This window comes from Strix aluco, chromosome Z, assembly GCF_031877795.1.
Source record: "Strix aluco isolate bStrAlu1 chromosome Z, bStrAlu1.hap1, whole genome shotgun sequence".
Taxonomy (NCBI): Eukaryota; Metazoa; Chordata; class Aves; order Strigiformes; family Strigidae; genus Strix; species Strix aluco.
In genome coordinates this window covers 50,896,489-50,968,577 of record NC_133971.1, presented here as the reverse complement: position 1 = coordinate 50,968,577, position 72,089 = coordinate 50,896,489, and the positions used below count along the sequence as shown (strand labels likewise).

The window sequence follows — 72,089 nt, the reverse complement described above, 5'->3', positions numbered from 1 at the left end:
CAACAGCCCCCAGCGCCGGCAGCACGGAGCTGTGCTGGCACAGAGCGGCACTGGGAGGAGGCAGGGTCTGGCCGAGCAGCGCTGACCAGGCTCCGGCAACCCGCTTCCCATCCTCGCTGTCACCGGCTGGGCCGCATCCTTGGTGCACAGCGAGGGTCCTCCTGTCCCGGGCAGGATGGGCCAGGCCAACGGCTGCTGCGGCTCCAGGTGGGCTCCCCCCGTGGCTCGGGGACAGGGGGGCACGGCCGGGCCCCGCAGCAGCGGCCTTTCTGATGCCTGCCGTGCTCTGCTCCGCAGGGACGCTCTCGCCGATGCAGAGCCGGTGCTGAGCGCAGATGTGCAGCTGACCCGGGGCTGCAAGAGGAGCGAGAGGCGCCTTCTCCTCCTCCAGGAGGAACTGGTGGTCACCAAGCTGCGGTAAGACCCTCCGACCCAGCTGCCCTTGCCCCATCCCTGGCCCCGGCTCAAGGGCTGGGACACCCTGGCCCCCGGCCCCAGGACCTGTGTGCTGGATGCACCAATGCCCATCCCAAGGGCAGGAGGGGAGCAGGGCTCTGCCCGGGGGGGCACCCCAAGGAGGCCACCTCCAGCTCACTGCCTGCCTCTGCTCTCTGCAGAGGTGGCACCACCCTGCGCCCACAGCTCCGCCTGGCCCTGGACCAGCTGTGGGTGCTGAGTGACGGGAAGGAGGCGGCGTGGGAGGAAGAGGTGGAGGGTGTCGGCAGCCGCGAGGAGAGAAGCTCCCTCATCTTCCTCTGGCCCAGGGGCTCCTGCACTGCCACTTTCGGGTGAGTCGTGGTGCCACGTCCCACGGCCGGGCAGGAGAGGTTCCTGTGAAGGGCCTCTGCCCTCCGTGCAGAGCCTGGGCAGGGAGCGGGCAGCACGCCGGCAGGGAGGGATGGGGGGCATTTCTGCGTCCTGCATCCCCTGGTCACCTTTTGATCCCCAGAAGGGAAGGGCCAAAGCAGGTGCTGTGGCAGGACAGAGGGAGCCAGGGCTTGGGCAGCAGCTCTGTCCCGCCCCATGGCGCTTCGTCCTGCCCCTGTGTCCTTCCCCAGGGGGCAGGGCTGTGCAGGCATCCGCCTCTGCCCACGGGCTGGGGGGCAGCGGGGCCTGACGCTGTTTCTCCTCTTGCTGCAGCTCCCAGGCGCTGAAGGAGCTGTGGGTGCAGACGTTGCTGGGGTAAGCTGGGGGGTGCTGCAGGCACAGCCAGATGGGGGAACACAGCTCCCCAGCTGGGGAGAGGTGCCCCCGCGGCTGTGGGCAGCTCTCGGGGAGAGCTGCCTGATGAGAGAGAAGAGGCGGCTTGGGGCTCACCCAGCTCTGTCCCTTCCCGGTGCACAGGATACCCGACGCAGCCAAGAAGCCCCGAGTGACCCTTGTCCCGTCACTCAAGCTCCTGGAGAAGCTGAGCCGCCGCCATGCCGTGAGTGTCTGTCTGGCCTGGGCGCTGTCCCCAGCACTGCTCCTCCAGCCGAGCAGCACAGGCATCACTGCTCACCTTCTGCCGCTGCTTCTCTCTTGCCAGTGGAGGCCGTTCAGCACCAGGAGCCTGGAGAGGCTGGTGGAGCACCAGTCAGAGGTGAGAACGGCTGCCTTTCCCCTCTGGCTGTGCTGGGGTGCAGGGATGGGCGTGCAGTGGGGTGAGCTTGCGAGGGAGGGAGGGAGGGAGGGAGGGTCCCCTGGTGCAATTCAGGTAGTGGGGAGGGTTGAGGAGCCACCAGGAATGCTGGCATATCCTTGCTGGTGGCACTGGGAGAAAACCTGCCACACGGGTCAGAGAGCCCAGGAGGGCAGAGGGTCCCCACTCCGCGGTGCTCAGGCTGCTGGTGCCGGGTTCTTGCAGGCTGATCTCAAGCAAGGGCCTCCGACAGTCCTGTCTAGCAGTGAAGGGGGAGTTTGCCGCTCACCAGGTGAGTTTGGGAAAGAAAGGCCCCTCCTGCAAGCAGCTGGGCTGTGCTCACTTGTCCCTTGAGTGTCCCTGTGCAGGTCGGGCAGCCCAAGGGAGGACGTCAGCCAGAGAAGGAAGGACAGCGCTGGGCAGCGGCCGATGGATGTGGCTCTGCAGGGACACGCAGCCTCTGGTGCTGCCCACAGCCTGGAGGAGGACAGGGCCAGGACTGGGCCAGGCTATCCCAGGCTCTCAGGAACCCCCGAGCCGGAGCTGTTGAGCTGGAGCCGTGGTTCCAGCTGCCGGCTCCCTGCCTGTCCTGCCTCACTGCTCAGCACTGTGCTGCAGGCAGGGCAGGGCAGGCTCCGGGAGCGCTGGCCTGGCGGCATCCACTGATGGGCTCTTGCTCTCTTTTCCTTTGCAGCAGGAGGGATCAACAGCAGAAGCAGCAGCAGCAGCAGCAGCAGCAGGAGGTGGAGGGGGCTGCCCTGGCCCTTCGCTCTGCGGCGGAGCCCGGCCTCTGTCCTGGCGCCAGGGCAGGCGGGCTCTGGCTGCAGCAGGGCGCTCTTTGGGCAGCCCCTGGCAGCCCTCTGCGAGGATGGCACACTGCCCCGGCCCATCCAGGTCAGCCAGCCTGTCCAGGGGGTCCCCAGCCCTCCCTCCGCAGGCTCCGGAGGGGCAGCGGGTGTCCCCAGGAGCTCCGAGGATGGGGCACTGGGCTCTTCACCCCCAGCACGGAGCCAGCTCTGGGGCAGTGCTCTGGCCACTGCCGCTAGAAGGCGGCTCCTCAGCCACGCAACTGTCCTCCTGCCTCTCCTGCAGGAGCTGCTGGCTGTGCTGAAGCAGGAAGGACCAGCGACCGAGGGGATATTCCGCAGAGCCGCCGGTGGGACAGAGCTTCGGGAGCTGCGGGAGGCCTTGGACTGCGGCGCAGACGTCGACCTGGGAAGCCAGCCCGCGCTGCTGCTGGCCGCCATCCTGAAGGTGAGCGCTTCTGCCCTGCGGCTGGAGGAGCTCCTGGCTGGCCCTGAGTGTTCAAATGCTCACTTGGAGCCCTGGGCCTTGCAGGACTTCCTCCGGAGCATCCCCTGCAAGCTCCTTGTGACTGACCTCTACGAGGACTGGATGGCGGCGATGCAGAAAGCCAGCAGGGAGGAGAAGATCAGGGAGCTGAGAGCGTAAGTGTGGGCAGCAGCCTGCCTGTTGAGCAGGAGCTCTGACCGCTGGCCCAGAGCACCTGGAAAGCTGCGCTGGCTCCCACCAGCCTCGGGCGAGTCTGGGGAACACTGTGGGCAACATCTGCTTTATTAGCACCGTGTTCCTGTTCCCCCAGGGTGGCCGAGAAGTTGCCTGCAGCCAACCTCCTCCTCCTGAAGCAGCTGCTGTCCCTCCTCCAGCACATCGGCCACCACGCAGCCACCAGCAGGATGGGCTGCAGCAACCTGGCTGTCTGCGTTGGGCCAAACCTGCTGAGCCCAGCCCACGCAGACCTGCTCCCGCTGGAGGCCATGCTGGAGGTGACCCACAAGGTACATGTCCCCACCCGCCGGGGCAGCCTTCCCGGCCCACCAGCGCTTGGCTGCGCAGAGCGCTCTGCAGGCCTCCTCCCACCAGCAAATGCTGTCGGGGTGGCTGCCTGGAGGAGCAGCCCCACAGCCACAGCCTCTGGGCAGGAGCAGGGGGCAGGGGTGGGAAAGGCTGCTTGGTCCCTTGTCAGGCAGCGGGATTGAGACCCACGGTTTGATGTGTGCAGGTGAACGTGCTGGTGGAGTTTCTGGTGGAGAACTGCAGGGATCTCTTTGAGGAGGAAGCGGGCAGCCTTTCCAGCCCAGCAGACGAGGAGCTGCCAGTCCCCCTGGAGAGATTCAGAGGTGAGAGGGGGGACTGAGGGTTGGCACCGGCTGGGGCTTGGGACACCAGAAACCTCCGTGTTGCTTCTGACAGGGCTGGGCATCGAGTGTTGTCCTCTCAGCCCCGCTTGTCCTGTGGCCTCTCTTGCCACTGCTCTCCAAACATGAACGTCTTCCTCTGCAGGATGAGCTGAAGCCTGCAGACAGGGCATCGGAGGGCTGACCACAGAAGTGTAGGGCTTCGGGTGGGGGTTGCTTTAGCTCTCTTTGCTTCCAAGAAGTCACCATGTTGCACATGCTTTTGCTTTCTAGACCTGAGTTTGGAAGAGAAAAGTGTCCCTGCAGGCAAAGTGGACACCGAGCACCAGGCAGAAGCTTTGCCGCATGCACCCCCCTCTCTGCTCGGTGTCCTCACGGAAGATGGGGGAGATACGACGGTGGAGTCTGAAGTGGGAGAGGTACGTCAGCTCCCCAAACACGGTGACAGCGTGTCTGGGGTAGGAGGGGAGTCGCTGCTGTGCCTCTGCCTGGCAGTAGAGCTGGTGTGGGTTTGGGTTATTCCTCCACCCCTTGGGATGATACATAGCAAGGGAAATTGGCAAGGTTGTGTCTCAAATGCACTCGGCAGGTGCTTAATCAAACCAAAGGCCCACAAAATGCCTACAAAGAGGCAGAGGGGAGCAGCTGTCAACTTCAGGGGGGTTTTGCTCAGGCCCTACTCCATCAGAGCTTCCTCAGGTCTATTTGGGGGTCAGCAGGGGGACTGTGTGAACTGTGGCTGATGCAAACCAGCCCAAGGCATCTCCTCTGGAGATCTCAGGTACCAATTTAGCAAAGAGTCGCTTACCACTCCAGGTCACCCCTTGCCACATGCCAACCGTGACATTTCTGGTTTAGGCACCGCCAGCTTTGCCTCTAGCCACCCCCGAGAGCATGGCAGACTCCCTGGGGCGCCCAGAACAACTGGCCAGGTTTCCAGAGGAAAGAAGGTAAAATGAGCTCGCTTTGGTTAAAATCAGAACTGACTCCAGTGGGTCGTGGCTTTCCCTATCTAATCCCACTGTGGGATGGAAAGATTTGCAGGCTCTGCCCACGACGAGGAGAAGAAGAGGAGCCGGAAGAGAAGAGAAGCCTGGGGAGAAGAGAGCGAAAGCTGCGTGGAAAAGAAGAGGAGGAAGAGAGAAGGTGCTTCTGGCGACGGACCAGCGAAAAGACGCAGGAAGGCGCAGCAGGTCGGGCAGCCCAGGTGCGTGCCGGGCTCTCTGCCCAACTTTCACACCTCTCCACACTCCTCTGCGTCAGCCCAACGCGCTGGCGAGGGACAGCGAGGGACGGTGCTGCGCGGGGTCTGGAAATAACTCCCTGGCAGGGCCCAGGGGCTCCCGGCCGAGCCCTGCGGCGTGGCACAGGGGCACTGCGCGTCTCTGCGCGCGCTCGGGGCTCGAAGGGCATTGCCCGGGGGACGAGGCGCCAGAGCCACCCCGTAGCCAGCGCCAGCAACAGCTCTCTGCTCTGGGCCGTCAGCAATTCCTCACACACGGTGTTCCCCAGAGAGGGCAGCACAACCCTGCCTCTTCCTGCCGCCAGGGACTCACCAGAGCTTTCTGACTCTCTCCTTGCAGGTGCCGATTCATTGTCACCGCCTGATCCGCTGACTTTGGGGCCCCCAGCGTTGCTGTTTGCAATAAAAAGTTGTTTTCTCTCTTGTGACCGAGTCTGCCACAAGACATTCTGGAGTGGGGGCTGTTGTTCTGTGATGGATCCTGGGGGAGGAGTTTGGGCTGGTCCCTTGTCCCAGCACCCTTCCCGGTGGGCGTCAGGGCTGAGTCGAGGTGCTGTAGGAGGGAAACCCAAGCCCAGAGTCACGCGGGAGGGTGGAGGTTGGACGGAGCAAGTGACAAGAACAGTGACAAGTTGGTATCACTCAGAATCTAAACGTAGCTGCCCCCAGCCCCCCTGACACCTGAGGATGAACTGGGACACAAGGGGGTTTATTTTCTGTCAAATTACCCTTTAATGTGACAGCTGTCAATGTTGGGGACACTCCAGGCATGGAGACGTCACCACAGACACCCTGGGGACATCCTGGTCCCCTCCCAGTTGCGGGCCATCAAAGTGGGGTGCACCCCAGGGATGGGGATGTCCCCAAGAGCCAGCTTGGGGTCTCCTGTGTCCCCTCAAAGTCATGGGGTGTCAACGTGGGGGACACCCCGAGGACGGGAGCATCACTAAGAGTCACCTTGGGGTCCCTCAAGGTATCAACGTGGGGGACACCTTGGGAATGTCCCCATGTCCCCTCCCATGCCCAGGGTGACAATTTGGGGACCTCCAGGAGACCCTGAGTGGTGTGTGTGGGGTGTCCCCGTGGCCCCTCCGGCGTGCCCCTGTGTCCCCCATCCTGGTCAATGCTGTGGATGTACAAGTGGAGGCTGTTGGTGGCTTTCCTCGTCAACCTGGTGTGGTCCCCTTCCTGGGGGGTGGGGGGGACACACGGGTGACAACAGGCTCCCCAATCTGAGGGAAGTGGTTGTGGGGGGCATTGGGAAGCCCCCCCTTCCCGGGTGTCCTCGAGAGTTTGGGGGTGCAGGGATAGGGGTGTAGCATCGGTGGGACCCCCCCAAAAATCCTGCAGGGGGTGGTGCGGACAGCAGGACACAGTGTGTGGGGTAACTGGGGGGTGTGGGGGGGTGACAGTGCTGGGACCCCCCAGAGCTCCTGCAGGGGACAGTAGGGATGTGGAGGAGGGGTTTGGGGGTCCCAATGGGGGAACTGGGGATGCACAAGGGGGTTGACATCCCTGGGACCTCCCCCAGACCCCTGCAGGAGACAGTAGGAATGGGGGGGTTGGTTCCAAATGGGAAACTGAGGGTCTCGGGAGAGTTAAGGGGGGGTCCTCCCAATTTTGGGGGGTCCTGGGGAGGTTTTGGTGGTCCCAGAGGGGCTTAGGGGTCCCAGGTTGGGGGGACCCCCTGATTTTGGGGCACCTCAGGGGGTTTTGGGGGTCCTAGGGGGAGCTTGAGGGCGTCCCCACTATTTTGGGGGGCCTCAAGGGGTTTCTGTGGGTCCTCAGCAATTTTGGGGGGCTCGGGGGGGGGGTGTTGGTGGTTCCAAGGGGGCAAGACTGCTAGAGAAGAAAAAAGAAGCTCTCCTCTTCAGCACCAACCCTCCACCCCCCACCCCCCCCCCAAAAAAAAAAAGCACCCTCATTCACTGTTTCCCCCTAATCCTTCATTGTTCAAAGCTGTGTGGCAGTGACAGTATGATAAAGTGATAAAGAGCTCACTTTGGAGCTGGAGGAGGAGAAAACCCACAGAGGCCTCTCAGGTCTCATTTCAAGGACTGAGAAACCTTAAAACATGGAGAGAGAATCTACTCGCTGCATCCCGAGGTGAAGGGTGTCACTGCAGAGAAGCCTTAGTGAAAGAGACACCTGCTCCTCAGCAACTGCTGCCAAATTGTAACTCTCAGCCAACTGTAATCTCTGCCGTAGCTGAGCTAGTAACCTACATACGGAACTCCTCTCCCTGCTAATCCCCAGAATCACCCCATCCATCCGGAGAGGGGCAGTGCAGATCCTCCTGATTCCTCTTGAAACAAAGAGCTTCACTCCACAGTCAGTATAACTGTTCAGCAGGGATTCTTTATTTGCAGCGCTGGGCAGCACTGGGGATCGCTCCACCACAAGTGCTGCACTTACTAACAAAATTCTTGACTAACATACACCAAAACATACATATGCATCAGATTTCTTAGAAAAGGCAGTCTTATGCTAATGGGTTCTCAGAATCCATTTACATAGAATCACAGAATCACAGAATCATCTAGGTTGGAAAGGACCTTGAAGATCATCCAGTCCAACCAATAACCTAGCACTGACAGATCCCAACTACACCATATCCCTCAGCGCTATGTCAACCCGCTTCTTGAACACCTCCAGGGATGGGGATGCCACCACCTCCCTGGGCAACCCATTCCAACGCCTAACAACCCGTTCTGTAAAGAAATGCTTCCTGATATCCAGTCTAAACCTTCCCTGGCGCAGCTTGAGGCCATTCCCTCTTGTTCTATCGCTTGTTACTTGGTTAAAGAGACTCATCCCCAGCTCTCTGCACCCTCCTTTCAGGTAGCTGTAGAGGGCGATGAGGTCTCCCCTCAGCCTCCTCTTCTCCAGACTAAACAACCCCAGTTCCCTCAGCCGCTCCTCGTACGACATGTGCTCCAGACCCTTCACCAGCTTCGTTGCCCTTCTCTGGACACGCTCGAGTCATTCAATGTCCTTTTTGTAGTGAGGGGCCCAAAACTGAACACAGTCATCGAGGTGCGGCCTCACCAGTGCCGAGTACAGGGGCAAGATCACTTCCCTGTCCCTGCTGGCCATGCTATTGCTGATACAAGCCAGGATGGCATTGGCCTTCTTGGCCACCTGGGCACACTGCTGGCTCCTGTTCAGCCGGCTGTCAATCAACACCCCCAGGTCCCTCTCTGACTGGCAGCTCTCCAGCCACTGCTCCCCAAGCCTGTAGCGCTGCTGGGGGTTGTTGTGGCCCAAGTGCAGCACCCGGCATTTGGCCTTATTCAAACTCCTACAGTTGGCCTCAGCCCATCGCTCCAGCCTGTCCAGGTCTCTCTGCAAAGCCTCCCTACCCTCGAGCAGATCAACACTCCCACCCAACTTGGTGTCATCTGCAAACTTACTGAGGGTGCACTCGATCCCCTCGTCTAGATCATCAATAAAGATGTTAAACAGGAGTGGCCCCAAAACCGAGCCCTGGGGGACACCACTCGTGATCGGCTGCCAACTGGATTTAACTCCGTTCACCACAACTCTCTGGGCCCAGCCATCCAGCCAGTTTTTTACCCAGCAAAGCGTGTGCCCATCCAAGCCACGAGCAGCCAGTTTTGCCAGGAGAATGCTGTGGGAAACGGTGTCAAAGGCCTTTCTGAGGTCAAGGTAAACAGCATCCACAGCCTTTCCCTCATCCAATAAGCAGGTCGCCCTGTCGTAGAAGGAGATCAGGTTTGTCAAGCAGGACCTGCCTTTCATAAACCCATGCTGACTGGGCCTGATCATCTGGTTGTCCCGCATGTGTTGTGTGATGGTACTCAGGATTTGCTGCACAGTCTGAGCGTGTGTAGTAAAAATAGACTGAGGGTCTTCTCCCCCTCTTAGTGGTCCACATCGTCTTCCTCACACTGTCCACTAGTTGAACTTCAGGTTTCCCGTGTCCATACATCGTCATGGAGTGACCTCATCTGTCCTTCGGCTCCTGTTTGTTCCAAGGAGGTTAGTTTAGATCAGCTTCCAGTCACTTAACACTGGTGTCTTCTTAGACACTTGTTTTTAGGTTCCTGTTATCAGGGATGTACCCAGGCAGTTTTTCAGACTGTCCAAGGTCTGTCTTATCTCCACTAGGCAAGGAGTTAAAGGTTTCAAAACATCTTACAAGTGGGTAATGAGGGTAGTTAGGAAAACAGTATAAATGAAATTATATACATTGCAGTAAAATATGGGAAAAATAAAAGCTAGTAAAACACAAGTGATGGTTAACGTTAAAGCTAAATGTTCTACTTTACAGGTCCATGTACATTAGCAATTTCAAGTATACTTGTAGCAACTTCCCTTCACTCTAGACAGCCTTCTTCTCCGTTACAGACATGTAAAGCAGTTACCTGGAAAACGAACGCCTGCGCTCCTTTGGAGTCTTTTTAGATTCCATCTATTCCTGAACCATCTGTAACTCATCAAGTCTGGACTTCTTCTTCTCCCTGTTAAAAGAAGTTTGACCTTTATTACAATTACAGCTTGACCTTTATCACAAAAAGACACCAAGAAACAAAACATGGCCAGTATGAGAAAATGTACTGCTTGCAGATGCAAAGATGGACAAGCTATTTAAGCAAAAACTTTCTTAGGGACAGTTTTAGGATGACATTCGTCTTGTTTTAGTTTTGCATGATTACCATCTGCACCCAGAAAGTCTATTGGAGAAAACACTCTGTCATTTTTGCTGATGTCAGATGCACTCGAGTGTAACTGCCGTCCGACAGGCCATCGAAACACAAATGTGAAAAACAGCCCAACTTCATTGAGTCAAGCCCCCACTCTTCTTTAAGTCTCGTTGTTCTCTGTCAAACTCCTCCCTAGACAAGGGAGGCCAAAGGCATCCTGCTTGTGTCAGAAATCGCAGCAGGACCAGGGGAGCGACGGTCCCCCTGTCCTCGGCTCTGGTGAGGCTGCTCCTCGAATACCGTGTCCAGTTTTGGGCCCCTCACTACAAGACAGACACTGAGGGACTGGAGCGCGTCCAGAGAAGAGCAACGAAGGTGGTGAAGGGTCCAGAGAGCAAGTCCTGTGAGGAGCGGCTGAGGGAACTGGGGGTGTTTAGCCTGGAGAAAAGGAGGCTGCGGGGAGACCTCATCACTCTCTACAACTACCCGAAAGGACGTTGTAGCAAGGTGGGTGTTGGTCTCTTTTCCCAAGTAACAAGTGATAGGAGGAGAAGCAGAGGCCTCAAGTTGCACCAGGGGAGGTTTAGATCAGCTATTGGGGAACATCTCTCCACTGAAAGGGTTGTCAGCTTTGGAACAGGCTGCCCAAGGAGGTGGTTGAGTCACCATCCGCAGGTAGATGTGGCGCTTAGGGACATGGTTTAGTGGTGGACTTGGCAGTGTTGGGTTAACGGTTGGACTCGATGATCTTAGAGGTTTTTTCCAACCTCAGTGATTCTATGACTCTCTAAGGGAGGTGATTGTGTCATTGGGATGGCATGTGAATGAGCCATTGGAACTGCTGCTGATCCTCAAGCTGGTGACGTGTCTGCAGGAGCTGGGGGATATCCTGGAGAAGAGAGAGTGCACCCAGCAGACAGAGGCTGCCCAGGTGGAAACTGAGGAGGAAACGATTGTGGTGGTACCCCCGGGGGAAGAGGACATGCGCGGGGTGGTGGAGGATACAAGGGAGGTGGAGGCACAGGCACAGAGAGTGGTGTTGATGCTGGTAGTGTTGGGGCCTGAGTCCTCTGGGTATGTTCACTGTGCGGATGTCCTCGATTAGAGCTTCTAAAGAAACCCCAAAAAACGAGTCGCTGTTTGTTACACTCTGCCCTGATTTTAAAGTGGAAAGTGAATGGAGGAGGAGCGTAGTGGCGAGCACTTCTTGTTCTCAACTGAAGCATTTTTCTCCCTGCTTTTTGTTCATTTGAGACTACGCTCATTTCTTGGTCCTCAGACTTGCCTTCCACATCATCACTCCCAGCAAATCCCTCAGTCTCCCCTTCTTATGGTCAGTTTGGCAACTGTGGCTGGAGGCTGCCCGTGCTAAAAGAGACACGTGCCAAGCGCTCCTCTGACACACCTTGACACCCTTAATACTTCACAGTTCTGATCTTCAAAGTACTGCACAGACATTAACTCATCTTCTCTCAAACTTCTTTTAACATCTTCCGCACACGCTTCCTAGGTTGTTGCCTCATGGTGACATCTTTGGCCTGTTCTTGGCCCTGAATTTTCATTTTTTGCTTACTGAACTTGAGGTTTTAGACAATCTGTGGGATGGATCCTGGTTTTTGTTTTGACTTATTTTTAAGATTTTATACACACAGTGCACCCTTACAATCTCTCTATAACAAATAGATACCAAAAGGAAGGACGAACCTGACGCTGCAATAAACCAAAAGAGACTCCTCTCTCTCCAACCAAGAGAAAGCAGATTGGCTATTTGAGATGACTAAGTAGTAAAATAACAGCGTTGCCTTTTCCAGCAGTTTGCTCAATCAGTATTAGTTAAGTTGTTAAAAAAATAATATTGGAGACTGATTTCTATTGGGAAATCAATTTCTTCAGCCCTATTCAGCCAGTAACCAAGAGGGTGCCTTTCCATCTGATCCTTTAATTATGTTTCATTTTTACACGTAATTATGATTTCCTCACAAAGACTTCATTCTTCAGAGTCCTCTTTTCAATCATGTACTGGAGTTTTATTTTAAATAATCTTCCTGAGAGCACAGATCCCCTTTGTGAAGGCCAATTCAAATTAAGCCATTTTAAAATTAATTACCACATGTATTCTCCACAACGATCTGTGCATACTTATTCCCTTATAAATCAGCTGTTGTGTCCGTTATGTGTTTAACATGGTTAACAAGGTTACAAGCAGCAATATATTGAATTTCTGTAGCATACTTACACTTCCCAGTCTGGTCTGCCACTCGCCGAGCGAATTTTGCCAGCTCTCATTGGATGACCTTCTGGCATGGGGAGAGAAAAAAAATCCCCTTCAGTTTACCTGAAGAGAATTTTTTAAGAGAAATTTGTAAGTTACGGTTACTTACCAGTTGTGGGTATGGATCGTCCTTGGTAGCCCAGAAGACTCGGCAATGCTGGCCGTCTCAGTGCAGGAACCTGATAGCCCTTGTGAATCAGTGCAAACAGTTGGAAAATAAGCTCTACTAAAATACGAGAATCACTGCATATGGTGGAAGAAAACCTACCTTCTCTTCCCACAAACCGCGGATTGACAGGGGGGAAGATTGGGGACGTCCTGTGGCAGCCACCAGCGCAGCAGGAGGGTTCAGAGCCACGAGTGTTGGTGGAGGTGCTGGTGGCTGCTGCTGCTGCTGCCTGTGCATATGGATCCTCTGTGCATAACCAGTTCCATTTTTGAAGTTGTTCACAGCCTAGAGGCAGAAAAACATTTACAAAGAGGTAACATGAACCTTCAGTAGCTCTAGGAACAAAAGCCTCCACAGAGTAAAATTACTTGTGTATTCCCGTATATACTATCCATCCTAAAATAAACCAACATACGGATATATTCAGATTAGATGTAAGGAAGAAATTCTTCCCTGTGAGGGTGGTGAGACACTGGCACAGGCTGCCCAGAGAAGCTGTGGCTGCCCCCTCCCTGGAAGGGTTCAAGGCCAGGTTGGATGGGCCTTTGGGCAACCTGGGCTAGTGGAAGGTGTCCCTGCCCAGGGCAGGGGGGTTGGGACTGGATGGGCTTTACGTTCCCTTCCAAGCCAAACCCTTCTGTGATACATGAACGCATCCCATTAAACACTGGTGTTAATGACGGGTAACTCAGACTATCTGTATGTAAAGCACTCCAGCGTTAACGCTGAATTTGAAACTGAGGCAATCCTGTTAAACACAAGTGTGACCTGAATTTGCCAGATTGTCTCTCAAGGGTTGCCAGCTTCTGTAACAACAGGGAATGTATTTGCAAAGTAAATTTAGCCTTATTCCATTTAGCCTTGTTTAAGGAGGTGTAAATTAATATTTTCTTCCCTTTCAGCTAATTGACTGACTAGACTTTTCTTACAAACAGTTTATCTAAAAGTCACTGCATTACCTGGCGTAGGCACTTGTTGGCAACTAAAGTGTCGGGAGAAACACCTGCCTGATGACACGCTGGGCATGTATGTTCCTCACATTCCAGTAATGCCATTCTAATACCTGGGTATAATCAGAATCATCGAAACAGGTTTTAGCTAAACTAAGGACATTGTTGGGGTTCTAATCAGTTATAAAATCCTGTAGATGGTTAATGGGTGAATATGGTCCTGAACTGAGAGCATGAAGCTATAAATGTTCAGCAGTGCAAAAAATTTCTAGTATGCAGGAAAGAGCTGCCCAGTTTTGTTATTTCACTATTGTAACATTTGAAGATGCAGAGTAGGCCGTGTCCTGATGTTTTGACTAGTCAGTTCTCCACTGTCTAGCACAGTGAGAAGTCCCCAACCTCAAGGTTCATGAATAAGACACATCTCCAGAAACCATTAGTAGGTTCAAGTTCTGACGGTTTTAACCAACTCTCCTGTGGAGAAGAATGTGGATTAAATGCCTAACGAGCCATTTGCTGCAGACCACAGTAAGTCACCAGTGTTGGCTCTATAGTTTTGTATGAGAGAAAGGACTGTGCACAAGCTCAATGCATTTGATAACTAATACTGTACTCAGCTGCAGCATTACGCACTCTTCTCGTACTCATCCTTCCGCATGGAAAGAGGATTTAACTAGATGCATAAAAAGGGAAAAAAGCCTTCTGCCTCTGTTTTTTCCTTTCTACAAGAAGAGTCCTTTCCTATTCGGGGTATACTGAAGTATTAAACAGAGCTGGTAACAAAGGAATGTTATGATCTTTCTGCTGTCAGAAGATCAGGTGTGATGTTTGGAATTAACAAACACGGGAGTAACACTTGCATTCGTCACAATAACTGTTTCCACAGCAGGGAGTAACAACTGCGCTGGTCATGATTTCTTTGCAAATGAAACATAAGAGCTCCTCTGGAATAGGATCATCTGAGGAGGAGGAGGAGGAAGAGGACAGCTCCTCGGGTAAAAAGGGAGGCTTTTCATAAAGTTATGAACATGAACTGTATGATGGCTTGTTAGCATCTATATTTGGACACAGACATGCAAACTGTCCATCAACTGAATTCCAAAGCCTGGGGCTTAATTGCTGGGCAATTCCCCAAGGAAAAAATACCTATCAAAAGCCAACAATAAGACAGAAATCTCTTTCTATTTCATATGGTAAAAAAATACAGTGAATCCTGGAAAAAGGAATAGATATTAGACAGGGAAAGCCTCTATAATTCTAGGGCAAGCCACAAAACCTTTAATGCTTTGATTACTTTTTAAATTTATTTCTTCAAAATAGTTAGACAAACATGGAAACATTTGCAATAGCAACACTTGAGTCAGTTTAAAATCTTGCTAACGCTGAAGTACAGGTCAGGAAAAACTAAGGATGTGGGGAGGGCACTGTAGGTCTTTTTATTTTCATACACATTTACATACATCTTTATACACATACATACATACACTCCACAACGCCAAACAGCTCTCTTAACTATGTCTGCCAGTAAACTGAAATAGCAGGCAGGAAGGATCCACGTCCACACTAAGACAGTCAGGCACGTAGTAAACTAAGATCTCTGCAACCAGTGCCATCTTAAAGAAGGAAAAAAAACCCCAAACCAACCCAAAAACCTGAAGGGAACCATCACTGTGCATGTCATAAGCGTGACATGATTTTAACCTGACGGCTACCCTGCTCTAAACTGTATGCATCGTTAACTTTTCCATATTTTTAAAGCCTAAGGTAATTATTCTCAATGACCTACTTGTAGTGGCAGCCTAAGGGGCATTCTGGAGAACAGCACAGCGTCCACAACTTCTAACAGCACAGCGCAGCATGATTAAGCACTAGATTTCTAGGGGAAGAAAAACAAAAAAACACCAGCACTCGTTTACTCAACTGAAAAGCTTATTACCTGCACTTCCAAAGCAACAGGCGACAGGAATACCGAAGGCAAAGCAAACCAGACCCGTCTGGAATACTTTGTATTCTCTGCTGAAGGTTAAAAATCTTTCCTTTCCTATTATGCACAGAAACTGCTTTTAGAGTGACGTCTGCAGACCTCTGAGCCACGAATTAAAACGTCTTCCTAAAAGGTAACAGTCTGAGCACTTCCTCTGGAGGGAATGGGGAAAAAAAAAAACCCCACAAACAACAAACCAACAACAAACAAGCCAACCAGAGAAGGAGGAAGCGAAGCAATACCAAGTTCTTTTCCCGAGGTAACAAAATCCTGAGAAAACAAGATGTTTGTGCCATCAGAATAAAAATCCAAAATGAAACAAAATAGTTCACCTTTCCCTTTGAAAAGCTGCTCTTGAGTCAAGATCTGCTCTTCTTCTCTCCCAAGCATGAAACCCCTGTTCAGATTAAGACTGTTTTCAAAATACTAAGTGAACTAGAAATTAAGTGCACACACTGAAACATGGAGAGAAACTTATTCAAAAAACCCCAATACAGTAGTACTACACTGTCCAGAAATCTTTTAAGTGTTCTGATGAAAAGGCGACTTATTTTTAGGAAATAAAATGTTTGCAGCCAAAACCGACAGATGATGTTCCAGTCAAATGTAGGTTTAAAACTTTTTGGTTTAAAACGATGTATTAAAAAGAGCTGGAGAAGGAAACGGGGACAGAAATGAAAAACCATTCAGGGGGTCAACAGTACAGATTGTCACCGTGCAATCTCAACACGACAACTGCCGATCATCTATTCAGAACAAGCCAGCCCACAGTAGCACACTCCCTGGCAGAGGAAGGACCCTCTCCCCTCTCACAGGCTCGAGCAAGGAGTGCTCACAGTGTTTCGGGCTAAGGCCCAGCGAGCAGAAGGCAGCTTTTCTGTCAGACAGAGCAAGGCAAAAGGATCTCGTACAGCAACTTCCTTGCAGTTTCTTGCTCCCGAGCCCCCTTCTTCAACTCCTCGTTCTTCTTCTGGTGACATGAAGGCAAAGCACGTCCTGGCCCTCTGAGCCCATGCTGCAGCCTGCTTCTCCCTAGAGCAACAGCAGGCACCTCCTTTGGGATTCCCCTCCAAAGCCATTTACACACAGAAATCAGCTGAGCAGTGTATTGTGGAAGCATAAGCTGCAGCGGACATGACTTAGAATCAGTTATTTTTTTGTCCATCATGACAAAATAAAACCAGCAATTCCTTCCTTTATAGTAATTCTCCTAAAGAGTCGCTCCCAATATCTGTCACGTTTTTATATCACGCGAGAACAGATGCAGTCAAAAGAACATTGACCCTAAACCGAGGACTCAGATCTACGCAAGCAGGCACGGGCAGCGCCCAGTTTCATTGAGTGTACACAGCAGCACTTGGTGGTGAAAGCAGAGTCACCGCGGACACCAATGAGAAGTTTTAACACCAGCCTTTCTTTAGGGTTTGCTTTGCTTTGCTTTGGTTTTATCCCTTGAACGTGAACTAGGAAGGTCTATCTACCAAGCAAAAGGGAGCTGAACCAAAGGCTGCCGAGCATCCAACAGCTGCATCCACTTTGAAGAGCTTTACAAATTCTCCAGCACTCTACCCCCTGGTTTCTGGTGACACAGCCTGAAGCAGTGTTTAAACAAATGATCCAGCTTAGCACCTGCCCCTGCTCTGAAGAACAGCAATCTCTTGCCTCACGACCTGTATTTTACATAGACTTGGGCCATAAACAAATGCAACAGATGGAGAAAAACTGAAGACTGACAGCAACTGAAACAGAACTATTACTTTCCCATCAACCAGTTAGAAATCTAGCTTGTGCACTGACATAACAGAACAGAGGAACTAACAAAAAGAGAGCCTTCTGTTCAGAACAGATCAGTGTGTCTTCACAAGAAAGTGATTTCAACGACTTCAACTTAACAAAGTCAGCGTTATCATTAGCAATGCACCTTTCCTGAAGAGGAAATCCTTGTCTTCTTCAACTGCCAACTGCAAGAGTGTGCCAACAAAACAAATAAACAAACAACCCACACCCCAAGAGCTCTCTTTAGGTTATAGATATATAGATACGACATGTCTTCATAGATGACAGCTGCATCAATTTATACTTCAGGTCCTTCTCCTCCAGGAACCAGCTGGTGTTAGTGCCATAGATTTGAGTCTCACAAACCCACACCTGACAGGTCTTGCTTTACAACAGTTTTTAGCAGATGGAGACTTTGTGGTAGATCACAAAAGTGATTTTTAGATTCAATAGTAACTTCCTCTCCCAACAGAGGAAGTCAGTTACCGCCAGAGAAGTGCAGGCCAAAGCCAAAATCTCCAAAACGCAAAGAATGTTTAACAAAACATGAAGGGGTGCCTAGATAACACACATCCTGGTTTTTGTCTTTGTTATTCACTTCAAGGAGATGAGTCTGTCTAGAAACACTACAGCTCGTTTTTAGAAAGACAAAGAACATGCTCCCTTCCATGAAGAATTTCTCCAATTGCCAATTCTTCCCCAGACTGTCGCTACACTGGGAAGTTGGTCTCCTCTTTCCAACTTCTATTGCTAAACAGAGCCCAAAAACTACGAGCGAGCCTGAGCCCTTCTACAGGCAGCAGGGAATAAGTCAGCATAGCATTTTCCTGTGAAGAAAGTAAAGAACTGAACAACAGAAAAGGGAATACAAAAGGAAAAACATCAATAAGGGAAAAGAGAATAACCATTCCTTTTACTGATATATTCTTAATAATTAGCTGAGCACTTCTAAAGACAAAGAGCTTTGCTGCTTTTGGCACCAAAGTAAGGAAAAGTCTAAAGCACAGTCCTCCTGATGTGGGAAGATGTGTCCCCAAAAGAGACACAAGTTCGAATACAGAAACATCTCTACGTCTTGCTGGAAATCTGCACGCTAAGAATCACCAGCTCCTGCTTCAAGAGAACACACCAGCAGCTTCACTGGACGGTAGCAATTTCACCCCATACAAGAAGTCAGAACATGCACTATCCTTTCAGGATGCAGCACAGTCATTTCTAAGCCCTTTTTCTGCTTTGGTTAAGTCAAGATTGGCACGTGCTCAGACACACAGCGAGGAGGTGCAAGGTAGCTAAGACAGCAAAATGGAAATTACTCCCCATTCACACAGAGCCAACTTTGACTCAAGTCAGTCCTCCTCTTCTCTTCCCACAAAATTAGGAATACCCTTCTGCAGGAAGGCCAGACTTTGCAGCCATCCATGCAGACAAGCAAAGAACTACCGTGGGTCTGCTTTTGTGGTATTCAGGAAGTTGCAGAAGGCAGCTTAGGGATGCTTAATCACAGTGTTTCATGGCTGTTTCAGTACTGATCTACAGACATCAGCACACAATAAACTAAAAGTCACGGTGCTTCTGATTTGGTGTAATCCAACAGACCTCCAGATTTCTCTCCTGAGCATGTAAAGGTACAGCTCTCCGGGCATTGCTCGGTACCACAACCGCCAAATGACTCGACGAGCTTCTAAGCATCCAAACTGCTGCAAACACATTTATATGTACAGTAATGGATGAAATGTAGATGCATTCCACCTCTATACTTATGCACGCAAGCACTCACGAGTTAAAAGCCACTGTATGAGCTGGCCTACAGAGTGGGTAACAAAGGCAGTGATTCCCTTGCACACCTGAAAACCAGAAAAACACTCACCAAAATAAAATTAAGGCCACGCACTTCTCGTTTTATTTTTCTTTAAACTGTAACACGTACCAAGTAAGGCAGCCACATCACTCTTCCAGCATCATTCATACACACATATGCCCTGGAAGCTACTTGAAAGTACCTCATGTAATGGAAGTGTCTGGAAAGCGCAGCTTGAACTAGCTGAACTCAGTTACTGATCAGCTTACAGGTACAGAAAATATAGGCCTGCAGCCTTTTAACAACAATGACTTACCACTGTTACGTTATTTCCATTTAGCAAAATCTGGTCCAGCTTTGTGATTCTTCGGCCCTCAAGTGGAATCTCACTGAGGCAGCGTTAGAGAAAGTGAGTACGAACACAGAAGCGGGGACAGCGAGCCCAGTTTTGATTACAGAACTGACCTAAGTCTCTCCATTGAGACAACAGTTGTTGCAACTACCAACTAAATTAGCCACACTGCAGCATAATCTTGATAGACTGACCAAAGAAAGCAAAGAAAGCTGCCCGGCAACTAGAAAGATCCATTGTACTTTTCTGCTCAGTACATAAAGGTATAGAGTCACCCTCTAAATCTTGGCAAATTCTTGAATACCACCAATACTCAAAAGAGGTTTCAAATAATAACACAGCATGACAAAGTAATAAGTACTTATCCTTAAGTCTGCAAACTCTTTAAATCTTTGCCCAGGCCTCAAGCAAATGGTAATGCAAACAAACTGCTGCAAAGTTCAACACACAACCCGTGCAAAATTAAGCCTACAAATTAGGAAGCTGACTACAAGTAGAAATCATGCACCAGCTACTCTATGACATGGCTGTCCTGCATAGATCACCCTCTAGAGTTTAAGTCCAAGGTATAATCTATTCAGCTGGCAGGTATTCCTAAAATACAAAACCACTTTGCTTATAGATCTTACACGGTACTGTTCTTCAGGCCACCAAACATTAAACAGCAACAAGATGCAGAAATAACAATTAGAATTCTGCAATGCCTTCTAACACCACATCTGAAAATCCAGTTTCAAGGAAAATAAGGCCTGGAGTTTTAAAGGCAAAATGTTTGTTTTCATCTCATACTGAACAGTAACTTTATCTGTAAAATCAAAATATCAGAATAATACAACTGATCCCTACAAAAAGGTTCTAGTCAGTGCACTCAAACCTCTCAAAAGCAATGTGGGAATTAAGCCAAAGCATAAAGCTGACAGCCTTAAACATTCCCATCAAAGGAGACTGACAAAGCCATCAAATCCTAGAAGCATTCCAACAATATCCCTCTTCATCACAATAGGAATGCGTGAACCTGTGCATTTCCCCACGAGTTCTGTAAATAAACCGAAGGTACAAGAGACTCTTTTACAGAACGCACATTTTCCCAAACAAAAGCCCGAACGCTGCGATGGCAGAGCAGTAATTGCCACTGACACTGGTAAAAAACACAGAAACAAGGCGGGGGGGCGGGGGGAGACACACACCTGGTGTCAGGTTTATGGTACAGGATGTCCCACTGGGGCTCACGGATGGGTCAGCAGCAGAGGGTGTCACCAATTTCCAGAGCTGTGGTCGCCCTGACCAAGTATCAGACTCAGCCACAAGCACCATAGTAGCATAAAAGAGACAATCCCTGACCCAGAATAATCATGAACTGTGTTATCAGCATGAACTCAGATGAACACTCAGTTTTCGCCATGAACTACTTTATCCTTAAGGATCACAAAAATTGAGCAGACCAACTTCAGACAACAGGCCAAGGCTAGAAAGGGACACACTAAAACACAGTCAGATAGATCCTGGCTGTAGTGATGGAATAAACAAGTCAGACAGAAGCATAAGGCATCTGCCATTTACTTTCCAGAAATCCTCAACAACAGACAACTATTCCCCTAACCAAGGGCTTTTCTACACAATAACCTCTGCAGCCTGGGGCAATGCAGCTGTGCATTCGAGTACATGCACACCCAGTGTGTGCAGGCTGGCAGCTGAAACCTTCCCATACTTCTCTCTTCATTGCTGCTGAAACGTTTTGACTCCCCAACCCTACACTCTGGTTCTGCAATAATTCCCCATACAGTCAAACTACAGTTTCAGGCACATCCCATCGCCTGCCCAGGATGGAATCCCCAAAGTGCAACTGTTCCCAATTCCATTTTTCCCGTAGGAAACAATGGGATAGAGAGGAATGTGTGCAGGCGCCTCAGCAATGCACACAGCTGAACCACACAGGAACAGCTGGTGTGATGTGGAAGATGGTGAGACAGAAGCGAGACCTCTGGGGTTGTCAGCTGCCAATTCAACACCTGGTAATGACAGAAGTAGTAGAGGAAATTCTAACTGCTTTTACTATACCAAGAAATAACTGCTACTTGCCTGAGCTTTAGAGTGGAAAATTCCTTTATAACACAAAATTAAACTTCATGATGTCCTGGTGACCCCGTGTGACCCATCTTCAAACAAATCACCATTCTGAAACCTCTCAGCTGCTTCTCCTGTGACACTGAACACCTGACAACTCTTTCACTGCCAGTGGTCCTGCTGCCTCTCCTGCTCCATCACATTTTCATCACCACCTTCAGATGCCTGCTACTCAGCAAGGTCAGTGAAGGATGAAGGAAAACAGGACCATGACAACAGTAACCAGAGCAGGGTATTAAACAACTGACAGCAGAGCTCTGAAACAGAAGGGACAGACAGCAAGGCATTACTGTGCACAAGCTTTCACAGTGCAGACGCAGTATAGACAGGGTAAGAATCTGCTCCCCAGCTCTGGAAAACCCAATCCCCTCAGCAGCAGCACTACTGACACCTGCAAGCTTCCTTCCTTAAGTTCTAAGGACAGAGGAGCATCACCTGGATCCAGATGCAGCCCACCTCTGACTACTGCCATTCTGAGGTGTTGCATTTTTCATACCGATCAGCAAGAACTTAGAAAGCAAGATTTCAGTTAACTGTCCTAAAACCTAAATCCCCAACAGGAATTGCCTCAAAAGGTCGATCAGAGACGAGCCGGCTCCATCTGCTGCATGGCCTCCCCTGACCACCACACACAAAGCTCAAGACCTCCCCAGCCTGTCCCAGCCAGCGCCCCAGGAAGGTGCTGTCAGACCTCTCCGCTCCCCTGACAGCCCCCCGGCCAGCTCCCCGGCACAGGGCACACGCCGGCTGCAGGCTGCCAGCCAGCCTTAGGGACAGGGAGTCACTCCAGGAAAACTCATGTTTTCCCCAAAGACCAGGTTCTGCTCCGAGCCCGAGCTACTGCCACGAGCCCATAGCACCCTGCCTCTCCGCAGCACCCGAGGGGTGCAAACCCCGACCCGGAGCAGACACCAGCCCTGTCCCACCTGCTTCACATGGCATCCCTGCAGCCACAGGCACCTCCTGAAAGGGGGGAACCTGCGAGAGCAGTTTTTAAATGTGTTTCCACGAAGACCAGGCAATTACAGAAAAGAGATTTCACAGGGAGAAAACCAGAGAAAAGGAGGAGGAGGAAGTCGGTCTGCCTGGCTACATGAAATCGGGGTGAGAACAAGCAGAGATGCAGGGCAGAGCAGAACTGAACAGGAGCTTGAAAGCGACGGGAAGAAAAAACAGGCAAGATGAACTACACAGGTGTTCTGGACAGGAGCTTGGTTTTGTTTAAATCTTGATTAATTCTTCCTTATCAGTTATTCTGATGATTAATTCTATTTCCACATGGGCATTTTGTCAACATTTAAGAAGATGCACAGGAGACCCCAGGAGGAGCCCCAACACTCACCTAGGAACGAGGTGACGATCTGCAGACCGACAGCACATCAGGCGGGACAAGCTTGCAAAGAAGAACGATGGCAACCAGTTACATCACGTTTACAGCAATCCACAGCTACATGCAGTGAAAAGCGACTATTTTATGCAGAGCTGGTGCAGAGCAGAGAGCTGGAGATGAAGAAGCGGCTGACGGGGGAGGCTGAAGCAGTGCCACCCACGGCAGGAGCTCTGCCGGCTGTTTGCAGTCTCAGAGCAAGTGTTGCTGCCGGATTTCACAACCAGAAGCACTCCCAGGATCCCAGCACACAGAAACTTGTCCTTTAATTACTTTTCAATTACTTCTTGTACCTTCATTGTGTGAGACTTCTGCTCTGCCTGCAGATGTCAAGAGATTCTTTTCTGAAAGCAGAGCAGGGTCGTTCCAACTTGAAACAAAACAGGATTTGTCTTTTGGAAAAGGTGTAAATTAGAAGCTCAGCACAGAAACTGAACTTTGTCCAGAAAGCCAGAGGAGCAGCAGGGCTCTGCAAAGGGGCTGGGCTCCAGCACACCCCCATGCTCACCCCCCCACATCGCTCCCAGCACCCCCGAGCTGGGAAAAACTGTCCCGCAGCCAGAAGGCAAGAGCCCGCCTGGGCCAGCTCTTGCCCTCGGGCTCAATGCCGGTTTCTGATCAGCACCTCTTGGCTCTGGTGACTGGCACCTTCTGAAGCACCACTCTGAGGTGTTTCATCAGATTGAACCCACCCAACCCAAATCACCACAGAGAGCAGAAAATATTAAATGTGTCACCTCCTTCACACTTGAAGTAAAAATAAAGAACTAAAATTCACTTTCCCTGGGGTAACCTGACAGATAAACCCCGCAGACACAACAGACCCTTACAGACAGCAAAGACCCACCAAGTTCAAGGTAAAAGGACAAGCACAGACACACATCAGAACATCTGAACAGCCCGAACTGTGACAACAAAACTTTTTTTAAAAAAAATCAGAACCATGAAAAAGTTTGGGTTTTTAGACCAAAGCTTCCCCTTCCCCGGCGATACCACCACCCCCTCCAGGGAAATCGGCCCCAGCCCCTGCACTCACCCACTGCTAGGCCGGAGCCACCACCACTGGTGCTGGTGCTGGTGCTGGTGCTGGTGCTGCTGGTGCTGGTGCTGGTGCCACCTTTGCAGGAAGACTATTCATTCAGCCGTCCAGAACAAAGTGAGTGTTTTAAAAGGAGGAATTCCCACTTGCTGGGTGAACCAAACTCTCTTCCTGGAACATCCCTCAGTGCAGACCACAGAGAGCTGGAGGACCTCCTGCCTAGGCCGCCTCACTGCAGACCATAGGCCCTCGCAGACTGTCAGCAGGAAGTAGGCCCTGTGGGGGCCAGGGGACCCCTGGGGGGGCTCCAGCATGTTGTCCCCCCCCCAGCACCTGCCCACACTCCTGCCTGTGCCGTGAGTGGGGGATTTGGGAGCTGGGGGGATTCTTGGGGGGGTGTTATTGGGGTTCTGTGGGAGTTATTGGTGTCCTGAGGGGGTTATTTGGGTCCTAGAGGGAGTGTAATGGAGTCGGGGGGTGGGGGGTGTCCTGGAGGGGTTTGGGAGGGTTATTGGGGTCCTCGGGGGGGGTCTTGAGGGAGATATTGGTGCCTGAGGTGGGGGGATTGGGGACATCCTGGAGGGGGTTCTGGGGGAGGTACTGGGGTCCTGGGGGTGTTTTGAGGGAGGTATTGGTGGAGGGTCTTGGTGCTTGGGGGGTGTTATTGGGGTCATGGGTGAGTTCAGGGGCTTATTAGTGTCTGGGGGTGGGGAGGGGGGGGGCAGTGTCTAATGATCGTCTCCTGGGGGTGGTTTCTGGGGGAGATATTGGGGTCCTGGGGGACAGTAATGGGGTGCAAGAAGGGTCCAGTGGGGGCTGCTGGGGTACTGGGAGGGATCTTGTGGGGGATAAACACCCCCATAACATTTCAAAACACTTCCTATATCCCCCATATCCCCCCAAACCACTCCATATCCCACCAAATCACCCCCAAACCCCCATATCTCCCCAAATCACCCCAAAACACCCCATATCCCCTAAATCAACCCCAAAACCTCCCCATAACCCCCCAAACCCCCATATCTCACCAAATCCACCCAGATCACCTCAAAAGTTTCCCATAGCACCCCAAAACCCCACATATCCTTCCAAAATAACCCTTATATCCCCCATATCCCCCAAACACCCCCATATCCCCCAGGTCTCCCCCACATATCCCATCCAAACCCCCCATATACCACCAAATCACCCCCAAAACCCCCCATATGCCCCCAAATCATCCCCATATACCCCCAACCCCACCATATACCCCCATATCACCACAACCCCTCCATATATCCCCAAATCACCCCTAAAATTCCCCATACACCCCCATAATCCCCCATATCCCCCAAAACCCCCATAAACCCCAAATCACCCCCATATCCCCTCAACCACCCCCATAACACCCACAAACTTACTATACCCGCTAAACCTCCTCTATATCCCCAAATCAACCCACAACCCACCCATATCCCCTAAATCACCCCCCAAACCTACCCATATGCCCCCAAACCCCCCCATATCTCACCAAATCCCCCCTAAATGCCCCATATCTCCCCAAATACACCCAAATCACCTCAAAACCTTCCCATATCACCCCAAACCCTCCCATATCCTTCCAAAATACCACTTCTATCCCCCATATACCCCCAAACACCCCCATATCACCCCCAAATCACCACTCAATATCCCCCCAAACCTCCCCATATGCCACCAAATCACCTCCAAAACCACCCATATCCCCCCAAATCACCCGCCATATCCCGCCAACACCTCCCATATCACCCATATCCCCCCAAACTCCCCATATATCCCAAATCAACCCCAAAACCTCCCCATATGACCCCAAACCCACCCATATCCCCCAAATCACCCTAAAAACTACCCATATCTCCCCAAATCACCCCCAAACCCCCCATATCCCCCCAACCCCCCCCAAACTTCCCCATATCCCCCATTTTACCCCCAAACATCCTGTATATCCCCAGATCACGCCAATACCTCCCCACATCCCCTAAATCACCACCAAAACCTCCCCATAAGCCCCCAAACCCCCCATATCCACCCAACCCCCCCAAAACCCCCCATATCTCCCCATATCCCCACAAATCATCTCAAAACCTGCCATTACACCCCAAAACACCCATACCCTTCTAAAGTCCCCCTTATATCCCCCATATCCCCCCAAACCCCCAAATATCCCAGCAAATCACCCCCAAAAAACCCCATATCCCCCCAAACCAGCCCCGCATCCCCCAAAACCCCCATAACCCCCCAAATAAACCTAAAACACCCCCATATTCCCCCATATCCCCCATATGACCCCAAAACCACCTGTATCTCAACAAATCACCCCAAAATTCCCCATATCCCCTAAATCACCCCCAAAACCTCCCTATATCCCCCAACCCCCCCAAATCTCTCCTAAATCCCCCATATCTCCCCATATCCCCACAAATCACCTCAAAACCTGCCCATATCCCCCCAAACCCCCATATATACCCCAAATCACCCCCCCATCCCCTCAAACCACCATACCCCCCAAATCACTCCCCAAACCCTCATATCCCCTCAAAACACCATATACCCCCAAAGCACCCCAAAAACCCCCATATACCCTAAATCACCCCCAAAACCTCCCCATATGCCCCCAAGCCCCCCATATCATCCCAAATCAGCCCATGTACCCCAAATCACCCCAAAACTTCCCCAAACACCCCCGTGACCAACCTCCACTCCAGTGACCCCCACACACACCAGGGTACCCCCCGGACACCTGGGTTCCCTCAGAGTGGGGCTGGGGACTCCCCAGGTGCCTGGTTCCTCCCAAGACACCCCTCTCTGTCACTCTGTGTGTGTGTGTGTGTGTGTCCCAGGCACCATTATATTATTATTATAATTATTATAATATTATTGTATTATTATATTGGATGAGAAAAGGGGCTTCTGTGTTCATGGAGGTGCTGGGAATGCCGCAGCACGTCCTGGAAACATGAAGGAACGAAGGTCATTGGAACTAGGCGTCAGCATGGAGTCAGCAGGAGAAACCCTGCTGGCCCCACCTAATAACCTTCTGTGGTGAAATGACTGGCTGGGGAGACGAGAGGAGTGCGGTGGCCACTGTCCACCCAGACGTGAGGAAGGCTTTCCGCAGCGTCTGCCAGAATAGCCCCGTGGAGACGCTGAAGCAGCGTGGGCTGGCTGAGGAGAGGGGGAGGTGGGTAGAAAGTGGCTGACCAGCCAAGGCCAGAGGGTGGTGAGCAGCGGCACCAAGTGCAGCTGGAGCCCGGGAGCCAGCGGGGAAGCCCAAGGCAAGAGGCATTGCCAGCAGGTGGAGGGAGGAGGGGTCCTTCCCTCTGCTCCGTCCTGCGCTGGGCTCCCCAGGGCAAGAGAGGCGGGGCCATGCTAGAGAGGCGGGGCCATGCTGGAGAGAACGCCCAGCCTGTGGCCCCGCCCACTGTCCGTTGGGGTTGGGCTGTCAATCAGTTGGAGCCAACAGCCCCCAGCGCCGGCAGCACGGAGCTGTGCTGGCACAGAGCGGCACTGGGAGGAGGCAGGGTCTGGCCGAGCAGCGCTGACCAGGCTCCGGCAACCCGCTTCCCATCCTCGCTGTCACCGGCTGGGCCGCATCCTTGGTGCACAGCGAGGGTCCTCCTGTCCCGGGCAGGATGGGCCAGGCCAACGGCTGCTGCGGCTCCAGGTGGGCTCCCCCCGTGGCTCGGGGACAGGGGGGCACGGCCGGGCCCCGCAGCAGCGGCCTTTCTGATGCCTGCCGTGCTCTGCTCCGCAGGGACGCTCTCGCCGATGCAGAGCCGGTGCTGAGCGCAGATGTGCAGCTGACCCGGGGCTGCAAGAGGAGCGAGAGGCGCCTTCTCCTCCTCCAGGAGGAACTGGTGGTCACCAAGCTGCGGTAAGACCCTCCGACCCAGCTGCCCTTGCCCCATCCCTGGCCCCGGCTCAAGGGCTGGGACACCCTGGCCCCCGGCCCCAGGACCTGTGTGCTGGATGCACCAATGCCCATCCCAAGGGCAGGAGGGGAGCAGGGCTCTGCCCGGGGGGGCACCCCAAGGAGGCCACCTCCAGCTCACTGCCTGCCTCTGCTCTCTGCAGAGGTGGCACCACCCTGCGCCCACAGCTCCGCCTGGCCCTGGACCAGCTGTGGGTGCTGAGTGACGGGAAGGAGGCGGCGTGGGAGGAAGAGGTGGAGGGTGTCGGCAGCCGCGAGGAGAGAAGCTCCCTCATCTTCCTCTGGCCCAGGGGCTCCTGCACTGCCACTTTCGGGTGAGTCGTGGTGCCACGTCCCACGGCCGGGCAGGAGAGGTTCCTGTGAAGGGCCTCTGCCCTCCGTGCAGAGCCTGGGCAGGGAGCGGGCAGCACGCCGGCAGGGAGGGATGGGGGGCATTTCTGCGTCCTGCATCCCCTGGTCACCTTTTGATCCCCAGAAGGGAAGGGCCAAAGCAGGTGCTGTGGCAGGACAGAGGGAGCCAGGGCTTGGGCAGCAGCTCTGTCCCGCCCCATGGCGCTTCGTCCTGCCCCTGTGTCCTTCCCCAGGGGGCAGGGCTGTGCAGGCATCCGCCTCTGCCCACGGGCTGGGGGGCAGCGGGGCCTGACGCTGTTTCTCCTCTTGCTGCAGCTCCCAGGCGCTGAAGGAGCTGTGGGTGCAGACGTTGCTGGGGTAAGCTGGGGGGTGCTGCAGGCACAGCCAGATGGGGGAACACAGCTCCCCAGCTGGGGAGAGGTGCCCCCGCGGCTGTGGGCAGCTCTCGGGGAGAGCTGCCTGATGAGAGAGAAGAGGCGGCTTGGGGCTCACCCAGCTCTGTCCCTTCCCGGTGCACAGGATACCCGACGCAGCCAAGAAGCCCCGAGTGACCCTTGTCCCGTCACTCAAGCTCCTGGAGAAGCTGAGCCGCCGCCATGCCGTGAGTGTCTGTCTGGCCTGGGCGCTGTCCCCAGCACTGCTCCTCCAGCCGAGCAGCACAGGCATCACTGCTCACCTTCTGCCGCTGCTTCTCTCTTGCCAGTGGAGGCCGTTCAGCACCAGGAGCCTGGAGAGGCTGGTGGAGCACCAGTCAGAGGTGAGAACGGCTGCCTTTCCCCTCTGGCTGTGCTGGGGTGCAGGGATGGGCGTGCAGTGGGGTGAGCTTGCGAGGGAGGGAGGGAGGGAGGGAGGGAGGGAGGGAGGGTCCCCTGGTGCAATTCAGGTAGTGGGGAGGGTTGAGGAGCCACCAGGAATGCTGGCATATCCTTGCTGGTGGCACTGGGAGAAAACCTGCCACACGGGTCAGAGAGCCCAGGAGGGCAGAGGGTCCCCACTCCGCGGTGCTCAGGCTGCTGGTGCCGGGTTCTTGCAGGCTGATCTCAAGCAAGGGCCTCCGACAGTCCTGTCTAGCAGTGAAGGGGGAGTTTGCCGCTCACCAGGTGAGTTTGGGAAAGAAAGGCCCCTCCTGCAAGCAGCTGGGCTGTGCTCACTTGTCCCTTGAGTGTCCCCATCCAGGTTGGGCAGCCCAAGGGAGGACGTCAGCCAGAGAAGGAAGGACAGCACTGGGCAGCGGCCAATGGACGTGGCTCTGCAGGGACACGCAGCCTCTGGTGCTGCCCACAGCCTGGAGGAGGACAGGGCCAGGACTGGGCCAGGCTGTCCCAGGCTCTCAGGAACCCCCGAGCTGGAGCTGTTGAGCTGGAGCCGTGGTTCCAGCTGCCGGCTCCCTGCCTGTCCTGCCTCACTGCTCAGCACCATGCTGCAGGCAGGGCAGGGCAGGCTCCGGGAGCGCTGGCCTGGCGGCATCCACTGATGGGCTCTTGCTCTCTTTTCCTTTGCAGCAGGAGGGATCAGCAACAGAAGCAGCAGCAGCAGCAGCAGCAGGAGGTGGAGGGGGCTGCCCTGGCCCTTCGCTCTGCGGCGGAGCCCGGCCTCTGTCCTGGCGCCAGGGCAGGCGGGCTCCGGCTGCAGCAGGGCGCTCTTTGGGCAGCCCCTGGCAGCCCTCTGCGAGGATGGCACACTGCCCCGGCCCATCCAGGTCAGCCAGCCTGTCCAGGGGGTCCCCAGCCCTCCCTCCGCAGGCTCCGGAGGGGCAGCGGGTATCCCCAGGAGCTCCGAGGATGGGGCACTGGGCTCTTCACCCCCAGCACGGAGCCAGCTCTGGGGCAGTGCTCTGGCCACCGCCGCTGGAAGGCGGCTCCTCAGCCACGCAACTGTCCTCCTGCCTCTCCTGCAGGAGCTGCTGGCTGTGCTGAAGCAGAAAGGACCAGCGACCGAGGGGATATTCCGCAGAGCCGCCGGTGGGACAGAGCTTCGGGAGCTGCGGGAGGCCTTGGACTGCGGCGCAGACGTCGACCTGGGAAGCCAGCCCGCGCTGCTGCTGGCCGCCATCCTGAAGGTGAGCGCTTCTGCCCTGCGGCTGGAGGAGCTCCTGGCTGGCCCTGAGTGTTCAAATGCTCACTTGGAGCCCTGGGCCTTGCAGGACTTCCTCCGGAGCATCCCCTGCAAGCTCCTTGTGACTGACCTCTACGAGGACTGGATGGCGGCGATGCAGAAGGCCAGCAGGGAGGAGAAGATCAGGGAGCTGAGAGCGTAAGTGTGGGCAGCAGCCTGCCTGTTGAGCAGGAGCCCTGACCGCTGGCCCAGAGCACCTGGAAAGCTGCGCTGGCTCCCACCAGCCTCGGGTGGGTCTGGGGAACGCTGTGGGCAACATCTGCTTTATTAGCACCGTGTTCCTGTTCCCCCAGGGTGGCCGAGAAGTTGCCTGCAGCCAACCTCCTCCTCCTGAAGCGGCTGCTGTCCCTCCTCCAGCACATCGGCCACCACGCAGCCACCAGCAGGATGGGCTGCAGCAACCTGGCTGTCTGCGTTGGGCCAAACCTGCTGAGCCCAGCCCACGCAGACCTGCTCCCGCTGGACGCCATGCTGGAGGTGACCCACAAGGTACACGTCCCCACCTGCCAGGGCAGCCTTCCCGGCCCACCAGCGCTTGGCTGCGCAGAGGGCTCTGCAGGCCTCCTCCCACCAGCAAATGCTGTCGGGGTGGCTGCCTGGAGGAGCAGCCCCACAGCCACAGCCTCTGGGCAGGAGCAGGGGGCAGGGGTGGGAAAGGCTGCTTGGTCCCTTGTCAGGCAGCGCGATTGAGACCCACGGTTTGATGTGTGCAGGTGAACGTGCTGGTGGAGTTTCTGGTGGAGAACTGCAGGGATCTCTTTGAGGAGGAAGCGGGCAGCCTTTCCAGCCCAGCAGACGAGGAGCTGCCAGTCCCCCTGGAGAGATTCAGAGGTGAGAGGGGGGACTGAGGGTTGGCACCGGCTGGGGCTTGGGACACCAGAAACCTCCGTGTTGCTTCTGACAGGGCTGGGCATCGAGTGTTGTCCTCTCAGCCCCGCTTGTCCTGTGGCCTCTCTTGCCACTGCTCTCCAAACATGAACGTCTTCCTCTGCAGGATGAGCTGAAGCCTGCAGACAGGGCATCGGAGGGCTGACCACAGAAGTGTAGGGCTTCGGGTGGGGGTTGCTTTAGCTCTCTTTGCTTCCAAGAAGTCACCATGTTGCACATGCTTTTGCTTTCTAGACCTGAGTTTGGAAGAGAAAAGTGTCCCTGCAGGCAAAGTGGACACCGAGCACCGAGCAGAAGCTTTGCCGCATGCACCCCCCTCTCTGCTCGGTGTCCTCACGGAAGATGGGGGAGATACGGCGGTGGAGTCTGAAGTGGGAGAGGTACGTCAGCTCCCCAAACACGGTGACAGCGTGTCTGGGGTAGGAGGGGAGTCGCTGCTGTGCCTCTGCCTGGCAGTAGAGCTGGTGTGGGTTTGGGTTATTCCTCCACCCCTTGGGATGATACATAGCAAGGGAAATTGGCAAGGTTGTGTCTCAAATGCACTCGGCAGGTGCTTAATCAAACCAAAGGCCCACAAAATGCCTACAAAGAGGCAGAGGGGAGCAGCTGTCAACTTCAGGGGGGTTTTGCTCAGGCCCTACTCCATCAGAGCTTCCTCAGGTCTATTTGGGGGTCAGCAGGGGGACTGTGTGAACTGTGGCTGATGCAAACCAGCCCAAGGCATCTCCTCTGGAGATCTCAGGTACCAATTTAGCAAAGAGTCGCTTACCACTCCAGGTCACCCCTTGCCACATGCCAACCGTGACATTTCTGGTTTAGGCACCGCCAGCTTTGCCTCTAGCCACCCCCGAGAGCATGGCAGACTCCCTGGGGCGCCCAGAACAACTGGCCAGGTTTCCAGAGGAAAGAAGGTAAAATGAGCTCGCTTTGGTTAAAATCAGAACTGACTCCAGTGGGTCGTGGCTTTCCCTATCTAATCCCACTGTGGGATGGAAAGATTTGCAGGCTCTGCCCACGACGAGGAGAAGAAGAGGAGCCGGAAGAGAAGAGAAGCCTGGGGAGAAGAGAGCGAAAGCTGCGTGGAAAAGAAGAGGAGGAAGAGAGAAGGTGCTTCTGGCGACGGACCAGCGAAAAGACGCAGGAAGGCGCAGCAGGTCGGGCAGCCCAGGTGCGTGCCGGGCTCTCTGCCCAACTTTCACACCTCTCCACACTCCTCTGCGTCAGCCCAACGCGCTGGCGAGGGACAGCGAGGGACGGTGCTGCGCGGGGTCTGGAAATAACTCCCTGGCAGGGCCCAGGGGCTCCCGGCCGAGCCCTGCGGCGTGGCACAGGGGCACTGCGCGTCTCTGCGCGCGCTCGGGGCTCGAAGGGCATTGCCCGGGGGACGAGGCGCCAGAGCCACCCCGTAGCCAGCGCCAGCAACAGCTCTCTGCTCTGGGCCGTCAGCAATTCCTCACACACGGTGTTCCCCAGAGAGGGCAGCACAACCCTGCCTCTTCCTGCCGCCAGGGACTCACCAGAGCTTTCTGACTCTCTCCTTGCAGGTGCCGATTCATTGTCACCGCCTGATCCGCTGACTTTGGGGCCCCCAGCGTTGCTGTTTGCAATAAAAAGTTGTTTTCTCTCTTGTGACCGAGTCTGCCACAAGACATTCTGGAGTGGGGGCTGTTGTTCTGTGATGGATCCTGGGGGAGGAGTTTGGGCTGGTCCCTTGTCCCAGCACCCTTCCCGGTGGGCGTCAGGGCTGAGTCGAGGTGCTGTAGGAGGGAAACCCAAGCCCAGAGTCACGCGGGAGGGTGGAGGTTGGACGGAGCCTGTCCAGGTCGTCTGGTCCAAGCTGGGCTCAAGCAGGCTCAGCTCGAGCAGGCTGCCCAGCAGCACGTCCTGGGGAGTTTTGGGTTTCTCCCAGGAGCAGCACCGTGAGCTCAGGGTGAGGGCAAGACGTAGGCAGGGCACAGTGGCCAGGAAGGGCTGAAGGTCCTTATGGGGCCACCATCCCCGGCAGCTCACTGTCCCCCGGGGCCCTCATCCCTGCACACGGATTGTCGGGCAGTTTCCTCAGAGCCCCCGAACTCATGGCAATGGTACAAACCAAACGTCCCCTCTGGGCGGTAGAAACCCTCCCCTCAAACGCTGCACCCACTCCTGGGTTGGAGTCCTGCAGCTGCGCCTGGGGGGTTTCCTCCAACACAATTTTCCTCTGCACAGGGAAATACTAAACGCTCCCAAAGTAAGGAGCCGGTCAGGGGTTTCTGGTGGGTGAAGGGGGCAGCCGTAGCGCTGGGTCTCCCCGCCAGCCCCAGGGGGTACAAATACCTTTCAGATGGCCCGAAGGCACGGTACTGAGCAAGACCTCAGCTTGCCTTTGATTTTTTAAATCAATAAACAAGTAAATAAACAAATAAAAAATGCTGTAAATAGCCTAAAACAAAGCTTCAGATGGAGAAGACAGCCGTGCTGGGGCACGCCGGGGCAGCCTGGTTTGCTGACAAGGCAGCTGGAGGCTCACAGCCCCCCCCAGCCCCACTCCCCGATCCCCTGAAGGCTCACAGCCCCCCCCAAATATTTCTGTAGGACCTACACCCCCCCCCCCATTGACACTGACTCCACCCCACACCTTCACTGCAAGGTTCTTTATTCCCTTAGGACACCCCCGCCCCCCCCCGACAGAAAACCCCCCAAAATACACCAAAAATAAAAGGGGGGTGGGACTTCCACAAGCCACGCCCCCCCACATTCCTCCCCCCCCGCCCAGCAGGTTTAAGGCACCTGTGGGGTGGGGGGAGAGCAACCCACGGGGCTTGGGGGGGGACGGGGAAGTGAGGGGCTGGCGGGGGTGACCGGCAGAGATGGGGGGGTCGCTGGGGGGGGGGGGTGGTCACTTTGGGGGCCAGGGCGGGAGGGGTACACCACCACGCACAGACGCTGCCCAAAGTGCATCAGGGCGGCTGCGGGAGAAGAGGAGGCGGAAAGGGGGGGAGCTGTGACCCCAAAGTGCACTACAGCTGCCCCCAAACCGTGCCCCCACAGTGCTCCCCACAGACCTTAGCACCCCCAAATCACCCCAGACAACCCCCATATCACCACAACCCCCCCATATCCCCTCAAATCACCCCAAAATTTCCCTATAGCCCCCCATATCCCCATATTACCCCAAAACCTCCCATATCCCGCCATATCACCCCAAAACATCCCATAACCCCCCAAATCACCCCAAAACACCCCCATATCCCCTCAAACACCCCATATCACCCCCAAACCAACTATACCCCCAAACCTCCTCTATATCCCCCAAATCACACCTAAACCCCCCCATATCCCCTAAATCACTCCCCAAACCTCCCCATATCCCCCCAAACACCCCATATGCCCCCAAACCCTCCCAAACCCTTACATATCTCCCCAAATCCCCACAAATCACCTCCAAACCTCCCCATATCACCCCCAAACCCCCATATCCTTCCAAAATACCCTTCTATCCCCCATATTCCCCCAAAATCCCCCTGATCCCCCCAAATCACCCCCACATTTCCCCCCCAAACACCCCCATATTCCAGCAAATCACATTAAATCCCCCCATAGACCCTCAAATCACACCCCCATATCCCACAAAACCCCCCCATATCAGAGAGACCACAGAGAGCTGGAGCAATACCCAGATAACATGGAATAAGCCTGATTTATTCTGTACAAACCTTTAGAGCGAATAATAACAGGAGAACTTTGGAAAAAATCTCCAGTTTTTCGTAGTGTTCCATCTTTCTGTTTAGCTGACTTCTTACTTGAAGTAGATTCTTGCTTTCTTAAGGGGTATACGTTTCTAAACAACTTTGTAGAAGACATCTGTACAGAAATACAAGATCATTGTTTAAGTTGAAAAACTGACTTATCTTCAAGTTTAATTCCATTTTATTTGACTTCAATGTTATTTTCAAGCTGACATTTTGAACTTTGCTACTGATACCTCTGTTCATTATACAATGACACTGCCACAGCAAGCAATGTAGACAACCTTATTTTATACCCAAAAGAAAAAAAATTATCAGAGTTTCACAGAATACATTTAAGGGCATGAGTAAGATAGGAAACAAATAGTTTCTTTTACAAAAAAAGTAGATTCAAAGTTTTAGAGTATTTCATTAGACCAGCTGTTCTAGTTATAAAACAGAAGGAAACTGATGGTGAAAATAAGTCTTCTGTCCACCCTTTGAGCCTGCCCAGGTTACTACTAAGGCCTAAAATCATATTTTTATAATTGTCATGCATACAGATGACACAAACCTTAGTTTTACCTCAAAAGAAATTGCCTATAACATGACATATGCTAAGAGTATGTTCAGACTAGTCTTCGTAACTACTCAGCATGCAACATCCTTCCCTGTGAATCCCTGTACGCTGCAGCTAGTACACGTTCTTGGCAAATACAGACTGACTCTCTTTGGTTAGCTTAGAAAGTTTAGCAGGAAGACAACGTAAGTGTTTAAGAATCCTATCAAAATACATAGATAAGGATAAGATACTGCTGCATAAGAATGTTTGCTCCTTTCACGAGTCCACCTATACAGAAAAGGTGGACTCGTGAAAGGAGAAACTAACTTCAAAATTGAACACAACCAAACTATTGTCTTGTTGCTTGTAGAAGGTGAATTAGTCACAGCAGGTTTTGCATTTTTCTTGTTCCCACTTTTCACAAAATCCTAAGAAAATAAATATGACAAATTTTAACTAGGATTCTTCTGGAAAGAACAATTATCTGTATTAGAGAAGCAGCCACTGTTTAAATGCTATGACTAACAGTAGGGAGGCATTGACTAATACTGGATAGAGGTAACTATTCAAATGTGAATGAAACGCTAAACAAACTTGTGGAAGGGAACTAGAAATGCCTGTAGTCAAACCATTCTGACATTTACTATTTTCTTCTCTCCATTATTTCCTATACTTTTGTCTTTAAGAGATTTGACAAGCCAACACACAAAATGAAATTAAAAAAATCTAAGTGTAAATTCAGATTTATGGTGACAAGTATGAAAGCCAGGTTGGTAGCACAGTGCCTGGTTAAGCTGTCTTGTAATGACATCTTCTATCTCGTGAAGTGGTGCCAAGAGAGTTCAGATAACCGACAGCCATACCAGCTGGTAACAGCATCAGAAAATGGAAAGAGGGTTTTGTTCTTTAATTAGAAGGGAGTCTCTGCAAAAGATTTGGTTTTGTTTGTTTCTAAAAAGCCAAGGGGTTTTTGTTTTATTTTTTAAAAAAATTTGACATGAGCAGTATGTGGTTATTTTAGCACCACAGGTTTCCCCTCAGTCCTTAGTTTTAGTTTTAACAGTGCTTTTCAGTTTTAGGAAATTTAAAAACCAAATTGTGTCTTCAGTAGACTTGTAACAGTTAAAGTTACTGAATCACTTTAAAATCTATCTCTGTTTGGCATATGTAACATGAAGATAAATATTTAAGAGTAACATTCAGGTGAATAAAACAGCAATAAGATACTTTTAAAATTAGTTCCACGTTATTGAAAAATTACTTAGCTAAATGTTATCCCATCGGGGTATGAACATCTACACTATGAGAGGATTTATAAACGGATCAGTAAAACAGTCTTCTCAAAACATGGGTGACTACGTTAGATGAAATATATCCATCTGTAGATAAGTGCAGTACTTTTTCAGTGCCTTCAGAAGGATGATTATTTTTACACTTACTTTTCCAGCAGTCTAAGAGAATACTACTCTCAAAGAAAATTGGTTCAAGACATAGGAAGTTTAAATCAACTCTGGGCATTATTCCAGAATGAAGTGTTCAATTCCAGATGAATTAACTTACACAGCTTTTAACAGTTACTTTTGCAATCCAAATTTAACAAAGTGAGTTTATCGAAGTACTGTTGAACACTAATCACTGAAGTGGCCATTTCCCTTAACTATTTTACTAAGAGATTAGAAAAACACCACTTGAGAACACTTGAAGGAGAATGCTAGAAAAGCATCAGACACTTCACTCCCCAGCTGAGACAAACTCACTCAAAGCGTCACTTACCACTTATGCAAATGATCCACAGGTCACCTCCCTTATACCCCCCTGTCAGCTGCAGAAGTCCTTACAAGTGCAGAGATTCATAAGCCCCACAAGTAAGATTACAGGTATGTAAGTACCACCACAATGAGGTGTCAGGGTTTCAGAGCCTCTGTAAGTGTTGTAGAGATAGCTGTGTTTGTGCTAGTGCTGATAAAAGGCAGAGGAAAGAAATGTGCAGTTCGAGTAGGAGCGGAGAAGATTTTTACCAGCCTGAACTGCTGTGAAGCCTTAGTCTCGCATGTAGACACCACAGCACTCTAGGAAGGCTGGTGCATATAACCTAGCACAGCTGAAGGAATTAAAGAGGAATTAAGTTCTACAGAAAACAGGGAGGTTCAGGTGCTCATGCAATTAGTTCTGTATATTCCCTCTAAGTACAAAAAGATCAAAGAAAACACAGACTGGACAAAAAGTCAAAGGAAGTGGTCTTGAAACTCTGAAATGCATTGATTAAGCCCAGGGGCTTAACTTGTAACTGCCTATTAGAAGAGATTATAATTGATACCAATGGTTGCTTAAACCAAAAGAAGCAGTTCTATTGAACTGGTCTGTAATCCTGCAGATCACAGCTAGAGACAGAAGCAAACAGTAAGAGCAAGGAGAGAGAAATTAAAAGGTTAAGAGGAAGTACCGATCAGGGACAAGTGTCCAGAGTCTGGATAAATTGAAATCTATGACTTTATTCAACATAGGCCAGAGATCCACCACTTGGCAGGGGGTGGGGCATGGGGGGGAAGAGGTTTAAATATTCTCTCTATGTATCCTTAGGATCTCAGTGAGAATCAAAAGGATAGGATTTTAACAAATGATTGGAGTAATAAATTGAAAAACTGCACAACGTATTTTGTCAGTTGGTCTAAGTCATACCTCATCCATCTCTTCACTCTTCCTTTTCTTTCTTGGCTTGAGCATTTTAACTGTAAGTGGTAAGGTGCTGCCCTGGTGCTTCACCTCCATCTTACTGGGTTGCAGAGCTGTGAACTGGATTTCCACCTCTGGTTTTGGGAACTGACTAGTATTTCCATTTTCTGTGGACACTTCTGAAGAGTGAAGGACAATTTCTGAATGGTCCTGCAAATACACGGAAATTTTAAGAACACAAGTTTTGAAATAACTGAGCTAAAAAACCCATAATACATATCTTTCCCCAATGGATTGCAAAGTAAGCATTCCACTTTCCAGCTGTTCACTTTCAGAACACTTCTAATTGAAGGAATCTACTTCAAGCATAGCAGAGTTTAACCCTTACTTTCTAAATCTTTGTTACATTTAAAAAAGTTAATGTTTCTATCCACAACCACAGAACTTGAACTCAGCCTGATACTTTGTTTCCAAGTCATTTTGCTCAAGGGCAGAGACAGTCACAGTTTTCACAAGTAGCAGGAGTAGAATTGATATGACTTTCATCTTAACTCTGCCGCTCCTTAGGAGCTAGGCAGTAACGGGAGCTTTTGAGAGAAAAGTATAACCTTTCTCTAGCCTATCTTTAAGGAACTCTCCCTTCCCCTTCTACACCAGAGAAGTTGTGCAAGTAACGAGGTCCAACCAGCAAGCTACAAGCCAAATTCAACCTATGAGAGACTTCTACATCACCACCTGTTCTCTGGAGGAAGAGCAGGCACTAAGGCAGCCCGCTGCCCACAAGCTGAAAACCTTGTCTTGTACCTGCTCACAGCCAAACCGCACGGACTGCACAGGGAGGGTGGGACGGAAAAGTCAGTTTGCACAATTTTTCTTCCTCATCAGCACTTACCTTCCACCATCCACCCAACCTGTTTTTCTTAGCAAAACCAGCAAATTAGAGCTGTGGTCTTCCCAGCTCCTGCATCTCTGTGGCAGCAGTTTAGCTGGGACTCTGAGTGGGAATACGAGCACCACTGCATTCCCAAAAATGGAGTTGGCTAATAAAAACATTTTTCTTTGTAACTGCTACTTCATGAGAGTTAGCAATCAAAAAGTTACGTAGGAATGGCTAGTGTCGTTAGCTAACAAAGTTATACACAAGAATCCTGCAGTGGAAGAAAGCAAATCCAATTTGCCCTGCTGTTTCTCATCCATTTAAAAGGGTTTATTTATCTTTTTTTCAAGTGACTTATCTAATAATCAGCCACTTCATAAGCATTGGTGAGAGGCAGGATTTCAAGAGCATGCAGTTGAAGTCAGATATAGCTATTCACGTGATTATGTTACACATCTTTCGTTTCTACCAAAAGCCACTAAATCAGGTGATCTGATCACCAAGAAAGGTATTTGCAGAAGAAAACTTTAGAATTGTTCAGACAGCAGGATACATTTTCTTCCCTATTCTGCATTTAGCAAAACCCATACAACTGCATAAAATTTTTAAATTTCAGTTTTGTACCTACCTCACTTAATGAAGAGGCACTGCTAAGACATCGAGATAATGAATAATTCCTTTTAACTTCATCATATCTAACTGGAATACTTTGTCCAAGTAAAGGATTAGTTCTGCTTTGTTTTTCCATGAAGTGTAAATATTTAGAATGAGAAAAGATTATGCTAAACTGTAAACCTCAAAATATTTTGATTTTTCTAAAGCTACAATACAAAAGCTCAAGTGCAGACAGCTAATGAACACCTGGGCTGAAAGACAACACAAGTCGAAGGCAGTAACCTCGACTCACGATGCCATCATAAGACGTGCCCTGGTGGGTCTCACCAACAGTCTGTCTAGTTCAATATTCTGCCCCAAGAGTGGCAAAGGGAGATGCTATTTAAGGATAACGTGTGTGATCCTGGTCACCTTGTCATCTGTTCTCTCCATACTCTCCCAGCATTCTCAGCTGTTGCATTAGAATTGTCAGAGTCTACACCACTGCCTAACCCTCAGAGTATCCATTTAAAAATATATTTATGGATTTCTACTACAAAATTTTTCTAATCCCTGCTGACAGTACCTGTTGCCACCACCTCCAGAAGATTACTAGCTGCTTCATACAGGAATATGTTATTTTAACTGTCTTAAAATTATCTCCTACTAGTTTCATGAAGCGCTGCCCAGTTCTTGCAGGATTTTACCAAGGACAGTTGTGCCTTCTGTCTACCCATCGCAGCCATGATTTTGTAAACCTCAGCCCCACAACCCTCTGGTGGCCTTAACCTCTCCTAATCAGAGTGCCAGCTTCTTAGCCTCTCCTCACAAGGCAGGAGACACACATCGTCCTGATCACCTTAGATTTTCTTCTTTATCTCCACTATATCTTTCCTGAGAATTATTTGACTTCCCCCAAAAACTCTACCCCATTCACTTCACCACCATAACAGTTTCTCACATGATAATCCTGTTAGTAGCCTCTCCTTATTCATAACATCAAGTACTGCTGCTACTGGCTTGAGGTAAATACTTCAGCACCAACTGTTCACAACAATTCTTCTCTAGAACTAATTTCATAGCAAAAATAACTAATTTTATGGTGCTCTCTTAGCTGCCATTACAAAGCTATATAAAGCAATAACCATTCTGACAGCTACTCTCTACTCCCTCATACATCACAAGCTTTATCTATTCGGCACTAGCTGAACTGATGAAGTAGCAAGAAACTGGCCAGTCTTATTTGGCAGTAGACAGGAAAGAGATGAAGAGATGCATTTTATCATTCAGTCCAGTTCTGCCACAAGAGGAGAATCGCATCTTCTAGCAGCCAGGGGAGGGTCTGCTAGGAGATCCATGTTCAGCTCTCTTCATTACTAGTTAGCAATGAAGTCACATAGCATTAATTCAGTTTAACAGGAAAACTACCTCATTGAATACTGCTCATGTAGCACACAGGGATTTGGTCAGAATCAGAAGGCTCAGTACAGGTGCAAGCCTTTTAATTTTTGTTCAGGAAATATGCAAAGTCGATCTTTTCTTTGTGTAAACTTCAAATATTGTTTTGTTTTTAAGTAAGATGAAAGATACTGTTCTGTTCTTGTGAACCCCATATGGACTGGCAGCTCTAATTACAGAACCATCTCTATTACCACACTATAGGTGATATCGGGAAAGTTGTTTGAGCTGAAATCCCCTTACCACTGACATAACCAAACAGAGGTGACATCACAAATATTATGTCTTCAGATCTCTAGAACCTGGATTAGTTAACTAGTTTTTCCCTCAGGTACAGAAGTTTTATAGTGTATAGAGAGGTGATGTTCTATTAACTAAAGTACTTCTTATTTCTGAGAGGGGACTTGAAAGAGGGAGAGGGAAGAATGAACAAGAACTCAGAGCTAATGATACAGCTAAAGTACGAAGAACTACAGGAAGTAACTTTTGGGAGATTCCCCACATTGCTGAAATATATAGTGAGCAAACAACAAAACAACGAAGTTATTAACAACATATCATTAGTACATACTTTCTACAAATATAACAAACATACCTCTTTGTTTACAGACTGATCTATTTTATCTTGTCCTTCAGGTAAAGGTACTTCTGCCAAAGACTGAAGACTTTTATGGTTAACGCGTTGTTTCAATTCCTTTATAAAGTCATCTTTCTCAGCCACCTGTTTTCTTAGTTCTTCTGTATCAGTTTCCTTATCCTAATAAACATAGCAAAAATTGCCACAAATTGTAGGATTGGCAAAAGAAATTAACATGTGCATGAGCATCATTACAATTACTCAGCAGCATCAGTTTTAGAATTGCAGGCTCAAACAGCCAGCTGTCCAACAAAAAGCCAACAACTTCATGTATGAGTGGCCTCTATTTAAAGTCAAGAAAGGTCATATAACAGCCTGGGAAGATGTAACGCAAAATTTTTATTTTACTCTACTTATGTAGGGTTATAAAAGTTCACCTCCCATTTGCTCATGAAGTTCTTGGTTCTGTGAAAAAGGCAGCAGATGTGATAGTTGTTTCAGATTTCCAGTCCAATCAAATTGCAATCAAATGATCAAATGGACTTGAGTGTTTATTTGAACTAATAAGTTTTTTGAAACTTCAGTTACTGTTACAAATTCAGTTTCAGAAAAGCATAAAGCTTTTTTTATATTAGCTGCAAACAATTTCAATATGTTTGAAATAGAGCCAAAACTTCTACAAACCATCTGAACTGTTCTGACAGTTTAGTTTGGCATAGTTAGTACTATCTTATGGCCTTAGTAGACTTGAGATGTAGATCTTAAAAAGCTCACACCGAACTAGTTTCACTACAAATATACAAAAGCAAACCATGCTTCAAATTAGAAAAAAATGTGTCTATACTTATACTCTTTGTGAAGAGAATTTTTGTCAAGAACCACCACTCCTGCTTGCCCACTTTTTGATTTTATTACTGGAAAGTCTCAGGCAAGCAAAGTCACAGACAAAGTGAAAGTAGTCCTAAGCTCCTAACATCCTCCTGTACTGATTGCAGGTCCAGAAGGTCATTGCTAACTACTTCTAGATGCAAGTATAGCTTTAGATTGTACAGATTCGTATAATAATTTCATATGCTCAGGAAATTACAACCTTGATACAGTCCAGTGACCAGGCAAGGTATCCGCCTTGTTATTAACTATCAGTCACTCTATTTTGAAAGTGATATGGGAGCAAAACCACTAGCATTTTGACCAAGTATTTTTACTGGAAAGAAGCTTTTTTTGTCAACTACTGCCTGCTTCTTCTCTTTCTGCTAAAGCCTCATAGGCTTTTCTTCCTCCGCCCCCCCCCCCCCCCCCCCTCTTTTTTTCAGAAAAGCCAAGCAAGAAATCTTGTTTTTCAAGGTATGTTTTCTCAGCTTCATTAAGTAGCAATTCATTTAAGCATAGGTTACTTATTGGTGTTTTACACACAAGATGAAGTTTGAAGAATTCACAGCAAGGTGGTGGTGGTGATAGGACAGAAAGGAACAGGCACTTGCACTTCCATTAGGTATTATGCTTTTTCATTTTGTGACACTCCTGTTCTTCCCTTTTCACACGGAGAAGATCTCATGTAGGCTTTGCCATGTGATAAAGTGAGGGGACTTTGACAAAGGCCAGCTCCCCTCAAGCGCCCACACTGTTAACACTTGACACGAGATCTGCTCTGTACTAAAGACTTACGCTAGAGGACTCTGCTGAGACCTCCAGTCACTTACAATTTCTGCTTGTTGCTCTACCAACGTTTTCCACAAATTTTCTCATTTCTCTGTTGCAATGGCTCTCAGCTTCTTTCACTTGACTTATGAGTCTCATTTTCTCCTCTGGCCAGTTCTTTCTATCAGTTTGATACTTCGCCTCATTCTCCTATTTTAGTGGAACCAGAAATAAAGCCATAGGCAGAGATTAAGCGACACAAAAAGAAGTCTTAAAATCCAAATTACCGTTAAACACATTAGTTTCAAAAAGATATCAGAAATACTAGCACAGTTTTACTCCAGCATATTCCCAAGTGCAAGTATTACATTCTCGTTTGTTTTTTTCCATTTAAAAGAATTGTTTAGCAGTTTTCAGAATTCATTATTCAGACTGGCATGTCTTCAGGGAACAGACTATTTTTCCTCTAAAAATGCTCTGGGTAAGTCACAAACACTATTAAAGTTACACCAAAGGTAATGGCAAAAAGACCCTTTTTACTTACAAATTCCCAATCTTTTATACTGCCCTGCAGGTCATGTTAGGAAACCTACTTCAAGACTGAAAAGCAAAAAATGCAGCACAATTTGAATGGGAAACAGAGATAGTGTGTAACCAGGAATGTCACTTCAATCCACAGCAACTTTGCCTCCTTCTCCACCACAATCAAACCTCTTGTCAGACATTCTCCCACACAAGACAGAAGGCACCTGAAAAGCCGCCTGGGAAAAAAGGCTACTTTCTAATCTAAGGAGAATTAAGAGGTAAACCCTCAGCCTAACGGGAAGGGCTTACAGATCACACAGCAAGCACAAGATCTTTAAAGTGTCCAATTTATTTGCCCAAGCAACTGATGGGAAAAAGGTTTGAAACAATCCAGCTCCTGACATCTGTTCAGGACAGCTGTAAGAGGAGCCCAGCTAGAGAAGCACCGTCCATGGCAGCACACCACAGTGAAGGGTGCACTCCACTGTGGGGCATCAGTGATGCTGTGTATTACAAAGACACTCCATCCAGACTTTGCTGCACTGACGCACTGCAGTTTTTAGAGGAGGTTTCCTTCACCAGTGTAAGAACTTGCCACATCATGCCCTAGCTCTTGAAGATAGTGACACAAAAAAAATTTAGACTTCTAAATGAAAGTTATGGTTTTAAACCTAAGTATGAATTACATCACCATGTTTTACCTTCAGTTCTTTTTGCAGCTTTATTAATTCCTCATTTTCATCTATGCTTTTTTCCACGGTGTTGCTCATCTTTTGCCGCCAGTCACTATTGCTCTGGTTATTCAGCTCTCTATAATTCTGCTTCCATGCTTCCAGTTCTAGTCAGTACACAAAATGAGGTTATATAACACACAGTTTTAAACGCATATTTGACCACATTCACATCCTTCTACTGAAGTTACTTGGATTTATCAGCTATGACCACAAAGGGACAACAGAAGCCTTTAACTGTTAGAAGTTTGTTATGTACTATATAAAATTAATGCCTAAATAACACTCAACAAATCAAAACAGAGATTTAAAGCAGCTATCACAATACATCCAAAACAATTTTGCCTCCTTGCTGCCGTTTTCAGGTTTTGGGTGAGGTTGGGTGCTGCTGGGGGTGGGGGGCGGTCGCTGCACTTGGTAAGACACTGCTGCATTTTACCCGCTTTTTGGACTCACTACTGTTACTGTTGTTTTCTTGTTATGTTTAGTAAATTCTTTCTTTTTATTCAACCTACGAATTTTCTTCTTTTTGTCCCTCCCCTATTTCACTGGGGAGGGGAGGGGGGAGGTGAACGGCTGCCACGTGGCGACTGGCTGCCGGCTGAGCTCAAACCTTAACACACACAGATCTGAAAATAAATTTACAGATGAGCCCCCATCCTAGTTCCCACCATTCTCTCCCAAAGTGCCTTCATCACAAGTAATTTCCCCCATTTCCTGAGATCTAAAGCTCTATTAGAAAGAAATAGAGTATCTCTACAGAACTTTCCAAATCCAGAATTCTGAAGTGATTCTCATCCACTTGATTTAGGTGAGCATTCATTTCAGTGTTAACGTCAGGCTAAGGGTTGTATTATATGAAAAACTAACTATTGTTCAACTGCTGAGTGTTTATCAAACCTGCAGAAACTGTTGTTGTGCTAGTTCATGTTTCAGTGTTTGATGTTGTTAACATGGCCAACTAAAGTGGCAAATAAATACCAATATCGAGTAAGTTAACACTGATAGCAAATCCAGTCTTTCTTTGGGGCTTATGTTTCTTATTCTGAGGCTGTTTCTTTGCTTTCAAATATTCCTGCTAATAATGATTCAATAAAAATTAGTTCCTGACTGTAACATTTTAATGCCCAGGTTGGATTTTCTCAGTATTTTGAAATATAAATATGCAAGACTCTCCAAATTAGATAACATCACAACTCATTATGTTGCCATTCCACACCCAAAAAATGGCACAGTAAGGGCTTTTTCTGACCTTTACACACTTTCTCATACTGTTTGGAGATTTCTTCCAGCTTCTCATTATTCGGCTGCTTCTAAATATCACATTGAAAGCGAATTAAAGAAAACATGTCAAAAACATATTGAAAGAAACAAATATACATGCTACATATTAGTAGCTTTTCATTCTGAGCCTCAGTAAGTATTAAATGAAGTATTTGAAGACAAACAGTCGAGAATAAGTAAGTTTTTCATGTAGTGAAAGGAGCATTCAAGCTGACTAAAAAAGTGTTTAGAAGACATTACTACTAACATATCTAAGCGTCACTAATCAGAATCAGGGTATCTGCAGGTATTAAGTATGTATTTACTAGGCAGATTACTCAATTTAAAACAATTTGCCAAGGTCCTGCAGTGAGAAGTTCTTTAAACATCTTTCATTCATCCATTAAGACTAATTTCATCTGGATACTCTTGTTTTTACCCCTATTTCTGTAAGCTTTCTCCTGTTGGTTGGAAAATTTGCCTCATTACTGGATTACTTAAAAAAATTAAAAGCAAGTAAAATTTAAAAAAATAGAATACCTTTTTAAATTGCAGGATTGTGCGCTGTTTGATCTCTAATTCTTTACTAAACTGGTTTTTAATTTTCTGAAGTTCATTAACTTTGTTCCTCAGGGATTTCTCCTCAGATTGCATTCTACACACCTGTAACAATGCATAAAGACAGCAAGCAAAGCTAACATTTAGCTATAAGCCTTTTACAACCTCTGCAGGTTATCTAAGTAAAAAAATACTTTCATCAAGAATCAAATTTTCGCAAGCATCTTTGCTAAATTTCAGGGGCTAGAAGTGCACTATGCTGTACATCCTGCCTAGGGAACAATTTTCACCATAAAATAGAGTATTAAGTTTGGCAGGAAAAAAACGAAAAACAACAAACCACACCACCAAAACCAAACCACCAGGAAATAGCCTAATCGAACTACAAATTCAGTTGTCCTTTAAAAAAAAAGTGTTTCCTGACATGCGATCCCATCCACTCCTTGCTACTTCCCAAAGGATTATACACTGCATGTTGAGTAGGGAAAAAGTCCTGAAATGTTAAGCTGCTGGGGAAGACATTAATACTCTTTTAAGGCTCCACTTTCAAGCCCAAACTCTTGCAATAGTCTTCTGGATTCTAAGTTCTTGTGATATCCCATGAGGTTCTAAGAAATTCTACTGCTTAATAACTAAATACTAACAATCAACATTAGTAAAAGTTATTCCATTTTTTCATTTATTTTCCCCAAAATAACAGAAAACATCTCAGATTTTAAAAAGTCTCTAGAATTTTGTGCTTTCCTTTTCCAATTAATCCATCTTTTCCTCCCAGAGATGAGCATTTTCCAAAAGTCTGAATTCTGAGGCTTTGAAGTCAGCACAAATAACAACAGAAGGCTACTGTTGTTATGATGATTACAAAGTCCTCCTCCATAACCAGGTTAACCTACTTTTGACAAGCCTTTTTCAAGTGTATTAATAAAATTTACTTCCCCCCTTCAATATCAGTACTAATCCATGTTTTGACACCTTATCTTTAGCTCACAGCTCAATGGCAATGTAACTTTAGAGTCACTCTTACTCTAAATGGATGGCTGAACACAGCCTTGTTATGAATCACTTTTAACAGCTGTAGCTTGAGACTTGTGAAAACAGGTTTTACTAACAGAACCCCAAACAAACTTGCAGAAGAAACATTTGCCCTAGGGTTACAAACCTGGTTTTGTACTTGCTGAATTTGTTTCTTGGCATCAGAAAGTTTCTCTTTCAAATCTGCATATTCTTCCTCTTTCCTCTGCAAATCCTTTTTCAAGCTCTGTACAAGGGCAGAGCTCTCAGAAAGATCTTTACGTAGCCTTGTGTTAGAAATTAAGAGACATAAATAACATTAGTGTTACACATCTCAAAGAAACAGCTTTTACACATTAACTCAGGCTCTTCGATGGCTGGTTTTATTCATGGATAGAACCCCAGATCTATCAGCTAAATGACAAGCATTACAATTTTGGATTTCAGCTACATATTATATGATCCTGAAGTAACAAACCGCTCAGATTCACTCTTGAACAGTGCAATTTTTTAAAATTCTTTTTTCTAAGCACAGTAGACTAACCATTTCTACCACTAGGTGTCCTTACACAGTAACAAAAGGGACAAGGTTAATATCAATTAAGTATAAACTTGATATTTACATCCCAGACCTTGTAAGGATCAAAATAAATAAAAATCAAAAGAAAGTAGAAAAAACAACAATATTGTAACAAGTCCTGTTGTTACTAAGTGCTATAAAGTCATTAAGAAGTTTAATGGGTTTATTTTTAAATGGTCATATTTATTTTAAAAAGCTTACAGCAAGTTACCTTGGATTTTTACTTCACAATTACCTAATAGAAGATTTCTTAAATTCTATAATTAACAATGCAAAATAAGGTCTCACAAAAGGAAAACCTTTCAAAGTTCCCCAGACCTTCATGCTAAATTGTATTTCAGAGTACATGCACGTGCCCACAGATATCAGAACTAAAGAAACCCTAGTCAGAAGGGCTACACAGCATCTTAAAGCTATTTTTACATCATTGCAATTTCCTTGCCACATAGCAAATATAATCTCTCAGATACATTTAATCTCTTATTTCTTAAAGATTTAAAAACTAGAGGGGGCTGGGGAAGTTCTACTCTCCTACACCCATTATTCCTTCAAGTTCTTATAGTATACTGTGTTCACCTAGAATAGCTATTACCAAAACCGGCTGTTTACTGTTTAATTACTAGGCTTTTTTTTCCTTTCTTCTTTTCCTTTTTACCATTCAGTCCTTTCTAAAGAAAACATTGCCTGCTTTTATACGAGTTACAGCATATAACATTAAACTACGTCATTTCCTCCAAAAAGGGTATGTAACATAATACTGTCAGAAATCCCCAAATAATTCATCATTTCCTGTTTGCCCCTACAATAGTTCTGCATGATTTAGATCTATACTTCTGAAAGAATACAGAAACAGGTGAGGAAAACATAGCTAGCAAAATATGCAAATATAGAAATCAAGTAGTGCATTAAAAGTTCTTAAGCAGTTTGGTTAATAAAGTTGACAAACATGAAGATGTGTTATGTCAAAATAAATTGATGTTCACAGAGGGTAGTTTTAACTTGAGTCTATTCTCAAAGGGCTAGGAATTATCTCATTATTTACTTACAATTCTATAGATTGTATTTGCTCATCCTCATTTTTCTCTTTTTCTTAAAGAGTGTGTTTCATGTTCTGCAAGCTGTTCATCAACTGCACAACTTCCTCCTTTAGATTTGCTTCCTGATCATTTAATTCTTCCAGTTTTTTGTCTGAATTGGCACATTCCTCTTGCAGAGCTACTGTATTACTTTCCAGATTTAAAATAATAGATTCTTTTTCTTTAAGTACTTCTTCTAACTTTGCTATGCTGTCATCTTTAGCTCTAAAAGCCTCCAAGAAGCATTCAAGCTCTCCTATTTTTCCCTTGGAGCTGGTAACTTCCTCTTCAAACTCTGCAATTACTCTGTGATCTTCTGCAGCCTGTTTTTCAAAATCCTGGGTTTTCTTCTGGATGTGCTCTTGTAACTGACTCATAAGATCTTTTTCCTTTGTGGACTGATGATCTTGATTTGCAGTCTCATTTAACTTTATTTTTAGTTGTTTATTGCAATTCTCAGCATCATCAAGTCCCTTCTTTAAGTCTTCAACTTGTTGAAGTAGTTCTTGAATCTGCTGACTTTTTTGTGAAGAAGCCTTAATAATGTTTTGGCATTCTTCCCAAATGCTTTCAACACTGCAATGAAAGGAGCTCTCCTGTCCCAGAGCTGCTGTAGAAGCAGTTTGGGACTCCATGCACACAGGACTCATTTGAGCTCTCTCCAGTTCATCTTTCTGAGAGTCTAAGGAATCCTTTAGATCAACTGAATCAATATCCCTAGTGTAAGACTCTAACATTTATACAACTCATCTACTTTGGACTGCATTGTTTTAATTAGTGGCACTTTATAAATTATATTTTGTTTAGCACCTTCTACTTTGTTATTTAGCTGAATAATCTTTTCTTCTTGTTCCCTATTGATAGTTTTCTGTTTGTCCAATTCAGAAACAATCTCCTGATAGTCAGCTCAACACTGCTGAAGTTCTTCACCTAAGCCAGAAGCCCTTTCTTCAGAAGCAGAGAGCTTGAGATTCAAGTTTTTTATTTGCCCACTGAACTCTTTTTTTGGTTTTTTCTATTCTGCATTGTTCTTCAAGTGCAGCTAGCTGCCCTTCCAAGGTTTCAGTTCTTTCCTTCAGTGCTAGTATTTCTGCATAGTTCTCAGTATTATTTGCTTTCACATATTCAGTTCTCTTTTGATCCAGAGAGTCATCTTCCCAACTCTCCTTCATACCTCCTAAAAAAAAAAACAAAACAAAAAAACCAAACCAAACCCAAAACAACAGTTCAGGATGATTAAAATCAGTAGTACAAGTCACTAGCACTGCCAAATAGCAATTACTATGTGGAAAATGGTCACCATCTGAAAGCCACACCCTTATATCACATGGCTTTTTGAAGTCTTGAAGTAAAGCCCCTCTGAACAGTTTAAAATGCAGTAGGTGCCTCTTAGGCTTATAGACGTGGTTTGCAGCAAGAGGTGTTCAGGAGCCTTAAAGAACATTTTGCCATGGCTCTGTTCCAGCCTTCTACTCTGCACCACTATAGAAAAATCTAGCTAGTTTTACTAATATGTAGTAATATCTATGAGCCAGATAATGGTCACAGTTATGTCTAGTTTCCACTTCCACTGGTTCAACAATCCTTTTAATACAGCCAATCACCCATTTTACACTTAGAAAAGCAATGGTATTGTATACTTTCCTGAGAATTTTCATTCATACTCAATATGCCCTTACTTTAAAAATGAAGCTAAAAATCCAGCACAAGTTTTTTGCTTAGTGTTTGGGACTTTCTTCTCTTTTTTCAGTTTTTTCAGGAGAACTTATGCCCACACCTAATGTGTTGCATGTAAGGTTCTCCCAGAAAGATCTACAACATTCCATCACGATCCCAAATTTCCATAAACATTTTATTAGCTTAAGACTGTTTTTTCCCTGAAGTAAAATCATATGCATTTCACCACCTTCAAAATTGACTCCAGCTATATTTTACACTGTTTTAGAATCCAACTGTGTCCATTTAGTAACATGCATGTATGTTTTAGTATTAAAATCAAGCCTGACTATCACTAGAGGTTTAGGTCATCACAGCTATGTACTCCAAAGTGATACTATAGATTTCTGTGAGTACTGCAACTACAGTAAGGTGGAGTTTGGCAGTCATCTCGCTTTGGGAGCATTAAGCACACGGGTACATGTGTACTGCATGGAAACATCCTCTGAACAGATCCAACAAGTTTTATAGAGTCACTAACAAAAAGTCATACCGAATCATTAGCAATAGTGGTTTCCACCTCAATTCAGGTTTTGGTTTTTGATTATTTTTAGAGGGATCAAATTCTACAGGACACTTTTTTCCTCCTGCTTTTCTGTACCCTTTCTTTTCTGTTCTAATTAGATGTATCAAGTGTTCCTGCTAGGTCAGAGGAAACAGCAGCTTTACTTTGGCTTGTAAAGCCATGCTTCTAAATACTACAAGATGAAAAAATTGGAATTGGGAGATGGTTTTCTCTGAAAGCCTAGTTGTGTGGTCTCAAGAAAACATATCAGACAAAATACTACAAACTCCTCACACTGGACATGAATTTAACATACTTCACTAAAACGGAGAGGTGCTGAGATGTCTTAAGACATATTTTGCGATCTAAGGTGCCAAGATACAAAAAGTAGCAGAGTTTTGCCCAACAGCTATAGTGAGAAGAGTATGATCATTCATAAGAGGATTTAGAGGTGATCGAGATGCTTTGTACTGACAACCACAATCATGTAGCAAAGCAGGATAAATACTAGTGCAAGAAGATGCATGATATTCAGTGCAGAAGCTTCTTATGTAGGAAGTACTAAGAAAGGAAGAAATCCCATCCCAAAACATGGGAGGCAAGTCCTAGAGAAGACTACAAAAACCTGAACCTCAAGACAAGATAACCTATCTTCTCACAAAATAAGCTTTGGTCATAGGCCACTAGCATGTCTAAATTCTACAACAAAGCCATCACAATGTACCTGCGCTCATTTTTCTATTGTACCAAGTATGTTTAACAAGAACGGTTAAATGTAAGTATATATAAGTTTCATCATTACAGAACATCTAGTAACTCAGTTTTTAAATTAGATGCCTTATATTCTCAACAGCCACATATCAAACATATTTAACATGACTGAAGAGCCTGCTCTTCCCAATAAAATCTCAGTGCTGTCATTAATTGGCACTGTTAACTAACTTCTTGTTTGAGAAGAGCTATCACTTCTCTGTTTTTTGCTTGTTTAAACAAGTTTCAGTCATGAGATAAGAAACCTACTACTATATAATATATCAAAGAGTCTACATCAGCTTCAGTTCTCACCCCCTTCCTGTAACATTTATATAGCTGGCACTATCAAATGGTCATGCTAGGATCCAGTATTCATCCCAGCCAAAAAAGGTAGCGACAAATCAGAAATGCATCTGGTACAGACAGAAGCTTTTCTTAAGACAGACTTCAAATGACACGTATTTGAACAAGCTGCACAGACATCAGAAGTGCCCTACTGGATGACACACCATCAGTTGACCTAGCCTAATATTTTGCCTCCTTTTGCTGCTGTTGGCAGGCCCAGCCACTTTCCACAAACCTTTTCTGACATAGAACACCTGGGAATGTTGGAGGAACATGAGACAGTAAATCCCTGCTTAACCCTGTCAGTATCTATGTATGAACCTGTTGGCCGTTAGCTTGTCTAACCACTCCTGGAATCTGAGAATTATCTGTCTCTCTCACCTCCCAGGGCAACAAATACTAGAAGTTCACTACCCATGGCATGAAGTGCTGTGTTCCATAAACTTAAACTGATCTTCTAGATTGAGCATTCCCTTGTTCTTTTACTGCAGTGATGAATGACAGTCCAGCATTCAGTTTATTCACCATCTGTATCCTCAGTTTTCTGCGATCATGTGAACTTGACAAGTCTCCTTGTAACATATTTTATCCCTCTTTATGGAGATAGATATTTTCTGATCCCCATTTTTAACCTTATTCTCTTTTTCTATCCTATCCTCACCCAAACAATTGCCTGGAAGATCTTCTTACTTGCACCTATTCTGCAGGAAGAAGGCAAGAAAGTGAGGGATACAAAGGGAAGATCTTTCATTCTCCTCTGGCATATGCTTTCCATAGTTCTATGATAAACTGGAGCCCAGCTCTGTCCTGAAGATCTTACAAATACCATTTTGCACAAGTCAGTCCCATAAAGCTCAATCTCACCAATTAATAGACTTTAATGAAATGGATAACGTAAGTAGTGGTGTCCTTTTAAGTTTCACCTTCATGCTTGAAGGTCTTCAACTGTAGCTGGTTTATTCACCTCATTCTAAAAAGACTGGTAAGCTCACAGATAAAGCAAGGAAAGCAAAAAAGATTGGAAGTGCAAACGTGAGAGCTGCACAAAATATGTATCTGTGGACTTAAAATAATTTTACTTCCATTCAAGTGAAAAGCTTTTCTCCTTTGCCAGCACTGTCACCTTCAGCAAAGCTGGTGTGTTCACAGCACGCATACAGCATGAAACATCAAGTTTCACAGTCCGTGCTGTATGAGTGAACAATCAGTAACTCGCTGACACCGTTGACGCTTGCGTAGGCAATTTTAAAAAAACTTGAGCAGGGGATGCTACTCTCCCAGAAGTCCAGCAACAGCAAGTTTAGTCCAAAAACAATTGTTAAGAAATTAAGAACTACAGCTGAGTCTGCAAGTACATTAACAGATGAGAAAAAGCAGCAGAAAGGAGAGTCTAAAAACTAACGTTTATTTTAAGCATTTAGGAGTGAGCAGTATAGGACCTTCTGCAAAAGTGATATTTACATAACAGTTACTTTGATTTACAGTTTAACATAGTAGATTTTCTCCTCACAACATAACGTTTACACTTCACAATTTTTCGCTTCTGTTCTGGAATAGTAATCAAGTTTTTTTGGAAGGCCCCCTGTGAGTGATGGTAGAAATTTTACCTTTCTCTGCAGGTGGCTCTTTTTCCACAATAGGCTTACTTTCAGAGCAACGTTTTCTTCCCACTTCCAATACAGTCTCCTCACAATCCTTGAATTGGCTGCTTTCAATCACTTCCTTAGAGTTTTTTTCTGCGAGTTTTCTTTTTATGGTAGTTACAGTGTTGTCCTGTGTTAAAATAAGATCAATTACTTTGAAGTTTTACCAAGTGAGCACTTAAAAGCCTTAGTAATCCTTTAGATGCAAATATTTTTACAAATCTATCTGGGTAACCTGTATAGGGGTTGTCAGAAGAACAAGTCAGTTACAGATCAGTTACTCAAGCAAAAAGCAGGTACACCTTCAGACAGTAATAAGCACAATGTTTTGCACTGTACAGAAAGTAGAGCAAGAGACTAGGAAACTACAAAATGCAAAACAAGTTTACCACCTGAAGTATCCAGTGTCGAAAGAGCTGAGGAAATTCATGATTTGCTCAAAGGGCCAATGGTCAGCTCTACAAGTTCACCACTTTCTTGTCATGGTTGGTAGAGCTGGGAGTTTTAACCTCCTTCAGCAAAGCCACAGATCATTTTTATCATGACAGATCTGATGCAATTTGAAAGCCTAGTCAGTTCTGTCATATATACTTTAGACTATATATTTGACTAAGAATGAAGTTTCTTTACTCACAAGATGGCACATGTGGCAAGCCATGCTGGTTGCCAAGGACCAATCACTCATCTAAGTAATTCATTAAAAACAAATAATCTGTAGAACAGACTTGAGGTTTGTGGTCACGTTTTAAGTTTCATGCCACAGAGTCTCATAGAAACGCTGGACAGAGCTGGAGCCTTTCTCTTGGAAGGAGCAGTGATAGGAAGCAGTCATCACAACTGCCATCACCCTGAGCATTCCTGCTACTGAAAAGCTAAGGTGCTCGGAGGCAGAGAGGGAACAGAAGATTAAGTATGGTCAAAGCCTTAAGTTCACAGTGGAAGAGAAAAAGGGATCAGAGTGCTGCCTATGTTTAATTTAAAATGTTCTCAGAACTACGTTTCAGGTTACTGGGCATCAGGCTCAAAAAACCACCTAACTGCATGTTTTGATTTTTTTCTAACCTGTATACATGTAGCCAAGCCAGTCTTTTGGCATTCAGCAGCTAGCAGCAGACTAGCCAGCTGCAAGTTTTATTGAGCGCATCAAAAGCAGAGATACCCTGGCCATCCACTCTTAGTTCAAACTCTACTCAACACGTTCATATTATTGCTCTGCCTTAAAAAGTTCGTGTGCATGGTGGTAGTAGAGGGAACACACTGATTTTTGTTGGCAATTTACACAATCACTGTCCTTCTCACATTAACTTCTAACTTCAATTAAATTTGACCTTTTGCTGCAGCAAAACCTCCTTTCCTTCCTCTTCCATTCAGGCAAAAATAAAAAGACAGTGACATAATCCCTCTCCTCCCACTGCTAAAGTCCTCCCAGTTTGAGTGTTGGGGTTTTTTTTCTCATTAGAGTGGCTCTTCATAGTCTCATCGACAGTCCTCCAATAATAACTCCAGATCACTGCTTCCAAAAGTCCTATTTTCCACACACACCTCCACACACATTCTGCTGTAACTTCAGTTTCAATGCCAACTTCACCTGCTGCCATTTCAAGAAAGAAGCCATTACTTACAGAAAATTTCAGTTTTCCAAAATAGTCAAGTCCATTATAAGCACAGATTTAGATTTTTTTTGTAAACAGAAAATTAAGATGTCTCAGACTTACATAGTCTTTCACGGTTTTTTCTAAACGGGATATCAAATCTTGCAGTCTCATGGTAACATCATCTTTTTGCTCCACAATATCTATTAGTTCTTGAATCCTTTTATTCTGCGTATTCATTTGCTTAGAAAAGAAAGTAGTTCAGTCAATGTTAAATTCTTGAACTATAGGATGCATTTAGAAGCAAGATCAGTTAAGCTAAACTTGATATAAAAAAAGCTAGAAACGTACTACAACAGCATTTTAAGCTACCGAAATTTTGTATTAAAGCAAGTAATTCTGCACAAGTTTTTTTTTGAGAAAGTTACCTCAGTTGGTTCTTTAAGCTGCTCAGCAGACTCATCCGATTTAATCATCTGCATTTCAGAGTCTGTAACAGGAAAAGAACCCTGCATCAAATAACCAGCCATTACATATTTTACTCAGTAATCCATTTTTCCAGATCTCCTGGTCCTTTAGTAGCTTTTGAATAGACTCATTTTTTTTTGTGTTGGCTTCTACTTGCAGAACACATTTCAAAAGTTTAGGGTTTTTTGAATAGAATTGGGCCCTGCAACCCATATAAAATATAGATCACGTCAAGAGACTTCTGCTGAAATCATACTATGAGGTATTGCTACTTTTATCTATCAGTGTTCCACAGAATACCTGAAAACACTGCATCAGCAAAATGTAAAGTGCTGGGATCATAATATAACCATGAAATCACGAATAAATAATGTTGACGTGTTACCCCACAATTCAGAAGTCTTCAACTGACAGTTTTAAGTTTTGTCTTAAAAATGAAATAATCAAGGCCTGTGCAATTGTTCAACCTGAACATACACAAAACAATTATTATCACCTCTATACATATGATTTGGTTCCAAAATCCTGCTCAACTGGATTTTACAATGCTCAACTACTATTTTACAGTAGTCATTTCTTTTTTCTTTCACATCACACACACACAGAGCTCACCTTTGGTTTTCTGTGTCAACTCTTCTTCAATTTTGATTAGTTCATTGGTTTTCTTTGTCAGCTTTTCTTTGGTCTGAGTTAGTTCAGTGGTAGTTTTGCCCAGCTGTTTTGCAAGCCAACCTATAGCTTCCTGTGGGTCCTCCAGAGACACCACGTGTCTGTGTTTCTTCTGCCTGCTTTTTGATATCAATGACATCATTCTGCAGAGAATCAGTAATGCCCTCAAGATCAATGTAGGTGCCTGGCCCTATGCCATATTCTTCATTCTGAAAGATAATTTATATCCTTTTAGAAATAGAAATAATTACACAATATCCACTATTTCTACTGAAAATTTGGAAGACCATTATGTCCTCAAACATCTAAGTACAGTTAATTCTGACTTCAAAGCCATCTTGTGGGTTCATAGGCAATTGGATTGCCAGTTTCTGTCTACCTTCACACAGAAGTCTCCAGCATCAAGGAACAGATACTTTATTTTTAAAGCATTTAATGGCCCATCATCACATTCCCTTTTATATCACCACAAAAGCATCCCCTCCAAATTTAATATAAAAGCTAGCATTTTTACCCAATGAGAACACTGAATGAACACAGCAAGCAAACAGTTTTAAAATGAATACATCCAAAATTTTCAAATATCAGTAAAAGTTTGTAAGGTCAAATAAGTTTGTGGTAACTTATCAAATTAAGTTGTACTTAAAACATTGACTTTATATCTTTCCTCCTTGTTTTTTAAAAACAAAGGGTTCCAAACTCACAAGAACCAGCCTCAACTTAAGGGTTTAGTTATGCTTAAGTGTCTATACAATTGTCATTGCTTCAGTTGTAGCTACAATAACCTAAAGAGGAAAAAAGTCTCTGGGACCACTCCAGTACAGTCCATATATGGGGCCTAAGAATTCAGCTTCAAATACCTTAAATATGCACTTAATGCAACAGTTTATAGCACAGTTGCAGCTTTTCCCCCAGCTTCTTTGTACACAGTAATTTTCACTTTGTGTTGCAGAAATGCAGAAAACCCCAAAGATTCCTAAATGCATATCTGAGGCACAGCAACTACTCCTATTTAACATGATAAATATATCTTGCTGAGGATACAGTTACACAGCATGCAATTCCTTGAAACCATTCTTCTAATTCTTGAGACGTACCATCACCATAACAGGTAGTTAGTGAAAGGGATGTTATCAGGGGGATAAAAACACCAGAGGTCCAGCTTGTTCACTGCAAGGCTGATCCTTTAGTTTATTTTCTTCATCCATGTCTTCAAGATAACCATCTACAAGTTCCTTGAAGATTTCCAGGCGTGTGTCAGCATCTTCTTCAAGCCGTTCTCATTCGTAAGAAAGGCACTCACTATAGTAGGAAAAATAAGTCAGATAAAAGCTAGCTAGCATGAGCTGCTAAGAAGTTATTAGTACAGCTGCCTATAAACAAAGATGTTTTTTTCTTTATTTTGGCACAATAGAACAATACACAAAATGGTGTTCCTGCACCAAAACAGAAGTCTATTTCCTGCACACACACTCCCGAAGAATGAGGGGGAGACATATATACACAGATTATGGCTGACACCTAACTACAAGCATTGTTTCTAAGCTTCTTGAGCCAGAATACCCATTTGAAGTACCACTAAGACTGCAGTAACCAAAGAATGTGCAAGTGTCACTCTTTCTACAGACATCCTATCAAAGCTCTTCTGTTAGGGAAAGCTCTGCAGGAACACTGCTGACAGATTACACACACACCCCCCTCCATCCCCCCCAGAATCAAAGCCTTTCCTACACAGTATTTTTCCTGAACTCATAGTCCAAACAGAAACTGATCTATTAACAGAGGCAGTAAGTCTAGCAGAAGAGTGTGGTCTCTTATAGCCAAGAGACAGATTTAAGAAATAAGTGAATTTAATTTCATTTTTTTTTAATCATTAACTTTAAAAACCACTTAAAGCTAACTTACTTGAAATATATTTCCTGCTCAGCAAAATATCGGGCAAATTCCTGTGTCACCTCTTCACGAATTTGTAATTACAGCAGTAACTTATTCTTCTTTTCAGCAAGAAGTTTGCTCAACTCTTCTATGAGACTCAGCAGCATCTAGAATTACCATTGTTATTAAGTTTTTCATAAAGAAGTGGTTTCCCAGAAGTGAGATTTTTCTCATTCCTCAAACACTACAACACCACTTTACTCTTGCACCTGAAAAAAGCTCTTCCAGTTCTTTTATTAGCTTATTCATAAACAGGAAGATTTATGAGTAGATCAAAATATCTCTTTGGTACTAACACAGCAATTTTTAAGTTTGCACAGAGCAGACATTTGTAAAGAACATCCATTTTATTACAAGAATTGTTGAAGTTGTCTTAAACAGGCTTAAGCTCCACAGAAACTGGATCTTGTTTTCCAGATGCTCATTTTTGGGGCAATATTAATGAAACCTCCATAAAACAGTTTCTAGTCCTCTGTTCCCTCCTCATCTTCCCTAGAAGTGACTAAATTTGCTTAAGGAACAGTTTTCAGCGTTTTCTTGTGCATAGAATACAGAGGAACAGTCTTGTATTGCTAAAAGCAGGTAATATTTGCTGTGCATTGACAGGAGGAGGAGAGAAAGCCAAATCTGCAATTCTTACTGCTTAGTCTATATTCAGACACATTATACAGTTTTCCCACAACAGGCACCACAGGATGAGTAATCCCACTTTTAGTTCTTAATGCTGGATTTAGATAGAATAAGGGTGATCAGAAGAAAAAAAAAAAAAAAAAAAAAAAAAGTGAGAGATTGGGAAAACCAGAATAATACCTTGCTTCAAGACTCCATGCTACGCTAATTCTTAACATAGCCCTGGCACATACCATACCCTCTTTTTTTCCCAATAAGAACTGTATTTTCTACAGATTTCTGCACTGCTTCTTCTCTTGACATATGCTGTTCCTCCCTGTCATTGTCATCTTCGATCACATCTTCGAAGCTCCTGTCCCATGGGGCAGTAACTCTTTTCCTTGAGATTGGCATTTTAGTGTGACTGAGTAGTGATGATGTTACTGATTTCTGGCCAAACAACTGATCTTGGACAAGAACAGATGTGTCCACTAAAACCTACTCAGAAAACAAAGAATAAAGTCTTCAGTATTTTTTAATCCTCTACTGGCACTTCCAAAATACACCTCTTGCACTTCCCTATAGGTCTCCTGAGCACAGTACTCCCCCAGCCTATCCTCTGCTCAGAGTCACTGCTCAGACCAGTTTCCAGCTAGAGTACAAAGGAGGCACTTTAGAGTCTAACCCTTCTTTGGATTGCAGGAACACCAAGTTTCACTAGCTTGACAACCTACAAGAGGGCTGCCACCTCACACACCAACAGATTTCTGTATTTCCTATACTTTGAGTTTCTAGTTGCATTACATGAATGCCATCCCACAAATTCTGTTTCTTGAGCAGTTCTATCACCCTTACAGTCTGCTCCTTTCAGTGTTGTACTTAACCTGCTTAGATGAGCCCACATTCTAAAGGCCTGGATCTCTTGTCCTTTGAACATATCTAACTGTCAACAGAAGTTTTCCATGGCTTCCATTAAGGCTGCAGCACTGATCCCCAATACTTTTGTCTTCCAACTCTGCCAGGGTTATATCACTGCACTTACTCCTACTCATTCTGCTTAACCTCCACCTTCCCACTGAAGCTCCTAAGGACATAAAGATGACTTTCAAATTCTGTTTGGTGCTCAACCTATATACCTCAGGTGAGCAATATTCCAAATTAAGATAGCAGTAGTATATGGGGCAGCTAGACTTGCTCCTAGGTGAGAGCATGTTATGACTACAGAAGAAAAATTCACCCAGATCTCAGGGAATTTCTTCCAAATATAACAAGTGTCTTGTCAGGCTGGATATTTTATGGGAATTATGGATTTTTAATAGGACATGTTCCCACTTCCACAAAAAAAGAAATGTATGTCCCAACAAAGCCTTTTTAAAAGCTTTACAAGGAAATAAAGCCTGACTAGGAGCAATCAGAAAATATGATTGCAACATGAGACAGAAAAATCCAGTAACTAAATTCGTATTCTTAGAAGTGAGGGAACCTGCTCTTTAAAGGCGAATCAGAGGTATCAGAAATCAGATCAAGATAAACTGCAACACACTTACTTTTTGTGCAGTGGCCAAGACCTTTAACACATTGAGTGTGTTATCATATGCTGAAGCACACTGGCTTATGTTTACCATCATGTATACCTTCCTCTTTCCACTGAAGAATCCTTGAAGGAAATGAGTTAACTTCCTTCCCCGAAAGGGTATGTGCTGCTGCAACCTTTAAAGACAAAAGAACAGATGACCAGATGCTTAATAATGTCCAGCCAGTGTAAGAGCTATCCAGCATGAAGACTTAAAAATATTTATTAAAGCAGTAGTCTTTAAATCATTTAAAAATGTTTTGGACTAGATGCAGCTGCTTGTAGAGAGACTGTGTGCTGTTGGGACTGTGGCTTTAGCCATCATCTCAGGCAGGCTACAACAATACAATCGGGGGAGCACCTAAACCAAGGGAGTGTTCGACCTTTAGCCTTGGGCAGGTCACACAGCCTCCTGCTACACCAAACCATACCCCAACCTCTCTCTTCCTTTCACCGTTAACGAAGAGAACATGTCTAGTTCTAGGCATGCAGTATCCAACATCATCAGAGATCTCTCTCACTCAGTATCCAGCCTCTGAGAACAGACAATAGCAAGTGCCTAGGCAAGAAAATGAGCATACACCAAACACATGGAGATACTTTTCAGAACTTTCTTCCTAATCTCCCAGCAGTTTGGCACTTGAATTTAATAGCTGGGGATGTAGTTTTTGATGCTTATAGGAAATTTTATGAGAATTCCTAAAACATGACTGAACGCACACTTGCCACCAAATAAGTTGGCTGCATTTTGGACACATAACAGCTATTCAGTTATATGAACAGTGCTACAGAACTCAGGAAGACAGTGACACTCCTACCAGAGTACACAGACAGCTCATAAGTAGCTTTGCTGCAGGACTGACAGTCCAAAATAATTTTAAGAAATTTACTGCTTCCTATTCAACTTGCAAGGGGTAGGTATTAACACTTTAAGAGATCATGCTTCAGAACATTTCTTCTACATTGTTAAAATCCCAAGTTATTAGGATCAGAAAAAGACATTCTGAATACATTAACAGCCCTCTAGGCAGCTGCTAGTTTTAATGCATCCTTCCTATCTGGAAAGAACAGGAAAATAAGACAGACTGTAACATCACAAAACATAATCAGGAACACACACTAGCAAAGCTCTTTCAGCTTAAGGTGTTACAGACTTTGAACAGGCTGTCAGGAACAGTGTGACAGGGTAAGTGAATTTGGCAAAGCACATCAATCAGTAGACTGAGTTTATTTAACTTCTGGGACAGAAATAGATCTGCAAATGAGAACATGTGGAGAAAGCAGTTCCTAGACAGTTATATCCAGCTGTGACTAGGTATCATACTGGTTTTTAGACAACTAACTTCTTGTATTATTTCACTCTTATTTAGATCCCCAAGCTAGGGCATAAATAGTAGGAAGGCTTTCTTTTGTCTGCATATAGTTAGCTGGATCAGGAGGAGAGTGTTAAAAGTTACGTCAGTATTTATTAAAGCCAGACAATTTTTGTCAAATGGTGCACAGTTATGATAGCACAGCAATATTCTGCTGATGAAAAAATGTTACACTAGAAGTACGTAGACAGCTGAGTTAGTTCATAAGGAGTAATAAAAGGCTAAAAATTTGACTCTTACTATGACACTAGTGAAAAGGGGATTTTAAACTTATTCCAAAGTTTGTTTCTTTGATAAACCAAGCTCAGAGGAGTAAAGTTAAATTGCTAAAATATATGATAGCATGCTTAAAGGAGATTAGACCTGATGATTTAAAGAGCAAAACAAGGCAAGTTTAAGATAACTTTGGTAGATCGACAATTCTATACATTGTTTCTGCCAAAATCTTAGTGTTAGCATTGCATATTTTAAACAATAGCTTTTAAACATTGGAGGCAGTACCTAAAAGCCACAACCAGTTTGCAATTTGTAAAAGAACTTACTTTGACTGTTGACAATTCTTGAGTGTGTTAACACACTTGCCCAGCATCAGAAGAGAGGTGTTTATATTTCCACTCTCTTTCAATCTATGACCTTCACTGTGGGTCTTGGCATATCTTTCTGAACCAGCAAGATCACACAGTGACAGTCTGAAGGCAGATAAGGAGAATTCCCTTTATTTACCTTAGAACATGCACAAATTATTCACTTTTAAAAACGATCACTTTTTTTAGAGGAAGAATTTCTTGATCTTAATCTGCACAAACACTTCCATCCTCTTCAATGTTGTTTTCTCAATCAAATTTTACATTACTTCCTGACAAACCTTTTCCCAACACACCTCCTATTTCCCCCCCCCCCCGCCATCTCTTCCTTCTGAGGACTCAGAGGAGTTCAGGTGTACAGCAGGCTAACAGAACCTTGTGCTGCACAGAGGGGACAAGGCACAGAACAGCGCTGCAGCCTGATGGCTGGAGGTAGAGGGCCAAGAACTGTGTGATGGTAGGAAGTGGGGAAACCACCACACACGCATGAGTTTCTATCAGGAAGCACTGGGTGTATAGTGCAGTACCAGTACACCAACACAGACCATAACTGACAGTTCCCAGTACCAGCACACCAACACAGACCATAACTGACAGTTCCCAGTACCAGCACACCAACACAGACCATAACTGACAATTTCATCACAAAAAAGAGAGGGTCTCTGCTCTGAACTTACTCATTGACTCAGGTCACTCGCGGTGCTCCCGAATCTTCAGTTTTCAGTATCTTAACTGTGAATATGCTGTGACTAAAAGGAAAAGTTTAAATCAGCAGAGAAGTGATAAAGTAGACAAATACATTCAAAATATTTTTAACCTCCACAACATCTGTTCAAAACTGTTGAATCTGTCAACTTCTCTAAGCATATACTCTATCAGATACAAACTTTTAAAGAGATGCTTATGTAGCCTTTATTTTGCTTTTTCCTCAGACATTTAGATGGAATAAAGCTAAGTGCTTCTGCTTGAAGGAGAGTATTTGATAAAACTGTTAGCTTTTGAACATGTTCATCTTACTGAAGGATTGAATCCTTTTGACTAAAAGCACTGGGTCACATAGTGCTAAAGGATGTCAAACCTAGATATCTAGACCCTGTTAAAACCTCTTCCCCTCCTAAAAGCCACAATCCATATTTTAGCTCCCCCCTCCTCCCAGACACCATCCTATGCCCAATGTTATTCAAAAAGTTTCTCACCTTCTGCTGGAGCAAGTATTTAGTTTCTTGCTCGCGATACTCTGGTGTTTCAACCCCAGTTTTAGAAGTCTAAAAGCTTCTTTAGAATCAGAAATCTGAACCCACTGCAGATCTTTAGGAAGAACAAACATGGTAATCTTGTAAATATTATCAAAAAGAAAGAAGGGATTAAGGGATAACATACGCACACCAAGAACGTTTACTTGAGACATAAAAACATTTTACTAAGCATGCTTCAGACAGAAATTATATGACGACAAAATCAAGATTCTTCCTTCCATGGGAAAGGAAGGGCACATATATCTCATCATTTCATCCTATTAGCACACAGAAATATGCTCCATCCAAATTAAGTGAGCAACCTTAGCCCGCGCTCTGAAAAGCCAAAGCACAGGGTCTAATATGAGCATGAACGCCCTATGTTCATACTCATCAAGGCAGAATTCTACCTGGACAGCTTCTCTGGTTTAGCCTAGGATCTTGAGGGCAGGGGGGGAAATCACCTAGACATCTTTCAGGGCCATCAAGTTAAAAAAAAAAAAAAAATCAGTGAAGAATTCTGTCTGCAGTATGATGACTGTATGTCATCTTGGTATGGGCTCGAGTAAATACCTACAACGCTACTAATGGAACTTATAATATGAACATTATGGCCTCTGTTAAACTAGAGGTCACCAAAATTGTACTAGCAAAAATACCAGCTGTGACCAAGAAAAATAAGAAAATCAGTAGCTGGTTTTCCTCAGTAACATCAGGAACAGCCTTATACTTCCAAATGTTATAAAAAGAGATTATGCTGAAGCATAGCTCAAAGCAGACTATTTCCTACTTCACACATCTTCTAGTCTTTGAAGAAATGAAGGAGTTGGGTTTATCATCTGATTCAGCTTTCTGAATCTATAGTTTGGCATATGAAAGATAAAAGTAGCAGGCCAAATACCTACAAAAAAGCCTTTAATCTAGAATTGGGGTCTTGATTGTTCAAAGAACCCATAACAACTCAAACAGGATTTGAAAGCTGTTTTTCCCATGGCCAGAAACAAACACTGAACTGTTAGAGTTCTGCTAACTCCTCGCCTCGCCCAACCCACAACAAATTACATCACACGCTTGATTAGAGTACTGTAAAATGTAATTTGCAGTCAGACTGAACTTTCTCACATATTCTCTGAAGTGTATCTCTACAGAAAATACTAAAAAATAGAACTGTTGAGCCAATTATAACTATAGGTAAGAATTTGGAGTCTTTTAAGAAAATGGAAAAAACCAAAACACTAAAAAATTTGTCAATTGTTCTCAATATTTCTCCCATTTCAGAGGAATATCAAGGCAGTGGAGTGCACGCAGGCTTTTAAGAGTTACAGTTAAGAATAGAGAGAAAACACTATTAAAGGCACAGATACTTCTGTGTATGCAGGTTGTTGCCTTTCATGCTCAAGGCAGACATTTCTAGTGCCACAGTGAATACAGTTAGAAGTTTTCTAACCTAGAAAGAAACATTATTACAGGAAGACTGACTTTTCAAATTACACGTTTGGCAGTTTGCAATGTATTCTAATCACCTTTTACATAAGAACATCCCTTGATGTCTTGAGCAAGGCGTAGTGTTTTTCTTTTCTTGTCAGTTGATACAGGAATCAATAGATCATAAAAACATTCATTGCAAATCTCACAGAATGAAACCCAAAGAGAAAACGTCATGTGATTTTTCGCAGTTGTGCTAGATTGTTCTGAGCCTTTTAAGAGTTCTTCCAAACCTGCCAAGTACAAAATATTACACGTCATTATAGACCTTGTAAAATGAACTTCATTCAAAAAATTAATAAGAAAAAACTGGTATTACAGCAGCCTTCTAAAAAGCACTTACCCCAGACAAAAATCCCTTGGAATTTTTCTCCCCTTTCTTAAATATCTGGAAGTCACATGCGTACCCTATATATTTGCCAGACATCTAATCTACCACTTCCTTTCCCACTTACAAATTCTATCAAAAACATGCAGCTTTGTTAGAATTATTCAAGTCTCTTCAATGTCTTCAGAAGATAGAGAATCAAACCGACAAGTACATGACATTCCAACATTTTAAAGCAAACCTAGTATTTAGGTAGTTTTTAAATGCCAGAATTAGGTTTATCTGATTACATACAGGGTCAGGATACCACTAGAGACCATAGCATAAGTAGTACTACTTTTCCTTGCCATAGCCTCATCTCATTTAATCCCTGTTCAGGTATACTTCTAACCATTTTATCCTTGTGTTTTCTGGCCAGATAACTTACTCACTATCCAATTCACTGGCATATAAAAATGTCAAGTAGCCATTTTATTATTAACATAGGCCAGAAGTCAGTTGTTGAACTTAAGAAAGCTTCTTTGCCTGCTTTAATTGCAATTCTTTAATATAAAACATACCCTTATAACCAACTGGTGCTCTGCTGTTAGTGCTCTCTCAATGGTCTACCTGCAAAAGAGAACAGAGACTTTAAGACACATCTCTGGCAGGACATCACCAGTTACTTGTGTAACAGCTCCACTGGACAGTAACACAGTGTCGTTGCAATATGCCAGTACAAAGATCCTGACTACACATCATGTCTAGTTCAATGCACCTGCACATTCCTATTGAAAGGATTGTTCTTACCTTAACACTTGTTCCTGACACCCCCCTCACCTCAGGCCCTATCACAGTAGAGAGCATTTCAGCTCGCTGAGCCAGAGGAAAACTCACCACAGAAAAATAGAGGGGTGGGACCCCGCAGAGAAGCAGGGTGATTTAACAGGATGATTTGCAGAAGTCCAGTTGTAGTTTACACATTATTTTTAACCTGGTGAATCTAGACAGTCTGGAAATTTTTATTATTGGTATTTTGCTAATTCAGAATTTCATATCTTACAGCTTCCTAGGTCAACTCTCAGAAACAGAGGTAAACATAGAACACTTGTTCACTTAAGAAACTGAGCAACTTACAGCCTGTATCATGTAGTAGTATCACAGTTGAAATAAAGCCTAGGTTTTAGAAAGAGAAGGAAAACTTCCTTCTGCTGAATCTTTAAAAAAAAAGAAAAAAAAGAAAGGTAAAACAAATCCCTACAGATAGAGGTTAATACACATACACTCCATTCCCACTCTTAGTTTTGGTTGTTTGGTTTTTTTAGGCAGAGAACTGCAAAGAAGTGCGACCTGTCTACCAAAACCAGTATGCTTAAGAGAAGAAACATGGATTAAAAAACAGGTGTGATTTGGGTTGGGTTTTTTTAATGTTTTGTCAAGAGCATACGGCATATAAAGCTGGGATTCCATAAAGCGGTTCCTGAAATAGTTAAATACGTATGTAATCAAAACTTTCAGGTTTAAGCTTTACACACATAAAACACCCACCCAAACCTCTCTCTGTTGAAGTAGGTGTAAACTTTGAAAACTGTTGTTACAAGAACAATACTTCAGCTTATAAATTTAGTGGCAAAACTACAGGGGACACATACATGATCGTTTTTTCTGAAGCCCTTAAAGACTGCTAGACCTAGATAGAACATATGCCTGTGCTTTTGAAGTGAACTCTTGAAGAATTCTGCTGCCTCCTGCCTTCCACACTGGAGAATTCTAGTTAACTAACTCAGATAACAATCAAGGTAACAGATATATTCCATCCCACAACAGTCACAACACTGTATTATAACCTAGCATACCACTAGGGAGATGCTTAATTCTTTTCACTAAACATAAAAAATGCACTGCAATCCATTTCTAGTTCCAATTCCCAGCATATGCTCAGTTTTCTTACATTCTTGCATTCATTTCAGAATTAAAGACACCAGGAAGAAGGTACGCTTATACAAAATACAATCCCCGTAACTCTAATTGGACTAAACAGCTTTAGAATTCCAGGCACTGAAGTGTATTTCTGGACTACTCAACAGTGATCTGTTTAAGAATAAAGTCCAGCAGAAACCTGTTTGAATCCAAATCTTTAGAAGTCCAACAGCTTTATAGCTCTGCTGTTCCAAAAAAACCTCTTCCTTCCTTTGAGGTTATTTGCACAGACTGGAAGAGGGGAACAACCCCAAAAATCATTCATTTCTGTCAAGTATCCTGAAAGAGAGTAAATTGTTTAAAGGAGCAGACCTACTAGCATCCCCACAGATGGTGAGACTATTTGCATTCCATCCATATTAAGCACCAGTAACCCCAGAGGATAAATTATCAGATGCCCAAGCTATAGAAAAAAGCTCAGTGTTTACATTCTATCAAGTATTCAGCCACAAGGCAGAAATCCACAGAACAGGGTTCACCAGCAATATTGCTCACTTTGCTGCTAATCTGAAGAGCTACCTGACAGCAAAGACACATCCATACTTAAATACAGAGAGTTGCTTCCCACTGAAAAATGAAGAGCACTGAGCTCTCTAAAGATGCATGTACTCATCAGTACAGAAAGAAGTGCTCCTCTACCTCTTTTGTTCGGCAAAGTATTGAATTTTTAATAGCGGTTTCTTCTCTCACTTGGTCTCTAGTCAGCCTTATATAATCTCCACACCGATGGGGTTTGAAGTCCATTGCTGTGTATAGCTTCCCTTGAATACTTTTAAACAACAGATCCAGAGTCCTTGGCAGAATATCGACGTCATCCTCTGTCCCTGAAAGCAACATACCAAAGAAAGACCTTAATTATTACTGTGAACAAGGTATACAAATAAACAAAGACAGAAAGATAAGAAATTCTAATCTCAAGGCATACATGAGGAATTTGGAGGCCACTTACAGCACGAAGCAGTGGGTTTCTGTATTCTCCAGGTAACAGAAATGTCATTAGAGTGTTTCGAAAGGTATTTGGCTTTCAGCAACAGCTCATGCTCTACCCCTTAGACAGTGAGGAGCAGAAACAGGTGGGGTGTTCTGCATAAACATAGCCTTAATGAAAAAAACAAAACCAAACCAACCACAACCAACACACATTCAACAGAGATTTGCAGTTTTCCAGTTGCATTTCTTAGGCTGCCTTCACTCTCTCTCTCTCTCAAGGAAGTAATTTGGAAATACAACTGATGACTCCCCTCTCAGCTGCAGTCCTGGACTAATTCCACAGACCCTACCAAAAAAGTTCTAGAAGCCTTGTGAAGACTCACTCCTTTCCCTGTCCCAGACCCTTTCCTACCAAAGCATCCTACTTTTGCACCTGAAAGGCAAAAAGGAGTCAAATAAAAGCCTCAGTGCACACTTGATCTTTCTGAATCCAAATGCAAGTTTAAAAAGGGTTCACTTAACTTTGATTTCTAAACCAGAGAGGAGAGGGAATAGGGCAGAATGGAAGAGAAACAACGATCCTGTCTCAGACTGACAGCATTATCTTCCAGCCTCTGATAACTCCTACTGCTCCTGAGACAGACGGGCTTTCAGCAGTTACAGCGCTAGCTGCGCTGCCCAAGTCAGAACCTCTGTAAAACGTAGTTGCACTCAAACACTGAGCTAGGAACCGAATAACATATTAAGTTAAAGTACTGCTGGATTACATTTGTTTCTCCTCATCTACTCATAATTTTTTGTTTATTGTAACGCCACTTGTAATTCAACCTCACATGAACAAAGTAACAGTCACTGGCAAACAATGAACAGCCCTAAAAAACTGTTGCATCCTCCACTGAAGTCCCTTGCCATTGACTGAACACAGACTGCCATGTAATGCCAGAAAGGAAAGGCTGTATTGGCAATACTGGGAATAACAGAAGAGGAGATCACGGCACCCCGTAGGCAACACTCTGCCCTGACAGTTCTTATCACAAGTCAATAGTTAAGTCCTAGAAAAATAGAATACCATGAAAAAGTCTCCAGAGTCTGAAAAGACACGAATGAAAAATTCTTGAAAACCCACACAATATAGCCCGAACTAGTCAAGCGTGGGGGACTCTACTTTAGGAATTTTGGGTTTTGTTACTTACCTATTCTTTATTAGGCCAGAGCATCCCATTATTGCCCCAGATTAATGATAACTGAAAATACTGGCAGTAGTCTTTAGTTATAATCTACCTAACAGAAGATCACTTAGAAGACAATGTCACTTCAATAAAGATCAACTTCATATGGCACAAGACTCATTGTCCTTCTACTACTTCTGTGTATAAAATAAGCATTATAGCCTCTAGAACTGCCATTCCGTTATAGGAGAAATTGTTTCCACGTATATCAAATCACCTTATTTGTTAAAATGCTTTGAAAAATAATTAAAGAGTGACATCTTCTGACCAGAAAGGATATTGAGCTTTAACAGTACAGACCAGTACATCAGGAGACAAGGTCTCCTAGGATATTATTGATAAACTCAGAAACTTGAGACAAGGCAGAAGTACTTGGAAGTACTCAAATATGTTTCGAATTATTTATGCTCTGCCTGTAATAACTGAAACAGACACAAATACTATTCCTTATCTGAAGACAATGCATATAAGATGTGTATGACCTTTACAATAATGATAAAAAAATAACAAAATATTAGTCTGAACTTACACACTTTTCACATTCTGATATATAGAACACATTTTCTTAACTCCCCCCTCCTCCCTCTAGATACTTGGAGGAAAAAAAGAAGTCACACACACCTGGTTGAAATTATTACAGCCTTACAAAGCAATACACTGTATGTAAACTCTGGCAGTGACTGTCAGTTGGCAGTTTAGTGATACTTGTTATGGAAGGAGACTTTCAAAGGTTATTTATTATTATTCAAGAGAAGCCAACGTATAGGGCCTACAATTTAAATAAAGGAAAGAGTTACAATATTTCTGCTAGAAGTAACCCTCTCAAAAAAAACCCAAAAAAACAAAAAAAGGAACTTCATTCAAGGAGAACGCATTTCTACTTATACCTTGGGATGTGTAGGTTTTCCCAGTATTTCTAACGCCATACGTAAAAATAAGATGATTATATCCATCCAGCAAATCTTGCACTGGTTGCTTCATGGTACTTTCAAAGAATTCTTCTTGAGTTGTTTCAGGTCCAAACACCTGAGCATTACCAAGCAACATCTTTATTTTGTTTCAGCAATCACTAGAGACTTTTAAAGAATCCTTCAAATTCTGTATGTTTATAATCTTAAAGACTATTGACAGTTTAAAAATCTAGTTTGCTTGCTATTAAATAATGTAAGTTAAACAATTTTTCCAGGAAAAAATTAAAAACTTTTAAAGGCAATTCATTTACTCGTGAAAAAGCGAACTTACTCGTGAAAAAGTGAACTTCTGCATCATCTTTTCAGCAGTTTTTTCACTTAGCTGGCTCGAAGAATTTTTGGGAAGCTTCAGTACGATGCTTATTGAATCCTCAAGTGAAACACAGTTCTATTAAAAGGAAGCAGAAACAATGCAGGCATGAAAAGAGTATGAAAAGCTCAGTGGAAAAAAAACCCAAAACCCAACAAAAACCCCAAGCATACGTTTAAGGTATTTTTAAACTCTATAAATGTCACACCTGCAATTCATTTTCTCTTTCCGATGATGTAAATGGCCTAATACGCAGGCAAATTGTATGTGTTCCTTAGGCTCCAAACTGCTCCCCTTAAATTAAAAAAAAAAGAAAATAAGGAAGTTAGAAATTTGACTAGATTCTTTATTGGATAGCTAGCATGTTAAGGCAGTTTTATTTTCACCAGGCTATTCTGAACAGATTTATTTGATGACGAGGGAAGCAAAAGTAATTCACTACATCAGTTTTCACAAGTGCTTAGGCCCCTGCAGACGTTCGCTGTGACAACTTAAGAGTTCATAATATGTATATAATATGTATATAGCATGTAATATAGCATGTATATATATATACACACACACACACATATATACAACATTAAGGCAATTAGAGATCAAGAATGAAACCCACAAAAACATTCTATGATTAAGCTGCTCCAAGCTGGCAATTAGCCTCATTCACAGAAGACTGATGCACCCAGTGAAGTATCAATGCAGTGCCACACAACTTAGTCTAATCCTACGTATCTCCTCCAGATTAAAAACACACTAAAGACGCTTTTCATCTTCTCTGTAAAATTCTGATTATTCTTACTGATAAAAAGACTAAGCTTATTAAAAAATATCCAAACAATGCAAACATTAAAGCCTTCTTACCTGGCTTGTGTTTGAGCTTGAAGAAACCAAAGAGAGATCTGTTTTAAAATCTTCTACGCTTCCTGGTGCAGGTCTTTGAAACGGCTCAACACCAGCAATATAGGATGGTCTGAAAAAGTCCTCCTTATCCAAATTCTGTTCCATCCTGTGAGATAAAATAAAACCCTTTTTTTGCTTTCTGATCACATAACATAAAGCTTCTGAAGTCTCTTATATAAGACAAGTCAATTTCAAACTGATAGCTGCAGTTTCTTTAAGGAGAAAGCTTTCTTTATCCTGTTCAAAATTTACATAGCAAGTTTCTGATAGCTGGGGAGGGGGTCTGCAGTGGGGTTCACATCATGA

General features: G+C 45.6%; 1 long non-coding RNA gene and 2 pseudogenes across 1 annotated transcript; 1 reads left to right on the top strand and 2 right to left on the bottom strand.

The window, feature by feature from the left end:
• Positions 1 to 17,139: 17,139 nt before the first annotated feature.
• On the bottom strand, positions 17,140 to 19,986 carry LOC141918658 (U6 snRNA-associated Sm-like protein LSm5; annotated as a pseudogene).
• A 9,823-nt stretch (positions 19,987 to 29,809) lies between these two features.
• Positions 29,810 to 30,369, top strand: LOC141918493 (uncharacterized). Its single transcript, XR_012621689.1, has 3 exons — positions 29,810 to 29,900; positions 29,985 to 30,094; positions 30,250 to 30,369. It is a non-coding gene; the product is annotated as an uncharacterized LOC141918493 (long non-coding RNA).
• A 2,910-nt stretch (positions 30,370 to 33,279) lies between these two features.
• LOC141918808 (kinesin-like protein KIF20B) lies at positions 33,280 to 71,888 on the bottom strand (annotated as a pseudogene).
• Positions 71,889 to 72,089: the final 201 nt, after the last annotated feature.